Below are 72,089 nucleotides of genomic sequence, written 5' to 3'. Positions count from 1 at the left end.
TTAACTTTAACTTTATCTTTAACTTTAACTTTAACTTTAACGTTAAATTTAACTTTAACAACTTTAACTTTAAATTTAGCTGTAACTTTAACTTTAACTTTAAAATTAACTTTAACTTTAACTTTAAATTTAACTTTAATTTTAACTTTAACTTTAACAACTTTAACTTTAACTTTAACTTTAAAATTAACTTTAATTTTAACTTTAACTTAAACTTTAACTTCAACTTTAACTTTAAATTTCACTTTAACTTTAACTTTATTTTTAACTTTAGCTTTAACTTTAACTTTCGCTTTAACTTTAACTTTAACTTTAACTTTAACAACTTTAACTTTAGCTTTAACTTTAACTTTAACTTTTGCTTTAACTTTAACTTTAACTTTAACTTTAACTTTAACTTTAACTTTAACTTTAACTTCAACTTTAACTGTAACTTTCACTTTAACTTTAACTTTATTTTTAACTTCAACTTTAACTTTCACTTTAACTTTAACTTTAATTTTAACTTTAACTTTAACTTTAACTTTAACTTTAACTTTAACTTTAACTTTAACTTTAACTTTAACTTTAACTTTAACTTTAACTTTAACTTTGTACATTCACTTTAACTTTAACTTTAACTTTAACTTTAACTTTAACTTTATCTTTAACTTTAACTTTAACTTTAACTTTAACTTTAACTTTAACTTTAACTTTAACTTTAACTTTAACCTTAACTTTAACTTTAACTTTAACTTTAACTTTAACTTTAACTTTAACTTTAACTTTAACTTTAACTTTAACTTTAACTTTAACTTTAACTTTAACTTTAACTTTAACTTTAACTTTAACTGTGACTTTAATTTTAACTTTAAATTTAACTTTAACTTTAACTTTAGCTTTAACTTTAACTTTAACTTTAACTTTAACTTTAACTTTAACTTTAACTTTAACTTTAACTTTAACGTTAACTTTAACTTTAACTTTAACTTTAACTTTACCTACTTTAACTTTAACGTTAACTTTAACTTTAACTTTAAATTTAACTTTAACTTTAACTTTAACAACTTTAACTTTAACTTTAGCTTTAACTTTAACTTTAACTTTAACTTTAACTTTAACTTTGGCTTTAACTTTAACTTTAACTTTAACTTTAACTTTAACTTTAACTTTAACTTTAACTTCAACTTTAACTTTAACTTTCACTTTAACTTTAACTTAATTTTTAACTTTAACTTTAACTTTCGCTTTAACTTTAACTTTAACTTTAACTTTAACTTCAACTTTAACTTTAACTTTAACTTTAACGTTAACTTTAACTTTAACTTTAACTTTAATTTTAACTTTAACTTTAACTTTAAATTTAACTTTAACTTTAACTTTAACAACTTTAACTTTAACTTTAGCTTTAACTTTAACTTTAACTTTAACTTTAACTTTGGCTTTAATTTTAACTTTAACTTTAACTTTAACTTTAACTTTAACTTTAACTTTAACTATAACTCTAACTTTAACTTTAACTATAACTTCAACTTTAACTTTAACTTTCACTTTAACTTTAACTTTATTTTTAACTTTAACTTTAACTTTAACTTTCGCTTTAACTTTAACTTTAACTTTAACTTTAACTTTAACAACTTTAACTTTAACTTTAGCTTTAACTTTAACTTTAACTTTAACTTTCGCTTTAACTTTAACATTCACTTTAACTTTAACTTTAACTTTAATTTTAACTTTAACTTTGACTTTAAATTTAACTTTAACTTTAACTTTAACTTTAACAACTTTAACTTTAACTTTAACTTTAGCTTTAACTTTAACTTTAACTTTAACTTTAACTTTAACTTTAACTTTAACTTTAACTTTAACTTTAACTTTAACTTTAACTTTAACTTTAACTTTAACTTTAACTTTAACTTCAACGTTAACTTTAACTTTAACTTTAACTTTAACTTTAAATTTAACTTTAACTTTAACTTTAACTTTAACTTTAACTTTAACTTTAACTTTAACTTTAACTTTAACTTTAACTTTAACTTTAACTTTAACTTTAACTTTAACTTTAACTTTAACTTTAACTTTAACTTTAACTTTAACTTTAACTTTAACTTTAACTTTAACTTCAACTTTAACTTTAACTTTAACTTTCACTTTAACTTTAACTTAATTTTTAACTTTAACTTTAACTTTGGCTTTAAATTTAACTTTAACTTTAACTTTAACTTTAACTTTAACTTTAACTTTAACTTTAACTTTAACTTTAACTTTAACTTTAACTTTAACTTTAACTTTAACTTTAACTTTATCTTTAACTTTAACTTTAACTTTAACTTTAACTTTAACTTTAACTTCAACTTTAACTTTAACTTTAACTTTAACTTTAACTTTAACAACTTTAACTTTAACTTTAACTTTAGCTTTAACTTTAACTTTAACTTTAACTTTAACTTTAACTTTAACTTTAACTTTAACTTTAACTTTAACTTCAACGTTAACTTTAACTTTAACTTTAACTTTAACTTTAACTTTAACTTTAACTTTAACAACTTTAACTTTAACTTTAGCTTTAACTTTAACTTTAACTTTAACTTTAACTTTAACTTTAACTTTAACTTTAACTTTAACTTTAACTTTAACTTTAACTTTAACTTTAACTTTAACTTTAACTTTAACTTTAACTTTAACTTTAACTTTAACTTTAACTTTAACTTTAACTTTAACTTTAACTTTAACTTTAACTTTAACTTTAACTTTAACTTTAACTTTAACTTCAAGTTTAACTTTAACTTTAACTTTAACTTTAACTTAATTTTTAACTTTAACTTTAACTTTGGCTTTAACTTTAACTTTAACTTTAACTTTAACTTTAACTTTAACTTTAACTTTAACTTTAACTTTAACTTTAACTTTAACTTTAACTTTAACTTTAACTTTAACTTTAACTTTAACTTTAACTTTAACTTTAACTTTAACTTTAACTTTAACTTTAACTTTAACTTTAACTTTAACTTTAACTTTAACTTTAACTTTAACTTTAACTTTAACTTTAACATTAACTTTAACTTTAACTTTAACTTTAACTTTAACTTTAACTTCAACGTTAACTTTAACTTTAATTTTAACTTTAACTTTAACTTTAAATTTAACTTTAACTTTAACTTTAACAACTTTAACTTTAACTTTAGCTTTAACTTTAACTTTAACTTTAACTTTAACTTTAACTTTAACTTTAACTTTAACTTTAACTTTAACTTCAACGTTAACTTTAACTTTAACTTTAACTTTAACTTTAACTTTAACTTTAACTTTAACTTTAACTTTAACTTTAACTTCAACTTTAACTTTAACTTTCACTTTAACTTTAACTTTAACTTTAATTTTAACTTTAACTTTAACTTTAAATTTAACTTTAACTTTAACTTTAACAACTTTAACTTTAACTTTAACTTTAGCTTTAACTTTAACTTTAACTTTAACTTTAACTTCAACGTTAACTTTAACTTTAACTTTAACTTTAAATTTAACTTTAACTTTAACTTTAACTTTAACAACTTTAACTTTAACTTTAGCTTTAACTATAACTTTAACTTTGGCTTTAACTTTAACTTTAACTTTAACTTTAACTTTAATTTTAACTTTAACTTTAACTTTAACTTTAACTTTAACTTTAACTTTAACTTTAACTTTAACTTTAACTTTAACTTTAACTTTAACTTTAACTTTAACTTTAACTTCAACTTTAACTTTCACTTTAACTTTAACTTTAACTTTATTTTTAACTTTAACTTTAACTTTAACCTTAACAACTTTAACTTTAACTTTAACTTTAGCTTTAACTATAACTTTAACTTTAACTTTGGCTTTAACTTTAACTTTAACTTTAACTTCAACTTTAACTTTAACTTTAACTTTCACTTTAACTTTAACTTTATTTTTAACTTTAACTTTAACTTTCGCTTTAACTTTAACATTCACTTTAACTTTAACTTTAACTTTAATTTAACTTTAACTTTAACTTTAACTTTATCTTTAACTTTAACTTTAACGTTAACTTTAACTTTAACTTTAACAACTTTAACTTTAACTTTAGCTGTAACTTTAACTTTAACTTTAACTTTAAAGTTAACTTTAACTTTAACTTTAACTTTAAATTTAACTTTAATTTTAACTTTAACTTTAACAACTTTAACTCTAACTTTAACTTTAACTTTAAAATTAACTTTAATTTTAACTTTAAATTTAACTTTAACTTTAACTTTCACTTTAACTTTAACTTTAACTTTAACTTTAACTTTAACTTTAACTTTAACTTTATCTTTAACTTTAACTTTAACTTTAACGTTAACTTTAACTTTAACAACTTTAACTTTAAATTTAGCTGTAACTTTAACTTTAACTTTAACTTTAAAATTAACTTTAACTTTAACTTTAAATTTAACTTTAATTTTAACTTTAACTTTAACAACTTTAACTTTAACTTTAACTTTAAAATTAACTTTAATTTTAACTTTAACTTAAACTTTAACTTCAACTTTAACTTTAAATTTCACTTTAACTTTAACTTTATTTTTAACTTTAGCTTTAACTTTAACTTTCGCTTTAACTTTAACTTTAACTTTAACAACTTTAACTTTAGCTTTAACTTTAACTTTAACTTTGGCTTTAACTTTAACTTTAACTTTAACTTTAACTTTAACTTTAACTTTAACTTCAACTTTAACTGTAACTTTCACTTTAACTTTAACTTTATTTTTAACTTCAACTTTAACTTTCACTTTAACTTTAACTTTAATTTTAACTTTAACTTTAACTTTAACTTTAACTTTAACTTTAACTTTAACTTTAACTTTAACTTTAACTTTAACTTTAACTTTAACTTTAACTTTAACTTTAACTTTAACTTTAACTTTGTACATTCACTTTAACTTTAACTTTAACTTTAACTTTAACTTTAACTTTAACTTTAACTTTAACTTTATCTTTAACTTTAACTTTAACTTTAACTTTAACTTTAACTTTAACTTTAACTTTAACTTTAACTTTAACTTTAACTTTAACTTTAACTTTAACTTTAACTTTAACTTTAACTTTAACTTTAACTGTGACTTTAATTTTAACTTTAAATTTAACTTTAACTTTAACTTTAGCTTTAACTTTAACTTTAACTTTAACTTTAACTTTAACTTTAACTTTAACTTTAACTTTAACTTTAACTTTAACGTTAACTTTAACTTTAACTTTAACTTTAACTTTACCTACTTTAACTTTAACGTTAACTTTAACTTTAACTTTAAATTTAACTTTAACTTTAACTTTAACAACTTTAACTTTAACTTTAGCTTTAACTTTAACTTTAACTTTAACTTTAACTTTAACTTTGGCTTTAACTTTAACTTTAACTTTAACTTTAACTTTAACTTTAACTTTAACTTCAACTTTAACTTTAACTTTCACTTTAACTTTAACTTAATTTTTAACTTTAACTTTAACTTTCGCTTTAACTTTAACTTTAACTTTAACTTTAACTTCAACTTTAACTTTAACTTTAACTTTAACGTTAACTTTAACTTTAACTTTAATTTTAACTTTAACTTTAACTTTAAATTTAACTTTAACTTTAACTTTAACAACTTTAACTTTAACTTTAGCTTTAACTTTAACTTTAACTTTAACTTTAACTTTGGCTTTAATTTTAACTTTAACTTTAACTTTAACTTTAACTTTAACTTTAACTTTAACTTTAACTATAACTCTAACTTTAACTTTAACTTTAACTTCAACTTTAACTTTAACTTTCACTTTAACTTTAACTTTATTTTTAACTTTAACTTTAACTTTCGCTTTAACTTTAACTTTAACTTTAACTTTAACTTTAACTTTAACAACTTTAACTTTAACTTTAGCTTTAACTTTAACTTTAACTTTAACTTTCGCTTTAACTTTAACATTCACTTTAACTTTAACTTTAACTTTAATTTTAACTTTAACTTTGACTTTAAATTTAACTTTAACTTTAACTTTAACTTTAACTTTAACTTTAACTTTAACAACTTTAACTTTAACTTTAACTTTAGCTTTAACTTTAACTTTAACTTTAACTTTAACTTTAACTTTAACTTTAACTTTAACTTTAACTTCAACGTTAACTTTAACTTTAACTTTAACTTTAACTTTAACTTTAACTTTAAATTTAACTTTAACTTTAACTTTAACTTTAACTTTAACTTTAACTTTAACTTTAACTTTAACTTTAACTTTAACTTTAACTTTAACTTTAACTTTAAGTTCAACTTTAACTTTAACTTTAACTTTCACTTTAACTTTAACTTAATTTTTAACTTTAACTTTAACTTTGGCTTTAAATTTAACTTTAACTTTAACTTTAACTTTAACTTTAACTTTAACTTTAACTTTAACTTTAACTTTAACTTTAACTTTAACTTTAACTTTAACTTTAACTTTAACTTTAACTTTAACTTTAACTTTAACTTTAACTTTAACTTTAACTTTAACTTTAACTTTAACTTCAACTTTAACTTTAACTTTAACTTTAACTTTAACAACTTTAACTTTAACTTTAACTTTAGCTTTAACTTTAACTTTAACTTTAACTTTAACTTTAACTTTAACTTTAACTTTAACTTTAACTTCAACGTTAACTTTAACTTTAACTTTAACTTTAACTTTAACTTTAACTTTAACAACTTTAACTTTAACTTTAGCTTTAACTTTAACTTTAACTTTAACTTTAACTTTAACTTTAACTTTAACTTTAACTTTAACTTTAACTTCAACGTTAACTTTAACTTTAACTTTAACTTTAACTTTAACTTTAACTTTAACTTTAACTTTAACTTTAACTTTAACTTTAACTTTAACTTTAACTTTAACTTTAACTTTAACTTTAACTTTAACTTTAACTTTAACTTTAACTTTAACTTTAACTTTAACTTTAACTTTAACTTTAACTTTAACTTTAACTTTAACTTTAACTTTAACTTTAACTTTAACTTTAACTTTAACTTTAACTTTAACTTTAACTTTAACTTTAACTTTAACTTTAACTTTAACATTAACTTTAACTTTAACTTTAACTTTAACTTTAACTTTAACTTTAACTTTAACTTTAACTTCAACGTTAACTTTAACTTTAATTTTAACTTTAACTTTAACTATAAATTTAACTTTAACTTTAACTTTAACAACTTTAACTTTAACTTTAGCTTTAACTTTAACTTTAACTTTAACTTTAACTTTAACTTTAACTTCAACGTTAACTTTAACTTTAACTTTAACTTTAACTTTAACTTTAACTTTAACTTTAACTTTACCTTCAACTTTAACTTTAACTTTCACTTTAACTTTAACTTAATTTTTAACTTTAATTTTAACTTTGGCTTTAACTTTAACTTTAACTTTAACTTTAACTTTAATTTTAACTTTAACTTTAACTTTAAATTTAACTTTAACTTTAACTTTAACAACTTTAACTTTAACTTTAACTTTAGCTTTAACTTTAACTTTAACTTTCACTTTAACTTTAACTTTATTTTTAACTTTAACATTCACTTTAACTCTAAGTTTTCTTTAACTTTAACTTTAACTTTAACTTTAACTTTAACTTTAACTTTAACTTTAACTTTAACTTCAACGTTAACTTTAACTTTAATTTTAACTTTAACTTTAACTTTAAATTTAACTTTAACTTTAACTTTAACAACTTTAACTTTAACTTTAGCTTTAACTTTAACTTTAACTTTAACTTTAACTTTAACTTTAACTTCAACGTTAACTTTAACTTTAACTTTAACTTTAACTTTAACTTTAACTTTAACTTTAACTTTAACTTTAACTTTAACTTTAACTTTAACTTTAACTTTAACTTTAACTTTAACTTTAACTTTAACTTTAACTTTAACTTTAACTTTAACTTCAACTTTAACTTTAACTTTAACTTTAACTTTAACAACTTTAACTTTAACTTTAACTTTAACTTTAACTTTAACTTTAACTTTAACTTTAACTTTAACTTTAACTTTAACTTTAACTTTAACTTTAACTTTAACTTTAACTGTGACTTTAATTTTAACTTTAAATTTAACTTTAACTTTAACTTTAGCTTTAACTTTAACTTTAACTTTAACTTTAACTTTAACTTTAACTTTAACTTTAACTTTAACTTTAACTTTAACGTTAACTTTAACTTTAACTTTAACTTTAACTTTACCTACTTTAACTTTAACGTTAACTTTAACTTTAACTTTAAATTTAACTTTAACTTTAACTTTAACAACTTTAACTTTAACTTTAGCTTTAACTTTAACTTTAACTTTAACTTTAACTTTAACTTTAACTTTGGCTTTAACTTTAACTTTAACTTTAACTTTAACTTTAACTTTAACTTTAACTTTAACTTTAACTTCAACTTTAACTTTAACTTTCACTTTAACTTTAACTTAATTTTTAACTTTAACTTTAACTTTCGCTTTAACTTTAACTTTAACTTTAACTTTAACTTCAACTTTAACTTTAACTTTAACTTTAACGTTAACTTTAACTTTAACTTTAACTTTAATTTTAACTTTAACTTTAACTTTAAATTTAACTTTAACTTTAACTTTAACAACTTTAACTTTAACTTTAGCTTTAACTTTAACTTTAACTTTAACTTTAACTTTGGCTTTAATTTTAACTTTAACTTTAACTTTAACTTTAACTTTAACTTTAACTATAACTCTAACTTTAACTTTAACTTTAACTTCAACTTTAACTTTAACTTTCACTTTAACTTTAACTTTATTTTTAACTTTAACTTTAACTTTAACTTTCGCTTTAACTTTAACTTTAACTTTAACTTTAACTTTAACAACTTTAACTTTAACTTTAGCTTTAACTTTAACTTTAACTTTAACTTTCGCTTTAACTTTAACATTCACTTTAACTTTAACTTTAACTTTAATTTTAACTTTAACTTTGACTTTAAATTTAACTTTAACTTTAACTTTAACTTTAACTTTAACTTTAACAACTTTAACTTTAACTTTAACTTTAGCTTTAACTTTAACTTTAACTTTAACTTTAACTTTAACTTTAACTTTAACTTTAACTTTAACTTTAACTTTAACTTTAACTTTAACTTTAACTTCAACGTTAACTTTAACTTTAACTTTAACTTTAACTTTAACTTTAAATTTAACTTTAACTTTAACTTTAACTTTAACTTTAACTTTAACTTTAACTTTAACTTTAACTTTAACTTTAACTTTAACTTTAACTTTAACTTTAACTTTAACTTTAACTTTAACTTTAACTTTAACTTTAACTTTAACTTCAACTTTAACTTTAACTTTAACTTTCACTTTAACTTTAACTTAATTTTTAACTTTAACTTTAACTTTGGCTTTAAATTTAACTTTAACTTTAACTTTAACTTTAACTTTAACTTTAACTTTAACTTTAACTTTAACTTTAACTTTAACTTTAACTTTAACTTTAACTTTAACTTTAACTTCAACTTTAACTTTAACTTTAACTTTAACTTTAACAACTTTAACTTTAACTTTAACTTTAGCTTTAACTTTAACTTTAACTTTAACTTTAACTTTAACTTTAACTTTAACTTTAACTTTAACTTTAACTTCAACGTTAACTTTAACTTTAACTTTAACTTTAACTTTAACTTTAACTTTAACTTTAACTTTAACTTTAACAACTTTAACTTTAACTTTAGCTTTAACTTTAACTTTAACTTTAACTTTAACTTTAACTTTAACTTTAACTTTAACTTTAACTTTAACTTTAACTTTAACTTTAACTTTAACTTTAACTTTAACTTTAACTTTAACTTTAACTTTAACTTTAACTTTAACTTTAACTTTAACTTTAACTTTAACTTTAACTTTAACTTTAACTTTAACTTTAACTTTAACTTTAACTTTAACTTCAAGTTTAACTTTAACTTTAACTTTAACTTTAACTTAATTTTTAACTTTAACTTTAACTTTGGCTTTAACTTTAACTTTAACTTTAACTTTAACTTTAACTTTAACTTTAACTTTAACTTTAACTTTAACTTTAACTTTAACTTTAACTTTAACTTTAACTTTAACTTTAACTTTAACTTTAACTTTAACTTTAACTTTAACTTTAACTTTAACTTTAACTTTAACTTTAACTTTAACTTTAACTTTAACTTTAACTTTAACTTTAACATTAACTTTAACTTTAACTTTAACTTTAACTTTAACTTTAACTTCAACGTTAACTTTAACTTTAATTTTAACTTTAACTTTAACTTTAAATTTAACTTTAACTTTAACTTTAACAACTTTAACTTTAACTTTAGCTTTAACTTTAACTTTAACTTTAACTTTAACTTTAACTTTAACTTTAACTTTAACTTTAACTTTAACTTCAACGTTAACTTTAACTTTAACTTTAACTTTAACTTTAACTTTAACTTTAACTTTAACTTTAACTTTAACTTTAACTTCAACTTTAACTTTAACTTTCACTTTAACTTTAACTTTAACTTTAATTTTAACTTTAACTTTAACTTTAAATTTAACTTTAACTTTAACTTTAACAACTTTAACTTTAACTTTAACTTTAGCTTTAACTTTAACTTTAACTTTAACTTCAACGTTAACTTTAACTTTAACTTTAACTTTAAATTTAACTTTAACTTTAACTTTAACTTTAACAACTTTAACTTTAACTTTAGCTTTAACTATAACTTTAACTTTGGCTTTAACTTTAACTTTAACTTTAACTTTAACTTTAATTTTAACTTTAACTTTAACTTTAACTTTAACTTTAACTTTAACTTTAACTTTAACTTTAACTTTAACTTTAACTTTAACTTTAACTTTAACTTTAACTTTAACTTTAACTTTAACTTTAACTTTAACTTCAACTTTAACTTTCACTTTAACTTTAACTTTAACTTTATTTTTAACTTTAACTTTAACTTTAACCTTAACAACTTTAACTTTAACTTTAACTTTAGCTTTAACTATAACTTTAACTTTAACTTTGGCTTTAACTTTAACTTTAACTTTAACTTCAACTTTAACTTTAACTTTAACTTTCACTTTAACTTTAACTTTATTTTTAACTTTAACTTTAACTTTCGCTTTAACTTTAACATTCACTTTAACTTTAACTTTAACTTTAATTTAACTTTAACTTTAACTTTAACTTTATCTTTAACTTTAACTTTAACGTTAACTTTAACTTTAACTTTAACAACTTTAACTTTAACTTTAGCTGTAACTTTAACTTTAACTTTAACTTTAAAGTTAACTTTAACTTTAACTTTAACTTTAAATTTAACTTTAATTTTAACTTTAACTTTAACAACTTTAACTCTAACTTTAACTTTAACTTTAACTTTAAAATTAACTTTAATTTTAACTTTAAATTTAACTTTAACTTTAACTTTCACTTTAACTTTAACTTTAACTTTAACTTTAACTTTAACTTTATCTTTAACTTTAACTTTAACTTTAACGTTAACTTTAACTTTAACAACTTTAACTTTAAATTTAGCTGTAACTTTAACTTTAACTTTAACTTTAAAATTAACTTTAACTTTAACTTTAAATTTAACTTTAATTTTAACTTTAACTTTAACAACTTTAACTTTAACTTTAACTTTAAAATTAACTTTAATTTTAACTTTAACTTAAACTTTAACTTCAACTTTAACTTTAAATTTCACTTTAACTTTAACTTTATTTTTAACTTTAGCTTTAACTTTAACTTTCGCTTTAACTTTAACTTTAACTTTAACTTTAACAACTTTAACTTTAGCTTTAACTTTAACTTTAACTTTGGCTTTAACTTTAACTTTAACTTTAACTTTAACTTTAACTTTAACTTTAACTTTAACTTCAACTTTAACTGTAACTTTCACTTTAACTTTAACTTTATTTTTAACTTCAACTTTAACTTTCACTTTAACTTTAACTTTAATTTTAACTTTAACTTTAACTTTAACTTTAACTTTAACTTTAACTTTAACTTTAACTTTAACTTTAACTTTAACTTTAACTTTAACTTTAACTTTAACTTTAACTTTAACTTTGTACATTCACTTTAACTTTAACTTTAACTTTAACTTTAACTTTAACTTTAACTTTAACTTTATCTTTAACTTTAACTTTAACTTTAACTTTAACTTTAACTTTAACTTTAACTTTAACTTTAACTTTAACTTTAACTTTAACTTTAACTTTAACTTTAACTTTAACTTTAACTTTAACTTTAACTGTGACTTTAATTTTAACTTTAAATTTAACTTTAACTTTAACTTTAGCTTTAACTTTAACTTTAACTTTAACTTTAACTTTAACTTTAACTTTAACTTTAACTTTAACGTTAACTTTAACTTTAACTTTAACTTTAACTTTACCTACTTTAACTTTAACGTTAACTTTAACTTTAACTTTAAATTTAACTTTAACTTTAACTTTAACAACTTTAACTTTAACTTTAGCTTTAACTTTAACTTTAACTTTAACTTTAACTTTAACTTTGGCTTTAACTTTAACTTTAACTTTAACTTTAACTTTAACTTCAACTTTAACTTTAACTTTCACTTTAACTTTAACTTAATTTTTAACTTTAACTTTAACTTTCGCTTTAACTTTAACTTTAACTTTAACTTTAACTTCAACTTTAACTTTAACTTTAACTTTAACGTTAACTTTAACTTTAACTTTAACTTTAATTTTAACTTTAACTTTAACTTTAAATTTAACTTTAACTTTAACTTTAACAACTTTAACTTTAACTTTAGCTTTAACTTTAACTTTAACTTTAACTTTAACTTTAACTTTGGCTTTAATTTTAACTTTAACTTTAACTTTAACTTTAACTTTAACTTTAACTTTAACTATAACTCTAACTTTAACTTTAACTTTAACTTCAACTTTAACTTTAACTTTCACTTTAACTTTAACTTTATTTTTAACTTTAACTTTAACTTTCGCTTTAACTTTAACTTTAACTTTAACTTTAACTTTAACTTTAACAACTTTAACTTTAACTTTAGCTTTAACTTTAACTTTAACTTTAACTTTCGCTTTAACTTTAACATTCACTTTAACTTTAACTTTAACTTTAATTTTAACTTTAACTTTGACTTTAAATTTAACTTTAACTTTAACTTTAACTTTAACTTTAACTTTAACAACTTTAACTTTAACTTTAACTTTAGCTTTAACTTTAACTTTAACTTTAACTTTAACTTTAACTTTAACTTTAACTTTAACTTCAACGTTAACTTTAACTTTAACTTTAACTTTAACTTTAACTTTAACTTTAACTTTAAATTTAACTTTAACTTTAACTTTAACTTTAACTTTAACTTTAACTTTAACTTTAACTTTAACTTTAACTTTAACTTTAACTTTAACTTTAACTTTAACTTTAACTTTAACTTTAACTTTAACTTTAACTTTAACTTTAAGTTCAACTTTAACTTTAACTTTAACTTTCACTTTAACTTTAACTTAATTTTTAACTTTAACTTTAACTTTGGCTTTAAATTTAACTTTAACTTTAACTTTAACTTTAACTTTAACTTTAACTTTAACTTTAACTTTAACTTTAACTTTAACTTTAACTTTAACTTTAACTTTAACTTTAACTTTAACTTTAACTTTAACTTTAACTTTAACTTTAACTTTAACTTTAACTTTAACTTCAACTTTAACTTTAACTTTAACTTTAACTTTAACAACTTTAACTTTAACTTTAACTTTAGCTTTAACTTTAACTTTAACTTTAACTTTAACTTTAACTTTAACTTTAACTTTAACTTTAACTTCAACGTTAACTTTAACTTTAACTTTAACTTTAACTTTAACTTTAACTTTAACAACTTTAACTTTAACTTTAGCTTTAACTTTAACTTTAACTTTAACTTTAACTTTAACTTTAACTTTAACTTTAACTTTAACTTCAACGTTAACTTTAACTTTAACTTTAACTTTAACTTTAACTTTAACTTTAACTTTAACTTTAACTTTAACTTTAACTTTAACTTTAACTTTAACTTTAACTTTAACTTTAACTTTAACTTTAACTTTAACTTTAACTTTAACTTTAACTTTAACTTTAACTTTAACTTTAACTTTAACTTTAACTTTAACTTTAACTTTAACTTTAACTTTAACTTTAACTTTAACTTTAACTTTAACTTTAACTTTAACATTAACTTTAACTTTAACTTTAACTTTAACTTTAACTTTAACTTTAACTTTAACTTCAACGTTAACTTTAACTTTAATTTTAACTTTAACTTTAACTTTAAATTTAACTTTAACTTTAACTTTAACAACTTTAACTTTAACTTTAGCTTTAACTTTAACTTTAACTTTAACTTTAACTTTAACTTTAACTTTAACTTCAACGTTAACTTTAACTTTAACTTTAACTTTAACTTTAACTTTAACTTTAACTTTAACTTTACCTTCAACTTTAACTTTAACTTTCACTTTAACTTTAACTTAATTTTTAACTTTAATTTTAACTTTGGCTTTAACTTTAACTTTAACTTTAACTTTAACTTTAATTTTAACTTTAACTTTAACTTTAAATTTAACTTTAACTTTAACTTTAACAACTTTAACTTTAACTTTAACTTTAGCTTTAACTTTAACTTTAACTTTCACTTTAACTTTAACTTTATTTTTAACTTTAACATTCACTTTAACTCTAAGTTTTCTTTAACTTTAACTTTAACTTTAACTTTAACTTTAACTTTAACTTTAACTTTAACTTCAACGTTAACTTTAACTTTAATTTTAACTTTAACTTTAACTTTAAATTTAACTTTAACTTTAACTTTAACAACTTTAACTTTAACTTTAGCTTTAACTTTAACTTTAACTTTAACTTTAACTTTAACTTTAACTTCAACGTTAACTTTAACTTTAACTTTAACTTTAACTTTAACTTTAACTTTAACTTTAACTTTAACTTTAACTTTAACTTTAACTTTAACTTTAACTTTAACTTTAACTTTAACTTTAACTTTAACTTTAACTTTAACTTTAACTTTAACTTTAACTTTAACTTTAACTTTAACTTTAACTTTAACTTCAACTTTAACTTTAACTTTAACTTTAACTTTAACTTTAACAACTTTAACTTTAACTTTAACTTTAACTTTAACTTTAACTTTAACTTTAACTTTAACTTTAACTTTAACTTTAACTTTAACTTTAACTTTAACTTCAAGTTTAACTTTAACTTTAACTTTCACTTTAACTTTAACTTTAACTTTAAATTTAACTTTAACTTTAACTTTAACAACTTTAACTTTAACTTTAGCTTTAACTTTAACTTTAACTTTAACTTTAACTTTAACTTTAACTTTAACTTCAACTTTAACTTTAACTTTAACTATCACTTTAACTTTAACTTAATTTTTAACTTTAACTTTAACTTTGGCTTTAACTTTAACTTTAACTTTAACTTTAACTTTAATTTTAACTTTAACTTTAACTTTAAATTTAACTTTAACTTTAACTTTAACAACTTTAACTTTAACTTTAGCTTTAACTTTAACTTTAACTTTAACTTTCACTTTAACTTTAACTTTATTTTTATACTCAGTTGAGCAGAGCTCACAGAGTATATTAAGTTTGATTGGATAACGGTTGGTTGTACATATATAAAGGAATCGAGATAGATATAGACTTCCATATATCAAAATAATCAGGATTGAAAAAAAATTTGATTGAGCCATGTCCGTCCGTCCGTCCGTTAACACGATAACTTGAGTAAATTTTGAGGTATCTTGATGAAATTTGGTATGTAGGTTCCTGAGCACTCATCTCAGATCGCTATTTAAAATGAACGATATCGGACTATAACCACGCCCACTTTTTCGATATCGAAAATTTCGAAAAACCGAAAAAGTGCGATAATTCATTACAAAAGACCGATAAATCGACGAAACTTGGTAGATGAGTTGAACTTATGACGCAAAATAGAAAATTAGTAAAATTTTGGACAATGGGCGTGGCACCGCCCACTTTTAAAAGAAGGTAATTTAAAATTTTTGCAAGCTGTAATTTGGCAGTCGTTGAAGATATCATGATGAAATTTGGCAGGAACGTTACTCTTATTACCATATGTACGCTTATTAAAAATTAGCAAAATCGGAGAAGGACCACGCCCACTTTTAAAAAAAAAATATTTTTAAAGTAAAATTTTAACAAAAAATTTAATATCTTTACAGTATATAAGTAAATTATGTCAAGATTCAACTCCAGTAATGATATGGTGCAACAAAATACAAAAATAAAAGAAAATTTAAAAATGGGCGTGGCTCCGCCCTTTTTCATTTAATTTGTCTAGGATACTTTTAACGCCATAAGTCGAAGAAAAATTAACCAATCCTTTTGAAATTTGGTAGGGGCATAGATTTTATGGCATTAACGGTTTTCTGTGAAAATGGGCGAAATCGGTTGATGTCACGCCCAGTTTTTATACACAGTCGTCCGTCTGTCCTTCCGCATGGCCGTTAACACGATAACTTGAGCAAAAATCGATATATCTTTACTAAACTCAGTTCACGTACTTATCTGAACTCACTTTATCTTGGTATGAAAAATGAACGAAATCCGACTATGACCACGCCCACTTTTTCGATATCGAAAATTACGAAAAATGAAAAAAATGCCATAATTCTATACCAAATACGAAAAAAGGGATGAAATATGTTAAGGTAATTGGATTGTTTTATTGACGCGAAATATAACTTTAGAAAAAACTTTATAAAATGGTTGTGACACCTACCATATTAAGTAGAAGAAAATGAAAAAGTTCTGCAGGGCGAAATAAAAAACCCTTAAAATCTTGGCAGGTATTACATATATAAAGAAATTAGCGGTATCCAACAGATGACGTTCTGGGTCACCCTGGTCCACATTTTGGTCGATATTTGGAAAACGCCTTCACATATACAACTACCACCACTCCCTTTTAAAACTCTCATTAATACCTTTAATTTGATACCCATATCGTACAAACTCATTCTAGAGTCACCCCTGGTCCACCTTTATGGCGATATTTCGAAAAGGCGAAGACCTATAGAATAAAGCCCACTCCCTTTTAAAAATACTCATTAACACCTTTCATTTGATACCCATATCGTACAAACAAAATCTAGAGTCACCCCTGGTCCAGAAAGGCCTACTCCCTCTTAAAATACTCATTAACTCCTTTCGTTTGATACCCATATTGCACAAACGAATTCTAGAGTCACCCCTGGCCCACCTTTATGGCGATATCTCGAAACGGCGTCCACCTATGGAACTAAGGATTACTCCCTTTTAAAATACTCATTAACACCTTTTTTCACCTGGTCCATCTTTATGGCGATATCTCGAAAAGGCGTCCACCTATAGAACTAAGGCTCACTCCCTCTTAAAATACTCATTAACTCCTTTCGTTTGATACCCATATTGCACAAACGAATTCTAGAGTCACCCCTGGTCCACCTTTATCGCGATATCTCGAAAAGGGGTCCACCTATAGAACTAAGCCCCACGCCCTTTTAAAATAATCATTAACACCTTTCATTTGATACCCATATCATACAAACAAATTCTAAAGTCACCCCTGGTCCACCTTTATGGCGATATCTCGAAAAAGCGAACACCTATAAAACGAAGGCCCACTCCCTTTTAAAAATACTCATTAACACCTTTCATTTGATACCCATATCGTACAAACAAAGTCTAGAGTCACCCCTGGTCCACCTTTATTGCGATACCTCGAAAATGCGTCCACCTATAGAACTAAGGCCCACTCCCTTTTAAAATACTCATTAACTCCTTTCGTTTGATGCCCATATTGTGCAAACAAATTCTAGGGTCACCCCTGGTCCACCTTTATGGCGATATCTCGAAACGGCGTCCACCTATAGAACTAAGGCTCACTCCCTTTTAAAATACTCACTAACACCTTTCGTTTGATGCCCATATTGTGCAAACAAATTCTAGGGTCACCCCTGGTCCACTTTTATTGCGATACCTCGAAAATGCGTCCACCTATAGAACTAAGGCCCACTCCCTTTTAAAATACTCATTAACTCCTTTCGTTTGATACCCATATTGCACAAACGAATTCTAGAGTCACCCCTGGCCCACCTTTATGGCGATATCTCGAAACGGCGTCCACCTATAGAACTAAGGCTCACTCCCTTTTAAAATACTCACTAACACCTTTCGTTTGATGCCCATATTGTGCAAACAAATTCTAGGGTCACCCCTGGTCCACCTTTATGGCGATATCTCGAAACGTCGTCCACCTATAGAACTAAGGCTCACTCCCTTTTAAAATACTCACCAACACCTTTCATTTGATACCCATATCGTACAAACAAAGTCTAGAGTCACCCCTGGTCCACCTTTATTGCGATACCTCGAAAATGCGTCCACCTATAGAACTAAGGCCCACTCCCTTTTAAAATACTCATTAACTCCTTTCGTTTGATACCCATATTGCACAAACGGCATTCTAGAGTCACCCCTGGCCCACCTTTATGGCGATATCTCGAAACGGCGTCCACCTATAGAACTAAGGCTCACTCCCTTTTAAAATACTCACTAACACCTTTCGTTTGATGCCCATATTGTGCAAACAAATTCTAGGGTCACCCCTGGTCCACCTTTATGGCGATATCTCGAAACGGCGTCCACCTATGGAACTAAGGATTACTCCCTTTTAAAATGCTCATTAACACCTTTCATTTGATACCCATATCGTACAAACGCATTCTAGAGTCACCCCTGGTCCATCTTTACGGCGATATCTCGAAAAGGCGTCCATCTATAGAACTTAGGTCCACGCCCTTTTAAAATACTCATTAATACCTTTCATTTGATACCCATATCGTACAAACGCATTCTAGAGTCAACCCTGATCCACCTTTATGGCTATATCCCTAAATGGCGTCCACCTATAGAACTATGGCCCACTCCCTCATAAAATACTCTTTAATGCCTTTCATTTGATACACATGTCATACAAACACATTCCAGGGTTTCCCTCGGTTCATTTTCCTACATGGTTATTTTCCCTTATGTTGTCACCATAACTCTCAACTGAGTATGTAATGTTCGGTTACACCCGAACTTAACCTTCCTTACTTGTTAACTTTAACATTCACTTTAACTCTAAGTTTTCTTTAACTTTAACTTTAACTTTAACTTTAACTTTAGCTTTAACTTTAACTTTAACTTTAATTTTAGCTTTCACTTTAACTTTATTTTTAACTTTAACTTTTCTTTAACTTTAACTTTAACTTGAACTTTAACTTTAACTTTAACAACTTTAACTTTAATTTTAGCTTTAACTTTAACTTTAACTTTGGCTTTAACTTTAACTTTAACTTTAACTTTAACTTTAACTTTAACTTTAACTTCAACTTTAACTTTCACTTTAACTTTAACTTTATTTTTAACTTCAACTTTAACTTTAACTTTCACTTTAACTTTAACTTTAACTTTCACTTTAACTTTATTTTTAACTTTAACTTTTCTTTAACTTTAACTTTAACTTGAACTTTAACTTTAACTTTAACTTTAACTTTAACTTTAGCTTTAACTTTAACTTTAACTTTAGCTTTAACTTTAACTTTAACTTTAACTTTAACTTTAACTTTAAATTTAACTTTAACTTTAACTTTAACTTTAACTTTCACTTTAACTTTAAGTTTATTTTTAACTTTAACATTCACTTTAACTTTAACTTTTCTTTAACTTTAACTTTAACTTTAAATTTAACTTTAACTTTAACAACTTTAACTTTAACTTTAACTTTAGCTTTAACTTTAACTTTCACTTTAACTTTAACTTTATTTTTAACTTTAACATTCACTTTAACTTTAACTTTTCTTTAACTTTAACTTTAACTTTAACTTTAACTTTAACTTTAACTTTAACTTTAACTTTAACTTTAGCTTTAACTTTAACTTTAACTTTAATTTTAGCTTTAACTTTAACTTTAAATTTAACTTTAACTTTAACTTTAACTTTCACTTTCACTTTAACTTTAACTTTAACTTTATTTTTAACTTTAACATTCACTTTAACTTTAACTTTTCTTTAACTTTAACTTTAACTTTAACTTGAACTTTAACTTTAACTTTAACTTTAGCTTTAACTTTAACTTTAACTTTAACTTTAACTTTAACTTTAACTTCAACGTTAACTTTAACTTTAACTTTAACTTTAACTTTAAATTTAACTTTAACTTTAACTTTAACTTTAACTTTAACAACTTTAACTTTAACTTTAACTTTAGCTTTAACTATAACTTTAACTTTAACTTTGGCTTTAACTTTAACTTTAACTTTAACTTTAACTTTAACTTTAACTTTAACTTTAACTTTAACTTTAACTTTAGCTTTAACTTTAACTTTAACTTTAACTTTAACTTTAACTTTAGCTTTAACTTTAACTTTAACTTTAACTTTAACTTTAACTTTAACTTTAACTTTAACTTTAACTTTAACGTTAACTTTAACTTTAACTTTAACGTTAACTTTAATTTTAACTTTAACTTTAAATTTAACGTTAACTTTAACTTTAACGTTAACTTTAACTTTAACTTTAACTTTAACGTTAACTTTAACTTTAACTTTAATTTTAACTTTAACTTTAACTTTAAATTTAACTTTAACTTTAACTTTAACAACTTTAACTTTAACTTTAGCTTTAACTTTAACTTTAACTTTGGCTTTAACTTTAACTTTAACTTTAACTTTAACTTTCACTTTAACTTTAACTTTATTTTTAACTTTAGCTTTAACTTTAACTTTCGCTTTAACTTTAACTTTAACTTTAACTTCAACTTTAACTTTAACTTTATTTTTAACTTTAACTTTAACTTTCGCTTTAACTTTAACATTCACTTTAACTTTAACTTTAACTTTAATTTTAACTTTATTTTTAACTTTAACTTTAACTTTCGCTTTAACTTTAACTTTAACTTTAACTTTCACTTTAACTTTAACTTTATTTTTAACTTTAACTTTAACTTTAACTTTCGCTTTAACTTTAACTTTAACTTTTACTTTAACTTTGACTTTGACTTTAACTTTAACTTTCATTTTAACTTTAACTTTAACTTTCGCTTTAACTTTGTACATTCACTTTAACTTTAACTTTAACTTTAACTTTAACTTTAACTTTAACTTTAACTTTAACTTTAACTTTAACTTTAACTTTAACTTTAACTTCAACTTTAACTTTAACTTTAACTTTAACTTTAACTTTAACTTTAACTTTAACTGTGACTTTAATTTTAACTTTAAATTTAACTTTAACTTTAACTTTAGCTTTAACTTTAACTTTAACTTTAACTTTAACTTTAACTTTAACTTTAACTTTAACTTTAACTTTAACTTTAACTTTAACTTTAACTTTAACGTTAACTTTAACTTTAACTTTAACTTTAACTTTAACAACTTTAACTTTAACGTTAACTTTAACTTTAACTTTAAATTTAACTTTAACTTTAACTTTAACAACTTTAACTTTAACTTTAGCTTTAACTTTAACTTTAACTTTAACTTTGGCTTTAACTTTAATTTTAACTTTAACTTTAACTTTAACTTCAACTTTAACTTTAAATTTAACTTTCACTTTAACTTTAACTTAATTTTTAACTTTAACTTTAACTTTCGCTTTAACTTTGACTTTAACTTTAACCCTAACTTTAACTTCAACTTTAACTTTAACTTTAACTTTAACTTTAACGTTAACTTTAACTTTAACTTTAACTTTAATTTTAACTTTAACTTTAACTTTAAATTTAACTTTAACTTTAACTTTAACAACTTTAACTTTAACTTTAGCTTTAACTTTAACTTTAACTTTGGCTTTAATTTTAACTTTAACTTTAACTTTAACTTTAACTTTAACTTTAACTTTAACTTTAACTGTAACTCTAACTTTAACTTTAACTTTAACTTCAACTTTAACTTTAACTTTAACTTTCACTTTCACTTTAACTTTAACTTTATTTTTAACTTTAACTTTAACTTTCGCTTTAACTTTAACTTTAACTTTAACTTTAACAACTTTAACTTTAACTTTAGCTTTAACTTTAACTTTAACTTTAACTTTAACTTTAACTTTAACTTTAACTTTAACTTTAACTTTCGCTTTAACTTTAACATTCACTTTAACTTTAACTTTAACTTTAATTTTAACTTAAACTTTGACTTTAACTTTAACTTTAACTTTAACTTTAATTTTAACTTTAACTTTAAATTTAACTTTAACTTTAACTTTAACAACTTTAAATTTAACTTCAGCTTTAGCTTTAACTTTAACTTTAACTTTAACTTTAACTTTAACTTTAACTTTAACTTTAACTTTAACTTTAACTTTAACTTTAACTTTAACTTTAACTTTAACTTTAACTTTAACTTTAACTTTAACTTTAACTTTAACTTTAACTTCAACGTTAACTTTAACTTTAACTTTAACTTTAACTTTAACTTTAAATTTAACTTTAACTTTAACTTTAACTTTAACAACTTTAACTTTAACTTTAACTTTAACTCTAGCTTTAACTTTAACTTTAACTTTAACTTTAACTTTAACTTTAACTTTAACTTTAACTTTAACTTTAACTTTATCTTTAACTTTAACTTTAACTTTAACTTTAACTTTAACTTCAACGTTAACTTTAACTTTAACTTTAACTTTAACTTTAACTTTAACTTTAACATTAACTTTGGCTTTAACTTTAACTTTAACTTTAACTTTCACTTTAACTTTAACTTTATTTTTAACTTTAGCTTTAACTTTAACTTTCGCTTTAACTTTAACTTTAACTTTAACTTTAACTTTAACTTTAACTTTAACTTCAACTTTAACTTTAACTTTAACTTTATTTTTAACTTTAACTTTAACTTTCGCTTTAACTTTAACATTCACTTTAACTTTAACTTTAACTTTAATTTTAACTTTATTTTTAACTTTAACTTTAACTTTAACTTTAACTTTAACTTCAACTTTAACTTTAACTTTATTTTTAACTTTAACTTTAACTTTAACTTTCGCTTTAACTTTAACTTTAACTTTTACTTTAACTTTGACTTTGACTTTAACTTTAACTTTCATTTTAACTTTAACTTTAACTTTCGCTTTAACTTTGTACATTCACTTTAACTTTAACTTTAACTTTAACTTTAACTTTAACTTTAACTTTAACTTTAACTTTAACTTTAACTTTAACTTTAACTTCAACTTTAACTTTAACTTTAACTTTAACTTTAACTTTAACTTTAACTTTAACTTTAACTTTAACTTTAACTGTGACTTTAATTTTAACTTTAAATTTAACTTTAACTTTCGCTTTAACTTTAACTTTAACTTTAACTTTAACTTCAACTTTAACTTTAACTTTAACTTTATTTTTAACTTTAACTTTAACTTTCGCTTTAACTTTAACATTCACTTTAACTTTAACTTTAACTTTAATTTTAACTTTATTTTTAACTTTAACTTTAACTTTAACTTTAACTTTAACTTCAACTTTAACTTTAACTTTATTTTTAACTTTAACTTTAACTTTAACAACTTCAACGTTAACTTTAACTTTAACTTTAACTTTAACTTTAACTTTAACTTTAAATTTAACTTTAGCTTTAACTTTAACTTTCGCTTTAACTTTAACTTTAACTTTAACTTTAACTTCAACTTTAACTTTAACTTTAACTTTATTTTTAACTTTAACTTTAACTTTCGCTTTAACTTTAACATTCACTTTAACTTTAACTTTAATTTTAACTTTATTTTTAACTTTAACTTTAACTTTAACTTTAACTTTAACTTTAACTTTATTTTTAACTTTAACTTTAACTTTAACTTCAACTTTAACTTTAACTTTAACTTTCACTTTAACTTTAACTTTAACTTTCGCTTTAACTTTGACTCTAACTTTAACTTTAACTTTAACTTCAACTTTAACTTTAACTTTAACTTTAACTTTAACGTTAACTTTAACTTTAACTTTAACTTTAATTTTAACTTTAACTTTAACTTTAAATTTAACTTTAACTTTAACTTTAACAACTTTAACTTTAACTTTAGCTTTAACTTTAACTTTAACTTTGGCTTTAATTTTAACTTTAACTTTAACTTTAACTTTAACTTTAACTTTAACTTTAACTGTAACTCTAACTTTAACTTTAACTTCAACTTTAACTTTAACTTTAACTTTCACTTTCACTTTAACTTTAACTTTATTTTTAACTTTAACTTTAACTTTAACTTTCCCTTTAACTTTAACTTTAACTTTAACTTTAACAACTTTAACTTTAACTTTAGCTTTAACTTTAACTTTAACTTTAACTTTAACTTTAACTTTAACTTTCGCTTTAACTTTAACATTCACTTTAACTTTAACTTTAACTTTAATTTTAACTTAAACTTTGACTTTAACTTTAACTTTAAATTTAACTTTAATTTTAACTTTAAATTTAACTTTAACTTTAACTTTAACAACTTTAAATTTAACTTTAGCTTTAGCTTTAACTTTAACTTTAACTTTAACTTTAACTTTAACTTTAACTTTAACTTTAACTTTAACTTTAACTTTAACTTTAACTTTAACTTTAACTTTAACTTTAACTTTAACTTTAACTTTAACTTTAACTTTAACTTCAACGTTAACTTTAACTTTAACTTTAACTTTAACTTTAACTTTAACTTTAAATTTAACTTTAACTTTAACTTTAACTTTAACAACTTTAACTTTAACTTTAACTTTAACTTTAGCTTTAACTTTAACTTTAACTTTAACTTTAACTTTAACTTTAACTTTAACTTTAACTTTAACATTCACTTTAACTTTAACTTTAACTTTAATTTTAACTTTAACTTTAACATTCACTTTAACTTTAACTTTAACTTTAATTTTAACTTAAACTTTGACTTTAACTTTAACTTTAACTTTAACTTTAATTTTAACTTTAACTTTAAATTTAACTTTAACTTTAACTTTAACAACTTTAAATTTAACTTTAGCTTTAGCTTTAACTTTAACTTTAACTTTAACTTTAACTTTAACTTTAACATTCACTTTAACTTTAACTTTAACTTTAATTTTAACTTAAACTTTGACTTTAACTTTAACTTTAACTTTAACTTTAATTTTAACTTTAACTTTAAATTTAACTTTAACTTTAACTTTAACAACTTTAAATTTAACTTTAGCTTTAGCTTTAACTTTAACTTTAACTTTAACTTTAACTTTAACTTTAACTTTAACTTTAACTTTAACTTCAACTTTAACTTTAACTTTAACTTTAACTTTAACTTTAACTTTAACTGTGACTTTAATTTTAACTTTAAATTTAACCTTAACTTTAACTTTAGCTTTAACTTTAACTTTAACTTTAACTTTAACTTTAACTTTAACTTTAACGTTAACTTTAACTTTAACTTTAACTTTAACTTTAACAACTTTAACTTTAACGTTAACTTTAACTTTAACTTTAAATTTAACTTTAACTTTAACTTTAACAACTTTAACTTTAACTTTAGCTTTAACTTTAACTTTAACTTTAACTTTGGCTTTAACTTTAATTTTAACTTTAACTTTAACTTTAACTTCAACTTTAACTTTAACTTTCACTTTAACTTTAACTTTCGCTTTAACTTTGACTCTAACTTTAACTTTAACTTTAACTTCAACTTTAACTTTAACTTTAACTTTAACTTTAACGTTAACTTTAACTTTAACTTTAACTTTAATTTTAACTTTAACTTTAACTTTAAATTTAACTTTAACTTTAACTTTAACAACTTTAACTTTAACTTTAGCTTTAACTTTAACTTTAACTTTGGCTTTAATTTTAACTTTAACTTTAACTTTAACTTTAACTTTAACTTTAACTTTAACTTTAACTTTAACTTTAACTGTAACTCTAACTTTAACTTTAACTTTAACTTCAACTTTAACTTTAACTTTAACTTTCACTTTCACTTTAACTTTAACTTTATTTTTAACTTTAACTTTAACTTTCCCTTTAACTTTAACTTTAACTTTAACTTTAACTTTAACTTTAACAACTTTAACTTTAACTTTAGCTTTAACTTTAACTTTAACTTTAACTTTAACTTTAACTTTAACTTTAACTTTAACTTTCGCTTTAACTTTAACATTCACTTTAACTTTAACTTTAATTTTAACTTAAACTTTGACTTTAACTTTAACTTTAAATTTAACTTTAATTTTAACTTTAACTTTAAATTTAACTTTAACTTTAACTTTAACAACTTTAAATTTAACTTTAGCTTTAGCTTTAACTTTAACTTTAACTTTAACTTTAACTTTAACTTTAACTTTAACTTTAACTTTAACTTTAACTTTAACTTTAACTTTAACTTTAACTTTAACTTTAACTTTAACTTTAACTTTAACTTTAACTTTAACTTCAACGTTAACTTTAACTTTAACTTTAACTTTAACTTTAACTTTAACTTTAACTTTAACTTTAAATTTAACTTTAACTTTAACTTTAACTTTAACAACTTTAACTTTAACTTTAACTTTAACTTTAGCTTTAACTTTAACTTTAACTTTAACTTTAACTTTAACTTTAACTTTAACTTTAACTTTAACTTTAACTTTAACTTTAACTTTAACTTTAACTTTAACTTTAACTTTAACTTTAACTTTAACTTTAACTTCAACGTTAACTTTAACTTTAACTTTAACTTTAACTTTAACTTTAACTTTAACTTTAACTTTAACTTTAACTTTAACTTTAACTTTAACTTTAACTTTATCTTTAACTTTAACTTTAACTTCAACTTTAACTTTAACTTTCACTTTAACTTTAACTTAATTTTTAACTTTAACTTTAACTTTGGCTTTAACTTTAACTTTAACTTTAACTTTAACTTTCACTTTCACTTTAACTTTAACTTTATTTTTAACTTTAACTTTAACTTTAACTTTCCCTTTAACTTTAACTTTAACTTTAACTTTAACAACTTTAACTTTAACTTTAGCTTTAACTTTAACTTTAACTTTAACTTTAACTTTAACTTTAACTTTAACTTTAACTTTCGCTTTAACTTTGACTCTAACTTTAACTTTAACTTTAACTTCAACTTTAACTTTAACTTTAACTTTAACTTTAACGTTAACTTTAACTTTAACTTTAACTTTAATTTTAACTTTAACTTTAACTTTAAATTTAACTTTAACTTTAACAACTTTAACTTTAACTTTAGCTTTAACTTTAACTTTAACTTTGGCTTTAATTTTAACTTTAACTTTAACTTTAACTTTAACTTTAACTTTAACTTTAACTGTAACTCTAACTTTAACTTTAACTTCAACTTTAACTTTAACTTTAACTTTCACTTTCACTTTAACTTTAACTTTATTTTTAACTTTAACTTTAACTTTAACTTTCCCTTTAACTTTAACTTTAACTTTAACTTTAACAACTTTAACTTTAACTTTAGCTTTAACTTTAACTTTAACTTTAACTTTAACTTTAACTTTAACTTTCGCTTTAACTTTAACATTCACTTTAACTTTAACTTTAACTTTAATTTTAACTTAAACTTTGACTTTAACTTTAACTTTAAATTTAACTTTAATTTTAACTTTAACTTTAAATTTAACTTTAACTTTAACTTTAACAACTTTAAATTTAACTTTAGCTTTAGCTTTAACTTTAACTTTAACTTTAACTTTAACTTTAACTTTAACTTTAACTTTAACTTTAACTTTAACTTTAACTTTAACTTTAACTTTAACTTCAACGTTAACTTTAACTTTAACTTTAACTTTAACTTTAACTTTAACTTTAACTTTAAATTTAACTTTAACTTTAACTTTAACTTTAACAACTTTAACTTTAACTTTAACTTTAACTTTAGCTTTAACTTTAACTTTAACTTTAACTTTAACTTTAACTTTAACTTTAACTTTAACTTTAACTTTAACTTTAACTTTAACATTCACTTTAACTTTAACTTTAACTTTAATTTTAACTTAAACTTTGACTTTAACTTTAACTTTAACTTTAACTTTAATTTTAACTTTAACTTTAAATTTAACTTTAACTTTAACTTTAACAACTTTAAATTTAACTTTAGCTTTAGCTTTAACTTTAACTTTAACTTTAACTTTAACTTTAACTTTAACTTTAACTTTAACTTTAACTTTATCTTTAACTTTAACTTTAACTTCAACTTTAACTTTAACTTTAACTTTAACTTTAACTTTAACTTTAACTTTAACTTTAACTTTAACTTTAACTTCAACGTTAACTTTAACTTTAACTTTAACTTTAACTTTAACTTTAACTTTAAATTTAACTTTAACTTTAACTTTAACAACTTTAACTTTAACTTTAACTTTAACTCTAGCTTTAACTTTAACTTTAACTTTAACTTTAACTTTAACTTTAACTTTAACTTTAACTTTAACTTTAACTTTAACTTTAACTTTAACTTTATCTTTAACTTTAACTTTAACTTTAACTTTAACTTTAACTTCAACGTTAACTTTAACTTTAACTTTAACTTTAACTTTAACTTTAACTTTAACTTTGGCTTTAACTTTAACTTTAACTTTAACTTTCACTTTAACTTTAACTTTATTTTTAACTTTAGCTTTAACTTTAACTTTCGCTTTAACTTTAACTTTAACTTTAACTTTAACTTCAACTTTAACTTTAACTTTAACTTTATTTTTAACTTTAACTTTAACTTTCGCTTTAACTTTAACATTCACTTTAACTTTAACTTTAACTTTAATTTTAACTTTATTTTTAACTTTAACTTTAACTTTAACTTTAACTTCAACTTTAACTTTAACTTTATTTTTAACTTTAACTTTAACTTTAACTTTCGCTTTAACTTTAACTTTAACTTTTACTTTAACTTTGACTTTGACTTTAACTTTAACTTTCATTTTAACTTTAACTTTAACTTTCGCTTTAACTTTGTACATTCACTTTAACTTTAACTTTAACTTTAACTTTAACTTTAACTTTAACTTTAACTTTAACTTTAACTTTAACTTTAACTTTAACTTTAACTTTAACTTTAACTTCAACTTTAACTTTAACTTTAACTTTAACTTTAACTTTAACTTTAACTGTGACTTTAATTTTAACTTTAAATTTAACTTTAACTTTAACTTTAGCTTTAACTTTAACTTTAACTTTAACTTTAACTTTAACTTTAACTTTAACTTTAACTTTAACGTTAACTTTAACTTTAACTTTAACTTTAACTTTAACAACTTTAACTTTAACGTTAACTTTAACTTTAACTTTAAATTTAACTTTAACTTTAACTTTAACTTTAACAACTTTAACTTTAACTTTAGTTTTAACTTTAACTTTAACTTTAACTTTGGCTTTAACTTTAATTTTAACTTTAACTTTAACTTTAACTTCAACTTTAACTTTAACTTTAACTTTCACTTTAACTTTAACTTTAACTTTCGCTTTAACTTTGACTCTAACTTTAACTTTAAATTTAACTTCAACTTTAACTTTAACTTTAACTTTAACGTTAACTTTAACTTTAACTTTAACTTTAATTTTAACTTTAACTTTAACTTTAAATTTAACTTTAACTTTAACTTTAACAACTTTAACTTTAACTTTAGCTTTAACTTTAACTTTAACTTTGGCTTTAATTTTAACTTTAACTTTAACTTTAACTTTAACTTTAACTTTAATTGTAACTCTAACTTTAACTTTAACTTTAACTTCAACTTTAACTTTAACTTTAACTTTCACTTTCACTTTAACTTTAACTTTATTTTTAACTTTAACTTTAACTTTAACTTTCCCTTTAACTTTAACTTTAACTTTAACTTTAACAACTTTAACTTTAACTTTAGCTTTAACTTTAACTTTAACTTTAACTTTAACTTTAACTTTAACTTTAACTTTAACTTTAACTTTAACTTTCGCTTTAACTTTAACATTCACTTTAACTTTAACTTTAATTTTAACTTAAATTTTGACTTTAACTTTAACTTTAAATTTAACTTTAATTTTAACTTTAACTTTAAATTTAACTTTAACTTTAACTTTAACAACTTTAAATTTAACTTTAGCTTTAGCTTTAACTTTAACTTTAACTTAACCTTAAACTTTAACTTTAACTTTAACTTTAACTTTAACTTTAACTTTAACTTTAACTTTAACTTTAACTTTAACTTTAACTTTAACTTTAACTTTAACTTCAACGTTAACTTTAACTTTAACTTTAACTTTAACTTTAACTTTAACTTTAACTTTAACTTTAACTTTAAATTTAACTTTAACTTTAACTTTAACTTTAACAACTTTAACTTTAACTTTAACTTTAACTTTAGCTTTAACTTTAACTTTAACTTTAACTTTAACTTTAACTTTAACTTTAACTTTAACTTTAACTTTAACTTTAACTTTAACTTTAACTTTAACTTTAACTTTAACTTTAACTTTAACTTTAACTTTAACTTTAACTTTAACTTTAACTTCAACGTTAACTTTAACTTTAACTTTAACTTTAACTTTAACTTTAACTTTAACTTTAACTTTAACTTTAACTTTAACTTTAACTTTAACTTTAACTTTAACTTTAACTTTAACTTTATCTTTAACTTTAACTTTAACTTCAACTTTAACTTTAACTTTCACTTTAACTTTAACTTAATTTTTAACTTTAACTTTAACTTTGGCTTTAACTTTAACTTTAACTTTAATTTTAACTTTAACTTTAACTTTAACTTTAACTTTAACTTTAACTTTAACTTTAACTTTAACTTTAACTTTAACTTTAACTTTAACTTTAACTTTAACTTTAACTTTAACTTTAACTTTAACTTTAACTTTAACTTTAACTTTAACTTTAACTTTAACTTTAACTTTAACTTTAACTTTAACTTTAACTTTAACTTCAACTTTAACTTTAATTTTAACTTTAACAACTTTAACTTTAACTTTAACTTTAGCTTTAACTTTAACTTTAACTTTAACTTTAACTTTAACTTTAACTTTAACTTTAACTTTAACTTTAACTTTAACTTTAACTTTAACTTTAACTTTAACTTTAACTTTAACTTTAACTTTAACTTTAACTTTAACTTTAACTTCAACGTTAACTTTAACTTTAACTTTAACTTTAACTTTAACTTTAACTTTAACTTTAACAACTTTAACTTTAACTTTAGCTTTAACTTTAACTTTAACTTTAACTTTAACTTCAACGTTAACTTTAACTTTAACTTTAACTTTAACTTTAACTTTAACTTTAACTTTAACTTTAACTTTAACTTTAACTTCAAGTTTAACTTTAACTTTAACTTTCACTTTAACTTTAACTTTAACTTAATTTTTAACTTTAACTTTAACTTTGGCTTTAACTTTAACTTTAACTTTAACTTTAACTTTAACTTTAACTTTAACTTTAACTTTAACTTTAACTTTAACTTTAACTTTAACTTTAACTTTAACTTTAACTTTAACTTTAACTTTAACTTTAACTTTAACTTTAACTTTAACTTTAACTTTAACTTTAACTTTAACTTTAACTTTAACTTTAACTTTAACTTTAACTTTAACTTTAACTTTAACTTTAACTTTAACTTTAACTTTAACTTTAACTTCAACGTAAACTTTAACTTTAATTTTAACTTTAACTTTAACTTTAAATTTAACTTTAACTTTAACAACTTTAACTTTAACTTTAGCTTTAACTTTAACTTTAACTTTAACTTTAACTTTAACTTTAACTTTAACTTCAACGTTAACTTTAACTTTAACTTTAACTTTAACTTTAACTTTAACTTTAACTTTAACTTTAACTTTAACTTTAACTTTAACTTTAACTTTAACTTCAACTTTAACTTTAACTTTCACTTTAACTTTAACTTAATTTTTAACTTTAACTTTAACTTTGGCTTTAACTTTAACTTTAACTTTAACTTTGACTTTAACTTTAACTTTAACTTTAACTTTAACTTTAACTTTAACTTTAACTTTAACTTTAACTTTAACTTTAACTTTAACTTTAACTTTAACTTTAACTTTAACTTTAACTTTAACTTTAACTTTAACTTTAACTTTAACTTTAACTTTAACATTAACTTCAACTTTAACTTTAACTTTCACTTTAACTTTAACTTAATTTTTAACTTTAACTTTAACTTTCGCTTTAACTTTAACTTTAACTTTAACGTTAACTTTAACTTTAACTTTAATTTTAACTTTAACTTTAACTTTAACTTTAATTTTAACTTTAACTTTAAATTTAACTTTAACTTTAACAACTTTAACTTTAACTTTAGCTTTAACTTTAACTTTAACTTTAACTTTGGCTTTAACTTTAACTTTAACTTTAACTTTAACTTTAACTTTAACTTTAACTTTAACTTTAACTTTCACTTTAACTTTAATTTTATTTTTAACTTTAGCTTTAACTTTAACTTTCGCTTTAACTTTAACTTTAACTTTAACTTTAACTTTAACTTTAACTTCAACTTTAACTTTAACGTTAACTTTAACTTTAACTTTAACTTTAACGTTAACTTTAACTTTAATTTTAACTTTAACTTTAACTTTAACTTTAACTTTAACTTTCGCTTTAACTTTGTACATTCACTTTAACTTTAACTTTAACTTTAACTTTAACTTTAACTTTAACTTTAACTTTAACTTTAATTTTAACTTTAACTTTAACTTTAACTTTAACTGTGACTTTAATTTTAACTTTAAATTTAACTTTAACTTTAACTTTAGCTTTAACTTTAACTTTAACTTTAACTTTAACTTTAACTTTAACTTTAACTTTAACTTTAACTTTAACTTTAACTTTAACTTTAACTTTAACTTTAACTTTAACGTTAACTTTAACTTTAACTTTAACTTTAACTTTAACTTCAACTTTAACTTTAACTTTAACTTTAACAACTTTAAATTTAACTTTAACTTTAACTTTAACTTTAACTTTAACTTTAACTTTAACATTAACTTCAACTTTAACTTTCACTTTAACTTTAACTTAATTTTTAACTTTAACTTTAACTTTCGCTTTAACTTTAACTTTAACTTTAACGTTAACTTTAACTTTAACTTTAATTTTAACTTTAACTTTAACTTTAACTTTAATTTTAACTTCAACTTTAAATTTAACTTTAATTTTAACTTTAACTTTAACAACTTTAACTTTAACTTTAGCTTTAACTTTAACTTTAACTTTGGCTTTAACTTTAACTTTAACTTTAACTTTAACTTTAACTTTAACTTTAACTTTAACTTTCACTTTAACTTTAATTTTATTTTTAACTTTAGCTTTAACTTTAACTTTCGCTTTAACTTTAACTTTAACTTTAACTTTAACTTCAACTTTAACTTTAACGTTAACTTTAACTTTAACTTTAACTTTAACTTTAACGTTAACTTTAACTTTAATTTTAACTTTAACTTTAACTTTAACTTTAACTTTAACTTTAACTTTAACTTTAACTTTCGCTTTAACTTTGTACATTCACTTTAACTTTAACTTTAACTTTAACTTTAACTTTAACTTTAACTTTAACTTTAACTTTAACTTTAACTTTAACTTTAACTTTAACTTTAACTTTAACTTTAACTTTAACTTTAACTTTAACTTTAACTTTAACTTTAACTTTAACTTTAACTTTAACTTTAACTTTAACTTTAACTTTAACTTTAACTTTAACTTTAACTTTAACTTTAACTTTAACTTTAACTTTAACTTTAACTTTAACTTTAACTGTGACTTTAATTTTAACTTTAAATTTAACTTTAACTTTAACTTTAGCTTTAACTTTAACTTTAACTTTAACTTTAACTTTAACTTTAACTTTAACTTTAACTTTAACTTTAACTTTAACTTTAACTTTAACTTTAACTTTAACTTTAACTTTAACTTTAACTTTAACGTTAACTTTAACTTTAACTTTAACTTTAACTTTAACTTTAACTTTAACTTCAACTTTAACTTTAACTTTAACTTTAACTTTAACAACTTTAACTTTAACTTTAACTTTAGCTTTAACTTTAACTTTAACTTTAACTTTAACTTTAACTTTAACTTTAACTTTAACTTTAACTTTAACTTTAACTTTAACTTTAACTTTAACTTTAACTTTAACTTTAACTTTAACTTTAACTTTAACTTTAACTTTAACTTTAACTTTAACTTTAACTTTAACTTTAACTTTAACTTTAACTTTAACTTCAACTTTAACTTTAACTTTCACTTTCACTTTAACTTTAACTTAATTTTTAACTTTAACTTTAACTTTGGCTTTAACTTTAACTTTAACTTTAAATTTAACTTTAACGTTAACTTTAACTTTAACTTTAACTTTAACTTTAACTTTAACTTTAACTTTAACTTTAACTTTAACTTTAACTTTAACTTTAACTTTAACTTTAACTTTAACTTTAACTTCAACGTTAACTTTAACTTTAACTTTAACTTTAATTTTAACTTTAACTTTAACTTTAACTTTAACTTTAACTTTAACTTTAACTTTAACTTTAACTTTAACTTTAACTTTAACTTTAACTTTAACTTTAACTTTAACTTTAACTTCAACTTTAACTTTAACTTTCACTTTCACTTTAACTTTAACTTAATTTTTAACTTTAACTTTAACTTTGGCTTTAACTTTAACTTTAACTTTAACTTTAACTTTAACTTTAACTTTAACTTTAACTTTAACTTTAACTTTAACTTTAACTTTAACTTTAACTTTAACTTTAACTTTAACTTTAACTTTAACTTTAACTTTAACTTTAACTTCAACTTTAACTTTAACTTTAACTTTAACAACTTTAACTTTAACTTTAACTTTAACTTTAGCTTTAACTTTAACTTTAACTTTAACTTTAACTTTAACTTTAACTTTAACTTTAACTTTAACTTTAACTTTAACTTTAACTTTAACTTTAACTTTAACTTTAACTTCAACGTTAACTTTAACTTTAACTTTAACTTTAACTTTAACTTTAACTTTAACTTTAACTTTAACAACTTTAACTTTAACTTTAACTTTAGCTTTAACTTTAACTTTAACTTTAACTTCAACGTTAACTTTAACTTTAACTTTAACTTTAACTTTAACTTTAACTTTAACTTTAACTTTAACTTTAACTTTAACTTTAACTTTAACTTCAAGTTTAACTTTAACTTTAACTTTCACTTTAACTTTAACTTTAACTTAATTTTTAACTTTAACTTTAACTTTGGCTTTAACTTTAACTTTAACTTTAACTTTAACTTTAACTTTAACTTTAACTTTAACTTTAACTTTAACTTTAACTTTAACTTTAACTTTAACTTTAACTTTAACTTTAACTTTAACTTTAACTTTAACTTTAACTTTAACTTTAACTTTAACTTTAACTTTAACTTTAACTTTAACTTTAACTTTAACTTTAACTTTAACTTTAACTTCAACGTTAACTTTAACTTTAATTTTAACTTTAACTTTAACTTTAAATTTAACTTTAACTTTAACTTTAACTTTAACTTTAACAACTTTAACTTTAACTTTAGCTTTAACTTTAACTTTAACTTTAACTTTAACTTTAACTTTAACTTTAACTTTAACTTCAACGTTAACTTTAACTTTAACTTTAACTTTAACTTTAACTTTAACTTTAACTTTAACTTTAACTTTAACTTTAACTTTAACTTTAACTTTAACTTTAACTTTAACTTTAACTTTAACTTTAACTTTAACTTTAACTTCAACTTTAACTTTAGCTTTAACTTTCACTTTAACTTTAACTTAATTTTTAACTTTAACTTTAACTTTGGCTTTAACTTTAACTTTAACTTTAACTTTAACTTTAACTTTAACTTTAACTTTAACTTTAACTTTAACATTAACTTCAACTTTAACTTTAACTTTAACTTTCACTTAAACTTTAACTTAATTTTTAACTTTAACTTTAACTTTCGCTTTAACTTTAACTTTAACTTCAACTTTAACTTTAACTTTAACTTTAACTTTAACGTTAACTTTAACTTTAACTTTAATTTTAACTTTAACTTTAACTTTAACTTTAATTTTAACTTTGACTTTAAATTTAACTTTAACTTTAACAACTTTAACTTTAACTTTAGCTTTAACTTTAACTTTAACTTTGGCTTTAACTTTAACCTTAACTTCAACTTTAACTTTAACTTTAACTTTCACTTTAACTTTAATTTTATTTTTAACTTTAGCTTTAACTTTAACTTTCGCTTTAACTTTAACTTTAACTTTAACTTTAACTTCAACTTTAACTTTAACGTTAACTTTAACTTTAACTTTAACTTTAACTTTAACTTTAACTTTAACTTTAACGTTAACTTTAACTTTAACTTTAACTTTAACGTTAACTTTAACTTTAACTTTAACTTTCACTTAAACTTTAACTTAATTTTTAACTTTAACTTTAACTTTCGCTTTAACTTTAACTTTAACTTCAACTTTAACTTTAACTTTAACTTTAACGTTAACTTTAACTTTAACTTTAATTTTAACTTTAACTTTAACTTTAACTTTAATTTTAACTTTGACTTTAAATTTAACTTTAACTTTAACAACTTTAACTTTAACTTTAGCTTTAACTTTAACTTTAACTTTGGCTTTAACTTTAACCTTAACTTCAACTTTAACTTTAACTTTAACTTTCACTTTAACTTTAATTTTATTTTTAACTTTAGCTTTAACTTTAACTTTCGCTTTAACTTTAACTTTAACTTTAACTTTAACTTCAACTTTAACTTTAACGTTAACTTTAACTTTAACTTTAACTTTAACTTTAACTTTAACTTTAACGTTAACTTTAACTTTAACTTTAACTTTAACTTTAACTTTAACTTTAACTTTAACTTTAACTTTAACTTTAACTTTAACTTCAACTTTAACTTTAGCTTTAACTTTCACTTTAACTTTAACTTAATTTTTAACTTTAACTTTAACTTTAACTTTAACTTTAACTTTAACTTTAACTTTAACTTTAACTTTAACTTTAACATTAACTTCAACTTTAACTTTAACTTTAACTTTCACTTAAACTTTAACTTAATTTTTAACTTTAACTTTAACTTTCGCTTTAACTTTAACTTTAACTTCAACTTTAACTTTAACTTTAACTTTAACTTTAACGTTAACTTTAACTTTAACTTTAATTTTAACTTTAACTTTAACTTTAACTTTAATTTTAACTTTGACTTTAAATTTAACTTTAACTTTAACAACTTTAACTTTAACTTTAGCTTTAACTTTAACTTTAACTTTGGCTTTAACTTTAACCTTAACTTCAACTTTAACTTTAACTTTAACTTTCACTTTAACTTTAATTTTATTTTTAACTTTAGCTTTAACTTTAACTTTCGCTTTAACTTTAACTTTAACTTTAACTTTAACTTCAACTTTAACTTTAACGTTAACTTTAACTTTAACTTTAACTTTAACTTTAACTTTAACTTTAACTTTAACGTTAACTTTAACTTTAACTTTAACTTTAACGTTAACTTTAACTTTAACTTTAACTTTAATTTTAACTTTAACTTTAAATTTAACTTTAACTTTAACAACTTTAACTTTAACTTTAGCTTTAACTTTAACTTTGGCTTTAACTTTAACTTTAACTTTAACTTTAACTTTAACTTTAACTTTAACTTTAACTTTAACTTTAACTTTAACTTTAACTTTAACTTTAACTTTAACTTTAACTTTAACTTTCACTTTAACTTTAACTTTATTTTTAACTTTAGCTTTAACTTTAACTTTCGCTTTAACTTTAACTTTAACTTTAACTTTAACTTTAACTTTAACTTTAACTTTAACTTTAACTTTAACTTTAACTTTAACTTTAACTTTAACTTTAACTTTAACTTTAAATTCAACTTTAACTTTAACTTTAACTTTATTTTTAACTTTAACTTTAACTTTCGCTTTAACTTTAACATTCACTTTAACTTTAACTTTAACTTTAACTTTAACTTTAACTTTAACTTTAACTTTATTTTTAACTTTAACTTTAACTTTCGCTTTAACTTTAACTTTAACTTTCACTTTAACTTTAACTTTATTTTTAACTTTAACTTTAACTTTAACTTTCGCTTTAACTTTAACTTTAACTTTTACTTTAACTTTGACTTTGACTTTAACTTTAACTTTCATTTTAACTTTAACTTTAACTTTCGCTTTAACTTTGTACATTCACTTTAACTTTAACTTTAACTTTAACTTTAACTTTAACTTTAACTTTAACTTTAACTTTAACTTTAACTTTAACTTTAACTTTAACTTTAACTTCAACTTTAACTTTAACTTTAACTTTGGCTTTAACTTTAACTTTAACTTTAACTTTAACTTTAACTTTAACTTTAACTTTAACTTTAACTTTAACTTTAACTTTAACTTTAACTTTAACTTTAACTTTAACTTTAACTTTAACTTTAACTTTAACTTTAACTTCAACTTTAACTTTAACTTTCACTTTAACTTTAACTTAATTTTTAACTTTAACTTTAACTTTCGCTTTAACTTTAACTTTAACTTTAACTTCAACTTTAACTTTAACTTTAACTTTAACTTTAACTTTAACTTTAACTTTAACTTTAACGTTAACTTTAACTTTAACTTTAATTTTAACTTTAACTTTAACTTTAAATTTAACTTTAACTTTAACAACTTTAACTTTAACTTTAGCTTTAACTTTAACTTTAACTTTGGCTTTAACTTTAACTTTAACTTTAACTTTAACTTTAACTTTAACTTTAACTTTAACTTTAACTTTAACTTTAACTTTAACTTTAACTTTAACTTCAACTTTAACTTTAACTTTCACTTTAACTTTAACTTTATTTTTAACTTTAGCTTTAACTTTAACTTTCGCTTTAACTTTAACTTTAACTTTAACAACTTTAACTTTAGCTTTAACTTTAACTTTAACTTTGGCTTTAACTTTAACTTTAACTTTAACTTTAACTTTAACTTTAACTTTAACTTTAACTTTAACTTTAACTTCAACTTTAACTGTAACTTTCACTTTAACTTTAACTTTATTTTTAACTTCAACTTTAACTTTCACTTTAACTTTAACTTTAATTTTAACTTTAACTTTAACTTTAACTTTAACTTTAACTTTAACTTTAACTTTAACTTTAACTTTAACTTTAACTTTAACTTTAACTTTAACCTTAACTTTAACTTTAACTTTCGTTTTAACTTTATCTTTATTTTTAACTTTAACTTTAACTTTAACTTTCGCTTTAACTTTAACATTCACTTTAACTTTAACTTTAACTTTAACTTTAACTTTAGCTTTAACTTTTACTTTAATTTTAACTTTAACTTTAGCTTTAACTTTAACTTTAACTTTAACTTTAACTTTAAATTTAACTTTAACTTTAACTTTCACTTTAACTTTAACTTTATTTTTAACTTTAACATTCACTTTAACTTTAACTTTTCTTTAACTTTAAATTTAACTTTAAATTTAACTTTAACTTTAACTTTAACAACTTTAACTTTAACTTTAGCTTTAACTTTAACTTTAACTTTAACTTTAACTTTAACTTTATTTTTAACTTTAACATTCACTTTAACTCTAAGTTTTCTTTAACTTTAACTTTAACTCGAACTTTAACTTTAACTTTAACTTTAGCTTTAACTTTAACTTTAACTTTAATTTTAGCTTTCACTTTTACTTTATTTTTAACTTTAACTTTTCTTTAATTTTAACTTTAACGTGAACTGTATCTTTAACTTTAACAACTTTAACTTTAATTTTAGCTTTAACTTTAACTTTAACTTTGGCTTTAACTTTAACTTTAACTTTAACTTCAACTTTAACTTTCACTTTAACTTTAACTTTATTTTTAACTTCAACTTTAACTTTCACTTTAACTTTAACTTTAACTTTCACTTTAACTTTATTTTTAACTTTAACTTTTCTTTAACTTTAACTTTAACTTTAACTTTAACTTTAACTTTAACTTTAGCTTTAACTTTAACTTTAACTTTAACTTTAACTTTAACTTTAACTTTAGCTTTAACTTTAACTTTAACTTTAACTTTAACTTTAAATTTAACTTTAACTTTAACTTTAACTTTAACTTTATTTTTAACTTTAACATTCACTTTAACTTTAACTTTTCTTTAACTTTAACTTTAACTTTAAATTTAACTTTAACTTTAACAAATTTAACTTTAACTTTAACTTTAACTTTAGCTTTAACTTTAACTTTCACTTTAACTTTAACTTTAACTTTATTTTTAACTTTAACATTCACTTTAACTTTAACTTTTCTTTAACTTTAACTTTAACTTTAACTTTAACTTTAACTTTAGCTTTAACTTTAACTTTAACTTTAACTTTAATTTTAGCTTTAACTTTAACTTTAACTTTAAATTTAACTTTAACTTTAACTTTAACTTTAACTTTAACTTTAACTTTAACTTTAACTTTCACTTTAACTTTAACTTTATTTTTAACTTTAACATTCACTTCAACTTTAACTTTTCTTTAACTTTAACTTTAACTTTAACTTGAACTTTAACTTTAACTTTAACTTTAACTTAAGCTTTAACTTTAACTTTAACTTTAACTTTAGCTTTAACTTTAACTTTAATTTTAACTTTAACTTTAACTTTAACCTTAGCTTTAAATTTAACTTTAACTTTAACTTTCACTTTCACTTTCACTTTAACTTTATTTTTAACTTTAACTTTAACTTTCGCTTTAACTTTAACATTCACTTTAACTTTAACTTTAACTTTAATTTTAACTTTAAATTTAACTTTAACTTTAACTTTAACTTTAACTTTAATTTTAACTTTAACTTTAACTTTAAATTTAACTTTAACTTTAACTTTAACTTTAACAACTTTAACTTTAACTTTAACTTTAGCTTTAACTTTAACTTTAACTTTAACTTTAACTTTAACTTTAACTTCAACGTTAACTTTAACTTTAACTTTAACTTTAAATTTAACTTTAACTTTAACTTTAACAACTTTAACTTTAACTTTAGCTTTAACTATAACTTTAACTTTGGCTTTAACTTTAACTTTAACTTTAACTTTAACTTTAACTTTAACTTTAATTTTAACTTTAACTTTAACTTTAACTTTAACTTTAACTTTAACTTTAACTTTAACTTTAACTTTAACTTTAACTTTAACTTTAACTTTAACTTTAACTTTAACTTTAACTTTAACTTTAACTTTAACTTTAACTTCAACTTTAACTTTCATTTTAACTTTAACTTTAACTTTATTTTTAACTTTAACTTTAACTTTAACCTTAACAACTTTAACTTTAACTTTAACTTTAGCTTTAACTATAACTTTAACTTTAACTTTGGCTTTAACTTTAACTTTAACTTCAACTTTAACTTTAACTTTCACTTTAACTTTAACTTTATTTTTAACTTTAACTTTAACTTTAACTTTCGCTTTAACTTTAACATTCACTTTAACTTTAACTTTAACTTTAACTTAACTTTAACTTTAACTTTAACTTTAACTTTATCTTTAACTTTAACTTTAACGTTAACTTTAACTTTAACAACTTTAACTTTAACTTTAGCTGTAACTTTAACTTTAACTTTAACTTTAAAGTTAACTTTAACTTTAACTTTAACTTTAAATTTAACTTTAATTTTAACTTTAACTTTAACAACTTTAACTCTAACTTTAACTTTAACTTTAACTTTAAAATTAACTTTAATTTTAACTTTAAATTTAACTTTAACTTTCACTTTAACTTTAACTTTAACTTTAACTTTAACTTTAACTTTAACTTTATCTTTAACTTTAACTTTAACTTTAACGTTAACTTTCACTTTAACAACTTTAACTTTAAATTTAGCTGTAACTTTAACTTTAACTTTAAAATTAACTTTAACTTTAACTTTAAATTTAACTTTAATTTTAACTTTAACTTTAACAACTTTAACTTTAACTTTAACTTTAACTTTAAAATTAACTTTAATTTTAACTTTAACTTAAACTTTAACTTCAACTTTAACTTTAACTTTCACTTTAACTTTAACTTTAACTTTATTTTTAACTTTAGCTTTAACTTTAACTTTCGCTTTAACTTTAACTTTAACTTTAACAACTTTAACTTTAGCTTTAACTTTAACTTTAACTTTAACTTTGGCTTTAACTTTAACTTTAACTTTAACTTTAACTTCAACTTTAACTGTAACTTTCACTTTAACTTTAACTTTATTTTTAACTTCAACTTTAACTTTCACTTTAACTTTAACTTTAATTTTAACTTTAACTTTAACTTTAACTTTAACTTTAACTTTAACTTTAACTTTAACTTTAACTTTAACCTTAACTTTAACTTTAACTTTCTTTTTAACTTTATCTTTATTTTTAACTTTAACTTTAACTTTCGCTTTAACTTTAACATTCACTTTAACTTTAACTTTAACTTTAACTTTAGCTTTAACTTTAACTTTAATTTTAACTTTAACTTTAGCTTTAACTTTAACTTTAACTTTAACTTTAAATTTAACTTTAACTTTAACTTTCACTTTAACTTTAACTTTATTTTTAACTTTAACATTCACTTTAACTTTAACTTTTCTTTAACTTTAAATTTAACTTTAAATTTAACTTTAACTTTAACTTTAACAACTTTAACTTTAACTTTAGCTTTAACTTTAACTTTAACTTTAACTTTAACTTTAACTTTATTTTTAACTTTAACATTCACTTTAACTCTAAGTTTTCTTTAACTTTAACTTTAACTCGAACTTTAACTTTAACTTTAACTTTAACTTTAGCTTTAACTTTAACTTTAACTTTAATTTTAGCTTTCACTTTTACTTTATTTTTAACTTTAACTTTTCTTTAATTTTAACTTTAACGTGAACTGTAACTTTAACTCTAACAACTTTAACTTTAATTTTAGCTTTAACTTTAACTTTAACTTTGGCTTTAACTTTAACTTTAACTTTAACTTTAACTTTAACTTCAACTTTAACTTTCACTTTAACTTTAACTTTATTTTTAACTTCAACTTTAACTTTCACTTTAACTTTAACTTTAACTTTAACTTTAACTTTCACTTTAACTTTATTTTTAACTTTAACTTTTCTTTAACTTTAACTTTAACTTTAACTTTAACTTTAACTTTAACTTTAACTTTAACTTTAACTTTAACTTTAACTTTAGCTTTAACTTTAACTTTAACTTTAACTTTAACTTTAACTTTAACTTTAACTTTAACTTTAACTTTAACTTTAGCTTTAACTTTACCTTTAACTTTAACTTTAAATTTAACTTTAACTTTAACTTTAACTTTATTTTTAACTTTAACATTCACTTTAACTTTAACTTTTCTTTAACTTTAACTTTAACTTTAAATTTAACTTTAACTTTAACAAATTTAACTTTTACTTTAACTTTAACTTTAACTTTAGCTTTAACTTTAACTTTCACTTTAACTTTAATTTTAACTTTATTTTTAACTTTAACATTCACTTTAACTTTAACTTTTCTTTAACTTTAACTTTAACTTTAACTTTAACTTTAGCTTTAACTTTAACTTTAACTTTAACTTTAATTTTAGCTTTAACTTTAACTTTAACTTTAAATTTAACTTTAACTTTAACTTTAACTTTAACTTTAACTTTCACTTTAACTTTAACTTTATTTTTAACTTTAACATTCACTTTAACTTTAACTTTTCTTTAACTTTAACTTTAACTTTAACTTTAACTTTAACTTTAACTTTAACTTTAACTTTAGCTTTAACTTTAACTTTAACTTTAACTTTAGCTTTAACTTTAACTTTAATTTTAACTTTAACTTTAACCTTAGCTTTAAATTTAACTTTAACTTTAACTTTCACTTTCACTTTAACTTTATTTTTAACTTTAACTTTAACTTTCGCTTTAACTTTAACATTCACTTTAACTTTAACTTTAACTTTAATTTTAACTTTAACTTTAACTTTAACTTTAACTTTAACTTTACTTTAACTTTAACTTTAACTTTAATTTTAACTTTAACTTTAACTTTAAATTTAAATTTAACTTTAACTTTAACTTTAACTTTAACAACTTTAACTTTAACTTTAACTTTAGCTTTAACTTTAACTTTAACTTTAACTTTAACTTTAACTTCAACGTTAACTTTAACTTTAACTTTAAATTTAACTTTAACTTTAACTTTAACTTTAACTTTAACAACTTTAACTTTAACTTTAGCTTTAACTATAACTTTAACTTTGGCTTTAACTTTAACTTTAACTTTAACTTTAATTTTAACTTTAACTTTAACTTTAACTTTAACTTTAACTTTAACTTTAACTTTAACTTTAACTTTAACTTTAACTTTAACTTTAACTTTAACTTTAACTTTAACTTTAACTTTAACTTTAACTTTAACTTCAACTTTAACTTTCACTTTAACTTTAACTTTAACTTTATTTTTAACTTTAACTTTAACTTTAACCTTAACAACTTTAACTTTAACTTTAACTTTAGCTTTAACTATAACTTTAACTTTAACTTTGGCTTTAACTTTAACTTTAACTTCAACTTTAACTTTAACTTTCACTTTAACTTTAACTTTATTTTTAACTTTAACTTTAACTTTAACTTTCGCTTTAACTTTAACATTCACTTTAACTTTAACTTTAACTTTAACTTAACTTTAACTTTAACTTTATCTTTAACTTTAACTTTAACGTTAACTTTAACTTTAACTTTAACAACTTTAACTTTAACTTTAGCTGTAACTTTAACTTTAACTTTAACTTTAAAGTTAACTTTAACTTTAACTTTAACTTTAAATTTAACTTTAATTTTAACTTTAACTTTAACAACTTTAACTCTAACTTTAACTTTAACTTTAACTTTAAAATTAACTTTAATTTTAACTTTAAATTTAACTTTAACTTTAACTTTCACTTTAACTTTAACTTTAACTTTAACTTTAACTTTATCTTTAACTTTAACTTTAACGTTAACTTTAACTTTAACTTTAACAACTTTAACTTTAACTTTAGCTGTAACTTTAACTTTAACTTTAACTTTAAAGTTAACTTTAACTTTAACTTTAAATTTAACTTTAATTTTAACTTTAACTTTAACAACTTTAACTTTAACTTTAACTTTAAAATTAACTTTAATTTTAACTTTAAATTTAACTTTAACTTTAACTTTCACTTTAACTTTAACTTTAACTTTAACTTTAACTTTATCTTTAACTTTAACTTTAACTTTAACGTTAACTTTAACTTTAACAACTTTAACTTTAACTTTAGCTGTAACTTTAACTTTAACTTTAACTTTAACTTTAAAGTTAACTTTAACTTTAACTTCAAATTTAACTTTAATTTTAACTTTAACTTTAACAACTTTAACTTTAACTTTAACTTTAACTATAACTTTAACTTTAACTTTAACTTTAACTTTAAAATTAACTTTAATTTTAACTTTAAATTTAACTTTAACTTTAACTTTCACTTTAACTTTAACTTTAACTTTAACTTTAACTTTAACTTTAACTTTAACTTTAACTTTAACATTCACTTTAACTTTAACTTTAACTTTCACTTTCACTTTAACTTTAACTTTATTTTTAACTTTAACTTTAACTTTAAAATTAACTTTAACTTTAACTTTAACTTTAACAACTTTAACTTTAACTTTAGCTTTAACTATAACTTTAACTTTAACTTTGGCTTTAACTTTAACTTTAACTTTAACTTTAACTTTAACTTTAACTTTAACTTTAACTTTAACTTTAACTTTAACTTTAACTTTAACTTTAACTTTAACTTTAACTTTAACTTTAACTTAACTTTAACTTTAACTTTAACTTTATCTTTAACTTTAACTTTAACGTTAACTTTAACTTTAACTTTAACAACTTTAACTTTAACTTTAGCTGTAACTTTAACTTTAACTTTAACTTTAAAGTTAACTTTAACTTTAAATTTACTTTAATTTTAACTTTAACTTTAACAACTTTAACTTTAACTTTCACTTTCACTTTAACTTTAACTTTATTTTTAACTTTAACTTTAACTTTCGTTTTAACTTTAACATTCACTTTAACTTTAACTTTAACTTAAACTTTAACTTTAACTTTAACTTTAAATTTAACTTTAACTTTAACTTTAACTTTAACTTTAACTTTAACTTTAACTTTAACTTTAACTTTAACTTTAACTTTAACTTTAACTTTAACTTTAACTTTAACTTTAACTTTAACTTTAACTTTAACTTTAACTTTAACTTTAACTTTAACTTTAACTTTAACTTTAACTTTAACTTTAACGTTAACTTTAACTTTAACTTTAACTTTAAATTTAACTTTAATTTTAACTTTAACTTTAACAACTTTAACTTTAATTTTAACTTTAGCTTTAACTTTAACGTTAACTTTAAATTTAACTTTAACTTTAAATTTAACTTTAACTTTAACAACTTTAACTTTAACTTTAGCTTTAACTTTAACTTTAAATTTAACTTTGGCTTTAACTTTAATTTTAACTTTAACTTTAACTTTAATTTTAACTTTAACTTTAACTTTAACTTTAACTTTAACTTTAACTTTCACTTTAACTTTAACTTTATTTTTAATTTAAACTTTAACTTTAAATTTCGCTTTAACTTTAACTTTAACTTCAACCTTAACTTTAACTTTAACTTTAACTTTAACTTTATTTTTAACTTTAACTTTAACTTTCGCTTTAACTTTAACTTTAACTTTAACTTTAACTTTAACTTTAACTTTAACTTTAATGTTAACTTTAACTTTAACTTTAACTTTAAATTTAACTTTAACTTTAACTTTAAATTTAACTTTAACTTTAACTTTCACTTTAACTTTAACTTTATTTTTAACTTTAACATTCACTTTAACTTTAACTTTAACTTTAACTTTAAATTTCACTTTCACTTTAACTTTAACTTTATTTTTAACTTTAACTTTAACTTTCGTTTTAACTTAAACATTCACTTTAACTTTAACTTTTCTTTAACTTTAACTTTAAATTTAACTTTAACTTTAACTTTAACAACTTTAACTTTAACTTTAACTTTAGCTTTAACTTTAACTTTCACTTTAACTTTAACTTTAACTTTAACTTTAACTTTAACTTTATTTTTAACTTTAACATTCACTTTAACTTTAACTTTTCTTTAACTTTAACATTAACTTTAACTTTAACTTTAACTTTAACTTTAGCTTTAACTTTAACTTTAAAATTAACTTTAATTTTAACTTTAAATTTAACTTTAACTTTAACTTTAACTTTCACTTTAACTTTAACTTTAACTTTAACATTCACTTTAACTTTAACTTTAACTTTCACTTTCACTTTAACTTTAACTTTATTTTTAACTTTAACTTTAACTTTAACTTTAAAATTAACTTTAACTTTAAATTTAACTTTAACTTTAACTTTAACATTCACTTTAACTTTAACTTTAACTTTCACTTTCACTTTCACTTTAACTTTAACTTTATTTTTAACTTTAACTTTAACTTTCGTTTTAACTTTAACATTCACTTTAACTTTAACTTAAACTTTAACTTTAACTTTAACTTTAAATTTAACTTTAACTTTAACTTTAACTTTAACTTTAACTTTAACTTTAACTTTAACTTTAACTTTAACTTTAACTTTAACTTTAACTTTAACTTTAACTTTAACGTTAACTTTAACTTTAACTTTAACTTTAAATTTAACTTTAATTTTAACTTTAACTTTAACTTTAACTTTATTTTTAACTTTAACTTTAACTTTAAAATTAACTTTAACTTTAACTTTAAATTTAACTTTAACTTTAACTTTAACATTCACTTTAACTTTAACTTTAACTTTAACTTTCACTTTCACTTTAACTTTAACTTTATTTTTAACTTTAACTTTAACTTTCGTTTTAACTTTAACATTCACTTTAACTTTAACTTTAACTTAAACTTTAACTTTAACTTTAAATTTAACTTTAACTTTAACATTCACTTTAACTTTAACTTTAACTTTAACTTTAACTTTAACTTTAACTTTAGCTTTAACTTTAACTTTAACTTTAACTTTAATTTTAGCTTTAACTTTAACTTTAAATTTAACTTTAACTTCAACTTCAACTTTAACTTTAACTTTAACTTTAACTTTGACTTTCACTTTCACTTTAACTTTAACTTTATTTTTAACTTTAACTTTAACTTTAACTTTCGCTTTAACTTTAACTTTAACTTTAACTTTAACTTTAACTTTAACTTTAATGTTAACTTTAACTTTAACTTTAACTTTAAATTTAACTTCAACTTTAACTTCAACTTTAACTTTCACTTTAACTTTAACTTTTCTTTAACTTTAACTTTAACTTTAACTTTAACTTTAACTTTAATGTTAACTTTAACTTTAACTTTAACTTTAAATTTAACTTCAACTTTAACTTCAACTTTAACTTTCACTTTAACTTTAACTTTTCTTTAACTTTAACTTTAACTTTAACTTTAACTTTATTTTTAACTTTAACTTTAACTTTAACCTTAACAACTTTAACTTTAACTTTAACTTTAACTTCAACGTTAACTTTAACTTTAACTTTAACTTTAAATTTAACTTTAACTTTAACTTTAACTTTAACTTTAACTTTAACAACTTTAACTTTAACTTTAGCTTTAACTATAACTTTAACTTTGGCTTTAACTTTAACTTTAACTTTAACTTTAACTTTAACTTTAATTTTAACTTTAACTTTAACTTTAACTTTAACTTTAACTTTAACTTTAACTTTGGCTTTAACTTTAACTTTAACTTTAACTTTAACTTTAACTTTAACTTTAATTTTAACTTTAACTTTAACTTTAACTTTAACTTTAACTTTAACTTTAACTTTAACTTTAACTTTAACTTTAACTTTAACTTTAACTTTAATTTTAACTTTAACGTTAACTTTAACTTTAACTTTAACTTTAAATTTAACTTTAATTTTAACTTTAACTTTAACTTTAACTTTATTTTTAACTTTAACTTTAACTTTAAAATTAACTTTAACTTTAACTTTAAATTTAACTTTAACTTTAACTTTAACATTCACTTTAACTTTAACTTTAACTTTAACTTTCACTTTCACTTTAACTTTAACTTTATTTTTAACTTTAACTTTAACTTTCGTTTTAACTTTAACATTCACTTTAACTTTAACTTTAACTTAAACTTTAACTTTAACTTTAAATTTAACTTTAACTTTAACATTCACTTTAACTTTAACTTTTCTTTAACTTTAACTTTAACTTTAACTTTAACTTTAACTTTAACTTTAACTTTAACTTTATTTTTAACTTTAACTTTAACTTTAACCTTAACAACTTTAACTTTAACTTTAACTTTAACTTTAACTTCAACGTTAACTTTAACTTTAACTTTAACTTTAAATTTAACTTTAACTTTAACTTTAACTTTAACTTTAACAACTTTAACTTTAACTTTAGCTTTAACTATAACTTTAACTTTGGCTTTAACTTTAACTTTAACTTTAACTTTAACTTTAACTTTAATTTTAACTTTAACTTTAACTTTAACTTTAACTTTAACTTTAACTTTAACTTTAACTTTAACTTTAACTTTAACTTTAACTTTAACTTTAATTTTAACTTTAACTTTAACTTTAACTTTAACTTTAACTTTAACTTTAACTTTAACTTTAACTTTAACTTTAACTTTAACTTCAACTTTAACTTTCACTTTAACTTTAACTTTAACTTTATTTTTAACTTTAACTTTAACTTTAACCTTAACAACTTTAACTTTAACTTTAACTTTAGCTTTAACTATAACTTTAACTTTAACTTTGGCTTTAACTTTAACTTTAACTTCAACTTTAACTTTAACTTTAACTTTCACTTTAACTTTAACTTTATTTTTAACTTTAACTTTAACTTTAACTTTCGCTTTAACTTTAACATTCACTTTAACTTTAACTTTAACTTTAACTTAACTTTAACTTTAACTTTATCTTTAACTTTAACTTTAACGTTAACTTTAACTTTAACTTTAACTTTAACAACTTTAACTTTAACTTTAGTTGTAACTTTAAATTTAACTTTAACTTTAAAGTTAACTTTAACTTTAATTTTAACTTTAAATTTAACTTTAATTTTAACTTTAACTTTAACAACTTTAACTCTAACTTTAACTTTAACTTTAACTTTAAAATTAACTTTAATTTTAACTTTAAATTTAACTTTAACTTTAACTTTCACTTTAACTTTAACTTTAACTTTAACTTTAACTTTAACTTTATCTTTAACTTTAACTTTAACTTTAACGTTAACTTTAACTTTAACTTTAACAACTTTAACTTTAACTTTAGCTGTAACTTTAACTTTAACTTTAACTTTAAAGTTAACTTTAACTTTAACTTTAAATTTAACTTTAATTTTAACTTTAACTTTAACAACTTTAACTTTAACTTTAACTTTAAAATTAACTTTAATTTTAACTTTAAATTTAACTTTAACTTTAACTTTCACTTTAACTTTAACTTTAACTTTAACTTTAACTTTATCTTTAACTTTAACTTTAACTTTAACGTTAACTTTAACTTTAACAACTTTAACTTTAACTTTAGCTGTAACTTTAACTTTAACTTTAACTTTAACTTTAACTTTAAAGTTAACTTTAACTTTAACTTTAAATTTAACTTTAATTTTAACTTTAACTTTAACAACTTTAACTTTAACTTTAACTTTAACTTTAAAATTAACTTTAATTTTAACTTTAAATTTAACTTTAACTTTAACTTTCACTTTAACTTTAACTTTAACTTTAACTTTAACTTTAACTTTAACATTCACTTTAACTTTAACTTTAACTTTCACTTTCACTTTAACTTTAACTTTATTTTTAACTTTAACTTTAACTTTAAAATTAACTTTAACTTTAACTTTAACTTTAACTTTAACAACTTTAACTTTAACTTTAGCTTTAACTATAACTTTAACTTTAACTTTGGCTTTAACTTTAACTTTAACTTTAACTTTAACTTTAACTTTAACTTTAACTTTAACTTTAACTTTAACTTTAACTTTAACTTTAACTTTATCTTTAACTTTAACTTTAACGTTAACTTTAACTTTAACTTTAACAACTTTAACTTTAACTTTAGCTGTAACTTTAACTTTAACTTTAACTTTAAAGTTAACTTTAACTTTAAATTTACTTTAATTTTAACTTTAACTTTAACAACTTTAACTTTAACTTTCACTTTCACTTTAACTTTAACTTTATTTTTAACTTTAACTTTAACTTTCGTTTTAACTTTAACATTCACTTTAACTTTAACTTTAACTTAAACTTTAACTTTAACTTTAACTTTAAATTTAACTTTAACTTTAACTTTAACTTTAACTTTAACTTTAACTTTAACTTTAACTTTAACTTTAACTTTAACTTTAACTTTAACTTTAACTTTAACTTTAACTTTAACTTTAACGTTAACTTTAACTTTAACTTTAACTTTAAATTTAACTTTAATTTTAACTTTAACTTTAACAACTTTAACTTTAATTTTAACTTTAGCTTTAACTTTAACGTTAACTTTAAATTTAACTTTAACTTTAAATTTAACTTTAACTTTAACAACTTTAACTTTAACTTTAGCTTTAACTTTAACTTTAAATTTAACTTTGGCTTTAACTTTAATTTTAACTTTAACTTTAACTTTAATTTTAACTTTAACTTTAACTTTAACTTTAACTTTAACTTTAACTTTAACTTTCACTTTAACTTTAACTTTATTTTTAATTTAAACTTTAACTTTAAATTTCGCTTTAACTTTAACTTTAACTTCAACCTTAACTTTAACTTTAACTTTAACTTTAACTTTAACTTTATTTTTAACTTTAACTTTAACTTTCGCTTTAACTTTAACTTTAACTTTAACTTTAACTTTAACTTTAACTTTAACTTTAACTTTAATGTTAACTTTAACTTTAACTTTAAATTTAACTTTAACTTTAACTTTAAATTTAACTTTAACTTTAACTTTCACTTTAACTTTAACTTTATTTTTAACTTTAACATTCACTTTAACTTTAAATTTCACTTTCACTTTAACTTTAACTTTAACTTTATTTTTAACTTTAACTTTAACTTTCGTTTTAACTTAAACATTCACTTTAACTTTAACTTTTCTTTAACTTTAACTTTAAATTTAACTTTAACATTCACTTTAACTTTAACTTTAACTTAAACTTTAACTTTAACTTTAACTTTAAATTTAACTTTAACTTTAACTTTAACTTTAACTTTAACTTTAACTTTAACTTTAACTTTAACTTTAACTTTAACTTTAACTTTAACTTTAACTTTAACTTTAACTTTAACTTTAACTTTAACGTTAACTTTAACTTTAACTTTAACTTTAAATTTAACTTTAATTTTAACTTTAACTTTAACTTTAACTTTATTTTTAACTTTAACTTTAACTTTAAAATTAACTTTAACTTTAACTTTAAATTTAACTTTAACTTTAACTTTAACATTCACTTTAACTTTAACTTTAACTTTAACTTTCACTTTCACTTTAACTTTAACTTTATTTTTAACTTTAACTTTAACTTTCGTTTTAACTTTAACATTCACTTTAACTTTAACTTTAACTTAAACTTTAACTTTAACTTTAAATTTAACTTTAACTTTAACATTCACTTTAACTTTAACTTTTCTTTAACTTTAACTTTAACTTTAACTTTAACTTTAACTTTAACTTTAGCTTTAACTTTAACTTTAACTTTAACTTTAATTTTAGCTTTAACTTTAACTTTAACTTTAAATTTAACTTTAACTTCAACTTCAACTTTAACTTTAACTTTAACTTTAACTTTAACTTTAACTTTAACTTTCACTTTCACTTTAACTTTAACTTTATTTTTAACTTTAACTTTAACTTTAACTTTCGCTTTAACTTTAACTTTAACTTTAACTTTAACTTTAACTTTAATGTTAACTTTAACTTTAACTTTAACTTTAAATTTAACTTTAACTTTAACTTTAACTTTAAATTTAACTTTAACTTTAACTTTCACTTTAACTTTAACTTTATTTTTAACTTTAACATTCACTTTAACTTTAACTTTAACTTTAACTTTCACTTTCACTTTAACTTCAACTTTAACTTTAACTTTAACTTTAACTTTAACTTTAACTTTAACTTTAACTTTAACTTTAACTTTAACTTTAACTTTAACTTTAACTTTAACTTCAACCTTAAACTTTAACTTTAACTTTAACTTTAAATTTAACTTTAACTTTAACTTTAAAATTAACTTTAACTTTAACTTTAAATTTAACTTTAACTTTAACTTTAACATTCACTTTAACTTTAACTTTAACTTTCACTTTCACTTTAACTTTAACTTTATTTTTAACTTTAACTTTAACTTTCGTTTTAACTTTAACATTCACTTTAACTTTAACTTAAATTTTAACTTTAAATTTAACTTTAACTTTAACATTCACTTTAACTTTAACTTTTCTTTAACTTTAACTTTAACTTTAACTTTAACTTTAACTTTAACTTTAACTTTAACTTTAACTTTAACTTTAACTTTAACTTTAACTTTAACTTTAACTTTAACTTTAACTTTAACTTTAACTTCAACCTTAAACTTTAACTTTAACTTTAACTTTAAATTTAACTTTAACTTTAACTTTAACTTTAAAATTAACTTTAACTTTAACTTTAAATTTAACTTTAACTTTAACTTTAACATTCACTTTAACTTTAACTTTAACTTTCACTTTCACTTTAACTTTAACTTTATTTTTAACTTTAACTTTAACTTTCGTTTTAACTTTAACATTCACTTTAACTTTAACTTAAACTTTAACTTTAAATTTAACTTTAACTTTAACATTCACTTTAACTTTAACTTTTCTTTAACTTTAACTTTAACTTTAACTTTAACTTTAACTTTAACTTTAACTTTAACTTTAACTTTAACTTTAACTTTAACTTTAACTTTAACTTTAACTTTCACTTTAACTTTAACTTTAACTTTAACTTTAACTTTAACTTTAACTTCAACTTTAACTTTAACTTTAACTTTAACTTTAACTTTAACGTTAACTTTAACTTTAACTTTAATTTTAACTTTAACTTTAACTTTAACTTTAACTTTAAATTTAACTTTAACTTTAACTTTAACTTTAACAACTTTAACTTTAACTTTAGCTTTAACTTTAACTTTAACTTTGGCTTTAACTTTAACTTTAACTTTAACTTTAACTTTAACTTTAGCTTTAACTTTAACTTTAACTTTAACTTTAACTTTAACTTTAACTTCAACTTTAACTTTAACTTTCACTTTAACTTTAACTTTATTTTTAACTTTAACTTTAACTTTCGCTTTAACTTTAACTTTAACTTTAACTTTAACTTTAACAACTTTAACTTTAACTTTAGCTTTTAATTTAACTTTAACTTTAACTTTAACTTTAACTTTAACTTTAACTTTAACTTTAACTTTAACTTTAACTTTAACTTTAACTTTAACTTTAACTTTAACTTTAACTTAACTTTAACTTTAACTTTAACTTTATCTTTAACTTTAACTTTAACGTTAACTTTTACTTTAACTTTAACAACTTTAACTTTAACTTTAGCTGTAACTTTAACTTTAACTTTAACTTTAAAGTTAACTTTAACTTTAACTTTAAATTTACTTTAATTTTAACTTTAACTTTAACAACTTTAACTTTAACTTTCACTTTCACTTTAACTTTAACTTTATTTTTAACTTTAACTTTAACTTTCGTTTTAACTTTAACATTCACTTTAACTTTAACTTTAACTTAAACTTTAACATTAACTTTAAATTTAACTTTAACTTTAACTTTAACTTTAACTTTAACTTTAACTCTAACTTTAACTTTAACTTTAACTTTAACTTTAACTTTAACTTTAACTTTAACTTTAACTTTAACTTTAAATTTAACTTTAACTTTAACTTTAAATTTAACTTTAACTTTAACTTTCACTTTAACTTTAACTTTATTTTTAACTTTAACATTCACTTTAACTTTAACTTTAACTTTAAATTTCACTTTCACTTTAACTTTAACTTTATTTTTAACTTTAACTTTAACTTTCGTTTTAACTTAAACATTCACTTTAACTTTAACTTTCACTTTAACTTTAACTTTAACTTTATTTTTAACTTTAACATTCACTTTAACTTTAACTTTTCTTTAACTTTAACATTAACTTTAACTTTAACTTTAACTTTAACTTTAGCTTTAACTTTAACTTTAAAATTAACTTTAATTTAACTTTAAATTTAACTTTAACTTTAACTTTCACTTTAACTTTAACTTTAACATTCACTTTAACTTTAACTTTAACTTTCACTTTCACTTTAACTTTAACTTTATTTTTAACTTTAACTTTAACTTTAACTTTAAAATTAACTTTAACTTTAAATTTAACTTTAACTTTAACTTTAACATTCACTTTAACTTTAACTTTAACTTTCACTTTCACTTTCACTTTAACTTTAACTTTATTTTTAACTTTAACTTTAACTTTCGTTTTAACTTTAACATTCATTTTAACTTTAACTTTAACTTAAACTTTAACTTTAACTTTAAATTTAACTTTAACTTTAACTTTAACTTTAACTTTAACTTTAACTTTAACTTTAACTTTAACTTTAACTTTAACTTTAACTTTAACTTTAACTTTAACTTTAACGTTAACTTTAACTTTAACTTTAAATTTAACTTTAATTTTAACTTTAACTTTAACTTTAACTTTATTTTTAACTTTAACTTTAACTTTAAAATTAACTTTAACTTTAACTTTAAATTTAACTTTAACTTTAACTTTAACATTCACTTTAACTTTAACTTTAACTTTAACTTTCACTTTCACTTTAACTTTAACTTTATTTTTAACTTTAACTTTAACTTTCGTTTTAACTTTAACATTCACTTTAACTTTAACTTTAACTTAAACTTTAACTTTAACTTTAAATTTAACTTTAACTTTAACATTCACTTTAACTTTAACTTTTCTTTAACTTTAACTTTAACTTTAACTTTAACTTTAACTTTAACTTTAACTTTAACTTTAACTTTAACTTTAACTTTAACTTTAACTTTAACTTTAACTTTAACTTTAACTTTAACTTTAACTTTAGCTTTAACTTTAACTTTAACTTTAATTTTAGATTTAACTTTAACTTTAACTTTAAATTTAACTTTAACTTCAACTTTAACTTTAACTTTAACTTTAACTTTAACTTTCACTTTCACTTTAACTTTAACTTTATTTTTAACTTTAACTTTAACTTTAACTTTCGCTTTAACTTTAACTTTAACTTTAACTTTAACTTTAACTTTAATGTTAATTTAACTTTAACTTTAACTTTAAATTTAACTTTAACTTTAACTTTAAATTTAACTTTAACTTTAACTTTAACTTTCACTTTAACTTTAACTTTATTTTTAACTTTAACATTCACTTTAACTTTAACTTTAACTTTAACTTTAACTTTAACTTTCACTTTCACTTTAACTTCAACTTTAACTTTAACTTTAACTTTAACTTTAATTTTAACTTTAACTTTAACTTTAACTTTAACTTTAACTTTAACTTTAACTTTAACTTTAACTTTAACTTCAACTTTAACTTTAACTTTAACTTTAACTTTAACTTTAACTTTAACTTTAACTGTGACTTTAACTTTAACTTTAAATTTAACTTTAACTTTCACTTTAACTTTAAAATTAACTTTAACTTTAACTTTAAATTTAACTTTAACTTTAACTTTAACATTCACTTTAACTTTAACTTTAACTTTCACTTTAACTTTAACTTTATTTTTAACTTTAACTTTCGTTTTAACTTTAACATTCACTTTAACTTTAACTTAAACTTTAACTTTAAATTTAACTTTAACTTTAACTTTAACATTCACTTTAACTTTAACTTTTCTTTAACTTTAACTTTAACTTTAACTTTAACTTTAACTTTAACTTTTACTTTAACTTTAACTTTAACTTTAACTTTAACTTTAACTTTAACTTTAACTTTAACTTTAACTTTAACTTCAACTTTAACTTTAACTTTAACTTTCACTTTAACTTTAACTTAATTTTTAACTTTAACTTTAACTTTCGCTTTAACTTTAACTTTAACTTTAACTTTAACTTTAACTTTAACTTCAACTTTAACTTTAACTTTAACTTTAATTTCAACTTTAACTTTAACGTTAACTTTAACTTTAACTTTAATTTTAACTTTAACTTTAACTTTAACTTTAACTTTAACTTTAAATTTAACTTTAACTTTAACTTTAACAACTTTAACTTTAACTTTAGCTTTAACTTTAACTTTAACTTTGGCTTTAACTTTAACTTTAACTTTAACTTTAACTTTAACTTTAACTTTAACTTTAACTTTAACTTTAACTTTAACTTTAACTTTAACTTTAACTTTAACTTTAACTTTAACTTTAACTTTAACTTTAACTTTAACTTTAACTTCAACTTTAACTTTAACTTTCACTTTAACTTTAACTTTATTTTTAACTTTAACTTTAACTTTAACTTTCGCTTTAACTTTAACTTTAACTTTAACTTTAACAACTTTAACTTTAACTTTAGCTTTAACTTTAACTTTAACTTTAACTTTGGCTTTAACTTTAACTTTAACTTTAACTTTAACTTTAACTTTAACTTTAACTTTAACTTTAACTTTAACTTTAACTTTAACTTTAATTTTCACTTTAACTTTAACTTTATTTTTAACTTCAACTTTAACTTTCACTTTAACTTTAACTTTAATTTTAACTTTAACTTTAACTTTAACTTTAACTTTAACTTTAACTTTAACTTTAACTTTAACTTTAACTTTAACTTTAACCTTAACTTTAACTTTAACTTTCATTTTAACTTTATCTTTATTTTTAACTTTAACTTTAACTTTAACTTTCGCTTTAACTTTAACATTCACTTTAACTTTAACTTTAACTTTAACTTTAGCTTTAACTTTAACTTTAACTTTAACTTTAAATTTTACTTTAACTTTAGCTTTAACTTTAACTTTAACTTTAAATTTAACTTTAACTTTAACTTTCACTTTAACTTTAACTTTATTTTTAACTTTAACATTCACTTTAACTTTAACTTTTCTTTAACTTTAACTTTAAATTTAACTTTAACTTTAACAACTTTAACTTTAACGTTAGCTTTAACTTTAACTTTAACTTTAACTTTAACTTTAACTTTAACTTTCACTTTAACTTTAACATTCACTTTAACTCTAAGTTTTCTTTAACTTTAACTTTAACTTGAACTTTAACTTTAACTTTAACTTTAACTTTAGCTTTAGCTTTAACTTTAACTTTAATTTTAGCTTTCACTTTAACTTTATTTTTAACTTTAACTTTTCTTTAACTTTAACTTTAACTTGAACTTTAACTTTAACTTTAACAACTTTAACTTTAATTTTAGCTTTAACTTTAACTTTAACTTTGGCTTTAACTTTAACTTTAACTTTAACTTTAACTTTAACTTCAACTTTAACTTTAACTTTAACTTTATTTTTAACTTCAACTTTAACTTTAACTTTCACTTTAACTTTAACTTTAACTTTAACTTTCACTTTAACTTTATTTTTAACTTTAACTTTTCTTTAACTTTAACTTTAACTTTAACTTTAACTTTAACTTTAACTTTAACTTTAACTTGAACTTTAACTTTAACTTTAACTTTAACTTTAACTTTAGCTTTAACTTTAACTTTAACTTTAACTTTAGCTTTAACTTTAACTTTAACTTTAACTTTAAATTTAACTTTAACTTTAACTTTAACTTTCACTTTAACTTTAACTTTATTTTTAACTTTAACATTCACTTTAACTTTAACTTTTCTTTAACTTAACTTTAACTTTAAATTAACTTTAACTTTAACAACTTTAACTTTAACTTTAACCTTAGCTTTAACTTTAACTTTCACTTTAATTTTAACTTTATTTTTAACTTTAAAATTCACTTTAACTTTAACTTTTCTTTAACTTTAACTTTAATTTTAACTTTAACTTTAGCTTTAACTTTAGCTTTAACTTTAATTTTAGCTTTAACTTTAACTTTAACTTTAACTTTAAATTTAACTTTAACTTTAACTTTAACTTTCACTTTAACTTTAACTTTATTTTTAACTTTAACATTCACTTTAACTTTAACTTTTCTTTAACTTTAACTTTAACTTGAACTTGAACTTTAACTTTAACTTTAACTTTAGCTTTAACTTTAACTTTAACTGTAACTTTAGCTTTAACTTTAACTTTAATTTTAACTTTAACTTTAACTTTAACCTTAGCTTTAAATTTAACTTTAACTTTAACTTTCACTTTTACTTTCACTTTAACTTTAACTTTATTTTTAACTTTAACTTTAACTTTAACTTTAATTTTAGCTTTAACTTTAACTTTAAATTTAACTTTAACTTTAACTTTTACTTTCACTTTAACTTTAACTTTATTTTTAACTTTAACATTCACTTTAACTTTAACTTTTCTTTAACTTTAACTTTAACTTTAACTTTAACTTTAACTTTAACTTTAACTTGAACTTTAACTTTAACTTTAACTTTAACTTTAGCTTTAACTTTAACTTTAACCTTAGCTTTAAATTTAACTTTAACTTTAACCTTAGCTTTAAATTTAACTTTAACTTTAACTTTCACTTTTACTTTCACTTTAACTTTATTTTTAACTTTAACTTTAACTTTAACTTTAATTTTAGCTTTAACTTTAACTTTAAATTTAACTTTAACTTTAACTTTTACTTTCACTTTAACTTTAACTTTATTTTTAACTTTAACATTCACTTTAACTTTAACTTTTCTTTAACTTTAACTTTAACATTCACTTTAACTTTAACTTTAATTTTAACTTTAACTTTGACTTTAACTTTAACTTTAATTTTAACTTTAACTTTAACATTAAATTTAACTTTAACTTTAACTTTAACTTTAACAACTTTAACTTTAACTTTAGCTTTAACTTTAACTTTAACTTTAACTTTAACTTTAACTTCAACGTTAACTTTAACTTTAACTTCAAATTTAACTTTAACTTTAACAACTTTAACTTTAACTTTACCTTTAACTTTAGCTTTAACTATAACTTTAACTTTAACTTTGGCTTTAACTTTAACTTTAACTTTAACTTTAACTTTAACTTTAACTTTAACTTTAACTTTAACTTTAACTTTAACTTTAACTTTAACTTTAACTTTAACTTTAACTTCGACTTTAACTTTAACTTTCACTTTAACTTTAACTTTATTTTTAACTTTAACTTTAACTTTAACCTTAACAACTTTAACTTTAACTTTAACTTTAGCTTTAACTATAACTTTAACTTTAACTTTGGCTTTAACTTTAACTTTAACTTTAACTTTCATTTTAACTTTATCTTTATTTTTAACTTTAACTTTAACTTTAACTTTCGCTTTAACTTTAACATTCACTTTAACTTTAACTTTAACTTTAACTTTAACTTTAGCTTTAACTTTAACGTTAACTTTAACTTTAAATTTAACTTTAACTTTAGCTTTAACTTTAACTTTAACTTTAACTTTAACTTTAACTTTAACTTTAAATTTAACTTTAACTTTAACTTTCACTTTAACTTTAACTTTATTTTTAACTTTAACATTCACTTTAACTTTAACTTTTCTTTAACTTTAACTTTAAATTTAAATTTAACTTTAACTTTAACTTTAACTTTCACTTTAACTTTAACTTTAACTTTAATTTTAACTTTAACTTTAACTTTAACTTTAACTTTAACTTTAACTTTAACCTTAACTTTAACTTTAACTTTAACTTTCATTTTAACTTTATCTTTATTTTTAACTTTAACTTTAACTTTAACTTTCGCTTTAACTTTAACATTCACTTTAACTTTAACTTTAACTTTAACTTTAACTTTAGCTTTAACTTTAACTTTAACTTTAACTTTAAATTTAACTTTAACTTTAGCTTTAACTTTAACTTTAACTTTAACTTTAAATTTAACTTTAACTTTAACTTTAACTTTAACTTTCACTTTAACTTTAACTTTAACTTTATTTTTAACTTTAACATTCACTTTAACTTTAACTTTTCTTTAACTTTAACTTTAACTTTAACTTTAAATTTAACTTTAACTTTAACTTTAACAACTTTAACTTTAACTTTAGCTTTAACTTTAACTTTAACTTTAACTTTAACTTTAACTTTAACTTTAACTTTAACTTTAACTTTAACTTTCACTTTAACTTTAGCTTTATTTTTAACTTTAACATTCACTTTAACTCTAAGTTTTCTTTAACTTTAACTTGAACTTTAACTTTAACTTTAGCTTTAACTTTAACTTTAACTTTAATTTTAGCTTTCACTTTAACTTTATTTTTAACTTTAACTTTTCTTTAACTTTAACTTTAACTTGAACTTTAACTTTAACAACTTTAACTTTAATTTTAGCTTTAACTTTAACTTTGGCTTTAACTTTAACTTTAACTTTAACTTCAACTTTAACTTTCACTTTAACTTTAACTTTATTTTTAACTTCAACTTTAACTTTAACTTTCACTTTAACTTTAACTTTAACTTTAACTTTCATTTTAACTTTATTTTTAACTTTAACTTTTCTTTAACTTTAACTTTAACTTTAACTTTAACTTGAACTTTAACTTTAACTTTAACTTTAACTTTAACTTTAACTTTAGCTTTAACTTTAACTTTAACTTTAACTTTAACTTTAGCTTTAACTTTAACTTTAACTTTAACTTTAAATTTAACTTTAACTTTAACTTTAACTTTCACTTTAACTTTAACTTTATTTTTAACTTTAACATTCACTTTAACTTTAACTTTTCTTTAACTTTAACTTTAACTTTAAATTTAACTTAAACTTTAACAACTTTAACTTTAACTTTAACTTTAGCTTTAACTTTAACTTTCACTTTAATTTTAACTTTATTTTTAACTTTAACATTCACTTTAACTTTAATTTTTCTTTAACTTTAACTTTAACTTTAACTTTAACTTTAACTTTAGCTTTAACTTTAACTTTAACTTTAATTTTAGCTTTAACTTTAACTTTAAATTTAACTTTAACTTTAACTTTTACTTTCACTTTAACTTTAACTTTATTTTTAACTTTAACATTCACTTTAACTTTAACTTTTCTTTAACTTTAACTTTAACTTTAACTTTAACTTGAACTTTAACTTTAACTTTAACTTTAACTTTAGCTTTAACTTTAACTTTAACCTTAGCTTTAAATTTAACTTTAACTTTAACTTTCACTTTTACTTTCACTTTAACTTTAACTTTATTTTTAACTTTAACTTTAACTTTCGCTTTAACTTTAACATTCACTTTAACTTTAACTTTAACTTTAATTTTAACTTTAACTTTGACTTTAACTTTAACTTTAATTTTAACTTTAACTTTAACTTTAAATTTAACTTTAACTTTAACAACTTTAACTTTAACTTTAACTTTAGCTTTAACTTTAACTTTAACTTTAATTTTAACTTTAACTTTAACTTTAAATTTAACTTTAACTTTAACAACTTTAACTTTAACTTTAACTTTAGCTTTAACTTTAACTTTAACTTTAACTTTAACTTTAACTTTAACTTTAACTTTAACTTTAACTTTAACTTCAAAGTTAACTTTAACTTTAACTTTAAATTTAACTTTAACTTTAACTTTAACTTTAACTTTAACTTTAACTTTAACTTTAACTTTAACTTTAACTTTAACAACTTTAACTTTAACTTTAGCTTTAACTATAACTTTAACTTTAACTTTGGCTTTAACTTTAACTTTAACTTTAACTTTATCTTTAACTTTAACTTTAATTTTAACTTTAACTTTAACTTTAACTTTAACTTTAACTTTAACTTTAACTTTAACTTTAACAACTTTAACTTTAACTTTAACTTTAGCTTTAACTATAACTTTAACTTTAACTTTGGCTTTAACTTTAACTTTAACTTTAACTTTAACTTTAACTTTAACTTTAACTTTAACTTTAACTTTAACTTTAACTTTAACTTTAACTTTAACTTTAACTTTAACTTTAACTTTAACTTTAACTTTAACTTTAACTTTAACTTTAACTTTAACTTTAACTTTAACTTTAACTTTAACTTTAACTTTAACTTTAACTTTAACTTTAACTTTAACTTTAACTTTAACTTTAACTTTAACTTTAACTTTAACTTTAACTTCAACTTTAACTTTAACTTTCACTTTAACTTTAACTTTATTTTTAAATTTAACTTTAACTTTAACCTTAACAACTTTAACTTTAACTTTAGCTTTAACTTTAACTTTAACTTTAACTTTAACAACTTTAACTTTAACTTTAGCTTTAACTTTAACTTTAACTTTAACTTTGGCTTTAACTTTAACTTTAACTTTAACTTTAACTTTAACGTTAACTTTAACTTTAACTTTAACTTTAACTTTAACTTTAATTTTCACTTTAACTTTAACTTTATTTTTAACTTCAACTTTAACTTTCACTTTAACTTTAACTTTAATTTTAACTTTAACTTTAACTTTAACTTTAACTTTAACTTTCGCTTTAACTTTAACTTTAACTTTAACTTTAACAACTTTAACTTTAACTTTAGCTTTAACTTTAACTTTAACTTTAACTTTGGCTTTAACTTTAACTTTAACTTTAACTTTAATTTTAACTTTAATTTTCACTTTAACTTTAACTTTATTTTTAACTTCAACTTTAACTTTCACTTTAACTTTAACTTTAATTTTAACTTTAACTTTAACTTTAACTTTAACTTTAACTTTAACTTTAACTTTAACTTTAACTTTAACTTTAACTTTAACTTTAACTTTAACCTTAACTTTAACTTTAACTTTCATTTTAACTTTATCTTTATTTTTAACTTTAACTTTAACTTTAACTTTCGCTTTAACTTTAACATTCACTTTAACTTTAACTTTAACTTTAACTTTAGCTTTAGCTTTAACTTTAACTTTAACTTTAACTTTAACTTTAACTTTAAATTTAACTTTAACTTTAGCTTTAACTTTAACTTTAACTTTAAATTTAACTTTAACTTTAACTTTAACTTTAACTTTCACTTTAACTTTATTTTTAACTTTAACATTCACTTTAACTTTAACTTTTCTTTAACTTTAACTCTAACTTTAAATTTAACTTTAACTTTAACTTTAACAACTTTAACTTTAACTTTAACTTTAGCTTTAGCTTTAACTTTAACTTTAACTTTAACTTTAACTTTAACTTTAACTTTAACTTTAACTTTCACTTTAACTTTAACTTTATTTTTAACTTTAACATTCACTTTAACTCTAAGTTTTCTTTAACTTTAACTTTAACTTGAACTTTAACTTTAACTTTAACTTTCACTTTAACTTTAACTTTAGCTTTAACTTTAACTTTAATTTTAGCTTTCACTTTAACTTTATTTTTAACTTTAACTTTTCTTTAACTTTAACTTTAACTTTAACTTGAACTTTAACTTTAACTTTAACAACTTTAACTTTAATTTTAGCTTTAACTTTAACTTTAACTTTGGCTTTAACTTTAACTTTAACTTTAACTTTAACTTTAACTTCAACTTTAACTTTCACTTTAACTTTAACTTTATTTTTAACTTCAACTTTAACTTTAACTTTCACTTTAACTTTAACTTTAACTTTAACTTTCACTTTAACTTTATTTTTAACTTTAACTTTTCTTTAACTTTAACTTTAACTTGAACTTTAACTTTAACTTTAACTTTAACTTTAACTTTAACTTTAACTTTAGCTTTAACTTTAACTTTAACTTTAACTTTAGCTTTAACTTTAACTTTAACTTTAACTTTAAATTTAACTTTAACTTTAACTTTAACTTTCACTTTAACTTTAACTTTATTTTTAACTTTAACATTCACTTTAACTTTAACTTTTCTTTAACTTTAACTTTAACATTAAATTTAACTTTAACTTTAACAACTTTAACTTTAGCTTTAACTTTAACTTTAACTTTAACTTTAAATTTAACTTTAACTTTAGCTTTAATTTTAACTTTAACTTTAACTTTAACTTTAAATTTAACTTTAACTTTAACTTTAACTTTCACTTTAACTTTAACTTTATTTTTAACTTTAACATTCACTTTAACTTTAACTTTTCTTTAACTTTAACTTTAAATTTAACTTTCACTTTAACTTTAACTTTAATTTTAACTTTAACTTTAACTTTAACTTTAACTTTAACCTTAACTTTAACTTTAACTTTAACTTTCATTTTAACTTTATTTTTATTTTTAACTTTAACTTTAACTTTCGCTTTAACTTTAACATTCACTTTAACTTTAACTTTAACTTTAACTTTAACTTTAGCTTTAACTTTAACTTTAACTTTAACTTTAAATTTAACTTTAACTTTAGCTTTATCTTTAACTTTAACTTTAACAACTTTAAAATTAACTTTAGCTTTAACTTTAACTTTAACTTTAACTTTAACTTTAACTTTCACTTTAACTTTAACTTTATTTTTAACTTTAACATTCACTTTAACTCTAAGTTTTCTTTAACTTTAACTTTAACTTGAACTTTAACTTTAACTTTAACTTTAACTTTAACTTTAACTTTAGCTTTAACTTTAACTTTAACTTTAATTTTAGCTTTCACTTTAACTTTATTTTTAACTTTAACTTTTCCTTAATTTTAACTTTAACTTGAACTTTAACTTTAACAACTTTAACTTTAATTTTAGCTTTAACTTTAACTTTAACTTTGGCTTTAACTTTAACTTTAACTTTAACTTTAACTTTAACTTTAACTTTAACTTTAACTTTAACTTTAACTTTAACTTTAACTTTAACTTCAACTTTAACTTTCACTTTAACTTTAACTTTAACTTTATTTTTAACTTCAACTTTAACTTTAACTTTCACTTTAACTTTAACTTTAACTTTCACTTTAACTTTATTTTTAACTTTAACTTTTCTTTAACTTTAACTTTAACTTGAACTTTAACTTTAACTTTATCTTTAGCTTTAACTTTAACTTTAACTTTAACTTTAACTTTAACTTTATCTTTAACTTTAACTTTAACTTTAACTTTAAATTTAACTTTAACTTTAACTTTCACTTTAACTTTATTTTTAACTTTAACATTCACTTTAACTTTAACTTTTCTTTAACTTTAACTTTAAATTTAACTTTAACTTTAACAACTTTAACTTTAACTTTAGCTTTAACTTTAACTTTCACTTTAATTTTAACTTTATTTTTAACTTTAACATTCACTTTAACTTTAACTTTTCTTTAACTTTAACTTTAACTTTAACTTTAACTTTAACTTTAACTTTAGCTTTAACTTTAACTTTAACTTTAACTTTAATTTTAACTTTAACTTTAACCTTAGCTTTAAATTTAACTTTAACTTTAACTTTCACTTTTACTTTCACTTTAACTTTAACTTTAACTTTATTTTTAACTTTAACTTTCGCTTTAACTTTAACATTCACTTTAACTTTAACTTTAATTTTAACTTTAACTTTGACTTTAACTTTAACTTTAATTTTAACTTTAACTTTAACTTTAAATTTAACTTTAACTTTAACTTTAACTTTAACTTTAACTTTCACTTTAACTTTAACTTTATTTTTAACTTTAACATTCACTATAACTTTAACTTTTCTTTAGCTTTAACTTTAACTTTAACTTTAACTTTAACTTGAACTTTAACTTTAACTTTAACTTTAGCTTTAACTTTAACTTTAACTTTAGCTTTTACTTTAACTTTAATTTTAACTTTAACTTTAACTTTAACCTTAGCTTTAAATTTAACTTTAACTTTAACTTTCACTTTTACTTTCACTTTAACTTTAACTTTAACTTTATTTTTAACTTTAACTTTAACTTTCGCTTTAACTTTAACATTCACTTTAACTTTAACTTTAACTTTAATTTAACTTTAAAGTTTTGACTTTAACTTTAACTTTGACTTTAACTTTAACTTTAATTTTAACTTTAACTTTAGCTTTAACTTTAACTTTAACTTTAACTTTAACTTTAACTTTAAATTTAACTTTAACTTTAACTTTAACTTTCACTTTAACTTTAACTTTATTTTTAACTTTAACATTCACTTTAACTTTAACTTTTCTTTAACTTTAACTTTAACTTTAAATTTAACTTTAACTTTCACTTTAACTTTAATTTTAACTTTAACTTTAACTTTAACTTTAACTTTAACTTTAACTTTAACTTTAACCTTAACTTTAACTTTAACTTTAACTTTCATTTTAACTTTATCTTTATTTTTAACTTTATTTTTAACTTTAACATTCACTTTAACTTTAACTTTTCTTTAACTTTAACTTTAAATTTAACTTTAACTTTAACAACTTTAACTTTAACTTTAACTTTAGCTTTAACTTTAACTTTCACTTTAATTTTAACTTTATTTTTAACTTTAGCATTCACTTTAACTTTAACTTTTCTTTAACTTTAATTTTAACTTTAAATTTAACTTTAACTTTAACTTTAACTTTAACTTTAACTTTAACTTTCACTTTAACTTTAACTTTATTTTTAACTTTAACATTCACTTTAACTTTAACTTTTCTTTAACTTTAACTTTAACTTTAACTTTAACTTTAACTTTAACTTTAACTTGAACTTTAACTTTAACTTTAACTTTAGCTTTAACTTTAACTTTAACTTTAACTTTAACTTTAACTTTAACTTTAACTTTAGCTTTAACTTTAACTTTAATTTTAACTTTAACTTTAACTTTAATCTTAGCTTTAAATTTAACTTTAACTTTAACTTTCACTTTTACTTTCACTTTAACTTTAACTTTAACTTTATTTTTAACTTTAACTTTCGCTTTAACTTTAACATTCACTTTAACTTTAACTTTAATTTTAACTTTAACTTTGACTTTAACTTTAACTTTAATTTTAACTTTAACTTTAACTTTAAATTTAACTTTAACTTTAACTTTAACAACTTTAACTTTAACTTTAACTTTAGCTTTAACTTTAACTTTAACTTTAACTTTAACTTTAACTTCAACGTTAACTTTAACTTTAACTTTAACTTTAACTTTAACTTTAAATTTAACTTTAACTTTAACTTTAACTTTAACTTTAACTTTAACTTTAACAACTTTAACTTTAACTTTAGCTTTAACTATAACTTTATCTTTAACTTTGGCTTTAACTTTAACTTTAACTTTAACTTTAACTTTAACTTTAACTTTAACTTTAACTTTAACTTTAACTTTAACTTTAACTTTAACTTTAACTTTAACTTTAACTTTAACTTTAACTTTAACTTTAACTTTAACTTTAACTTTAACTTTAACTTTAACTTTAACTTTAACTTTAACTTTAACTTTAACTTTAACTTTAACTTTAACTTTAACTTTAACTTTAACTTCAACTTCAACTTTAACTTTAACTTTCACTTTAACTTTAACTTTATTTTTAACTTTAACTTTAACCTTAACAACTTTAACTTTAACTTTAACTTTAGCTTTAACTATAACTTTAACTTTAACTTTGGCTTTAACTTTAACTTTAACTTTAACTTTAACTTTAACTTTAACTTTAACTTTAACTTTAACTTTAACTTTAACTTTAACTTCAACTTTAACTTTAACTTTAACTTTCACTTTAACTTTAACTTTATTTTTAACTTTAACTTTAACTTTAACTTTCGCTTTAACTTTAACATTCACTTTAACTTTAACTTTAACTTTAACTTAACTTTAACTTTAACTTTAACTTTATCTTTAACTTTAACTTTAACGTTAACTTTAACTTTAACTTTAACTTTAACTTTAACAACTTTAACTTTAACTTTAGCTGTAACTTTCACTTTAACTTTAACTTTAAAGTTAACTTTAACTTTAACTTTAACTTTAAATTTAACTTTAATTTTAACTTTAACTTTAACTTTAAAATTAACTTTAATTTTAACTTTAAATTTAACTTTAACTTTAACTTTAACTTTCACTTTAACTTTAACTTTAACTTTAACTTTAACATTCACTTTAACTTTAACTTTAACTTTCAATTTCACTTTAAAATTAACTTTAACTTTAACTTTAAATTTAACTTTAACTTTAACTTTAACATTCACTTTAACTTTAACTTTAACTTTAACTTTCACTTTCACTTTCACTTTAACTTTAACTTTATTTTTAACTTTAACTTTAACTTTCGTTTTAACTTTAACATTCAATTTAACTTTAACTTTAACTTAAACTTTAACTTTAACTTTAAATTTAACTTTAACTTTAACTTTAACTTTAACTTTAACTTTAACTTTAACGTTAACTTTAACTTTAACTTTAACTTTAAATTTAACTTTAATTTTAACTTTAACTTTAACAACTTTAACCTTAATTTTAACTTTAGCTTTAACTTTAACTTTAACGTTAACTTTAACTTTAACTTTAACTTTAACTTTAACTTTAACTTTAAATTTAACTTTAACTTTAACAACTTTAACTTTAACTTTAGCTTTAACTTTAACTTTAAATTTAACTTTGGCTGTAACTTTAATTTTAACTTTAACTTTAACTTTAATTTTAACTTTAACTTTAACTTTAACTTTAACTTTAACTTTAACTTTAACTTTAACTTTAACTTTAACTTTAACTTTAACTTTAACTTTAACTTTAACTTTAACTTTAACTTTAACTTTAACTTCAACTTTAACTTTAACTTTCACTTTAACTTTAACTTTATTTTTAAATTTAACTTTAACTTTAACCTTAACAACTTTAACTTTAACTTTAGCTTTAACTTTAACTTTAACTTTAACTTTAACAACTTTAACTTTAACTTTAGCTTTAACTTTAACTTTAACTTTAACTTTGGCTTTAACTTTAACTTTAACTTTAACTTTAACTTTAACTTTAACTTTAACTTTAACTTTAATTTTCACTTTAACTTTAACTTTATTTTTAACTTCAACTTTAACTTTCACTTTAACTTTAACTTTAATTTTAACTTTAACTTTAACTTTAACTTTAACTTTAACTTTAACTTTAACTTTAACTTTAACTTTAACTTTAACTTTAACTTTAACTTTAACTTTCATTTTAACTTTATCTTTATTTTTAACTTTAACTTTAACTTTAACTTTCGCTTTAACTTTAACTTTAACTTTAACTTTAACAACTTTAACTTTAACTTTAGCTTTAACTTTAACTTTAACTTTAACTTTGGCTTTAACTTTAACTTTAACTTTAACTTTAATTTTAACTTTAATTTTCACTTTAACTTTAACTTTATTTTTAACTTCAACTTTAACTTTCACTTTAACTTTAACTTTAATTTTAACTTTAACTTTAACTTTAACTTTAACTTTAACTTTAACTTTAACTTTAACTTTAACCTTAACTTTAACTTTAACTTTCATTTTAACTTTATCTTTATTTTTAACTTTAACTTTAACTTTAACTTTCGCTTTAACTTTAACATTCACTTTAACTTTAACTTTAACTTTAACTTTAGCTTTAGCTTTAACTTTAACTTTAACTTTAACTTTAACTTTAACTTTAACTTTAGCTTTAACTTTAACTTTAACTTTAAATTTAACTTTAACTTTAACTTTAACTTTAACTTTCACTTTAACTTTATTTTTAACTTTAACATTCACTTTAACTTTAACTTTTCTTTAACTTTAACTTTAACTTTAAATTTAACTTTAACTTTAACTTTAACAACTTTAACTTTAACTTTAACTTTAGCTTTAGCTTTAACTTTAACTTTAACTTTAACTTTAACTTTAACTTTAACTTTAACTTTAACTTTGACTTTCACTTTAACTTTAACTTTATTTTTAACTTTAACATTCACTTTAACTCTAAGTTTTCTTTAACTTTAACTTTAACTTGAACTTTAACTTTAACTTTAACTTTCACTTTAACTTTAACTTTAGCTTTAACTTTAACTTTAATTTTAGCTTTCACTTTAACTTTATTTTTAACTTTAACTTTTCTTTAACTTTAACTTTAACTTTAACTTGAACTTTAACTTTAACTTTAACAACTTTAACTTTAATTTTAGCTTTAACTTTAACTTTAACTTTGGCTTTAACTTTAACTTTAACTTTAACTTTAACTTTAACTTCAACTTTAACTTTCACTTTAACTTTAACTTTATTTTTAACTTTAATTTTAACTTTAACTTTCGCTTTAACTTTAAATTTAACTTTAACTTTAGCTTTAACTTTAACTTTAACTTTAAATTTAACTTTAACTTTAACTTTAACTTTAACTTTCACTTTAACTTTATTTTTAACTTTAACATTCACTTTAACTTTAACTTTTCTTTAACTTTAACTTTAACTTTAAATTTAACTTTAACTTTAACTTTAACAACTTTAACTTTAACTTTAACTTTAGCTTTAGCTTTAACTTTAACTTTAACTTTAACTTTAACTTTAACTTTAACTTTAACTTTAACTTTAACTTTAACTTTCACTTTAACTTTAACTTTATTTTTAACTTTAACATTCACTTTAACTCTAAGGTTTCTTTAACTTTAACTTTAACTTGAACTTTAACTTTAACTTTAACTTTCACTTTAACTTTAACTTTAGCTTTAACTTTAACTTTAATTTTAGCTTTCACTTTAACTTTATTTTTAACTTTAACTTTTCTTTAACTTTAACTTTAACTTTAACTTGAACTTTAACTTTAACTTTAACAACTTTAACTTTAATTTTAGCTTTAACTTTAACTTTAACTTTGGCTTTAACTTTAACTTTAACTTTAACTTTAACTTTAACTTCAACTTTAACTTTCACTTTAACTTTAACTTTATTTTTAACTTCAACTTTAACTTTAACTTTCACTTTAACTTTAACTTTAACTTTAACTTTCACTTTAACTTTATTTTTAACTTTAACTTTTCTTTAACTTTAACTTTAACTTGAACTTTAACTTTAACTTTAACTTTAACTTTAACTTTAGCTTTAACTTTAACTTTAAC

The sequence above is a fragment of the Eurosta solidaginis genome, unplaced genomic scaffold (genome assembly GCF_040869045.1).
Source record: "Eurosta solidaginis isolate ZX-2024a unplaced genomic scaffold, ASM4086904v1 ctg00001045.1, whole genome shotgun sequence".
NCBI classification, from domain to species: Eukaryota; Metazoa; Arthropoda; class Insecta; order Diptera; family Tephritidae; genus Eurosta; species Eurosta solidaginis.
Note: the sequence above shows the minus strand (reverse complement) of the source record.